Source organism: Lactuca serriola, chromosome 6 (assembly GCF_051521515.1).
Source record: "Lactuca serriola cultivar US96UC23 chromosome 6, Lser_US96UC23_V15, whole genome shotgun sequence".
NCBI lineage: Eukaryota > Viridiplantae > Streptophyta > Magnoliopsida > Asterales > Asteraceae > Lactuca > Lactuca serriola.
In genome coordinates, this window is record NC_136413.1 from 46,167,374 (window position 1) to 46,239,462 (window position 72,089).

General features: G+C 40.9%; 3 protein-coding genes and 1 pseudogene across 3 annotated transcripts; 2 read left to right on the forward strand and 2 right to left on the reverse strand.

The window, feature by feature from the left end:
* The first annotated feature begins 3,653 nt into the window (after window positions 1–3,653).
* LOC145058146 (THO complex subunit 4A-like) lies at window positions 3,654–5,276 on the forward strand. The gene is made up of 5 exons (XM_079006059.1): window positions 3,654–3,923; window positions 4,167–4,322; window positions 4,417–4,485; window positions 4,565–4,749; window positions 4,847–5,276. Exons 1-5 carry the CDS (start codon window positions 3,762–3,764, stop codon window positions 5,061–5,063), a joined length of 789 nt encoding a protein of 262 aa, XP_078862185.1. The 5' UTR covers window positions 3,654–3,761; the 3' UTR covers window positions 5,064–5,276.
* A 301-nt stretch (window positions 5,277–5,577) lies between these two features.
* On the reverse strand, window positions 5,578–10,725 carry LOC145058147 (P-loop containing nucleoside triphosphate hydrolases superfamily protein). Its single transcript, XM_079006060.1, has 15 exons — window positions 10,460–10,725; window positions 10,083–10,229; window positions 9,896–9,986; window positions 9,685–9,803; window positions 9,412–9,602; window positions 8,536–9,334; window positions 8,351–8,450; window positions 7,743–8,268; window positions 7,531–7,630; window positions 7,224–7,442; window positions 6,891–7,130; window positions 6,615–6,824; window positions 6,275–6,544; window positions 5,994–6,182; window positions 5,578–5,908 (listed from the first exon to the last, which is right to left on the reverse strand). The coding sequence occupies exons 1-15, from the start codon at window positions 10,625–10,627 to the stop codon at window positions 5,753–5,755; spliced, it is 3,525 nt and encodes a 1,174-aa protein (XP_078862186.1). The 5' UTR covers window positions 10,628–10,725; the 3' UTR covers window positions 5,578–5,752.
* Window positions 10,726–11,926: 1,201 nt separating this feature from the next.
* On the reverse strand, window positions 11,927–14,516 carry LOC145059717 (pyruvate kinase isozyme G, chloroplastic-like; annotated as a pseudogene).
* A 7,007-nt stretch (window positions 14,517–21,523) lies between these two features.
* LOC145059048 (cation/calcium exchanger 1-like) lies at window positions 21,524–23,452 on the forward strand. The gene has a single exon (XM_079006913.1). The coding sequence runs from the start codon at window positions 21,712–21,714 to the stop codon at window positions 23,341–23,343; it is 1,632 nt and encodes a 543-aa protein (XP_078863039.1). The 5' UTR covers window positions 21,524–21,711; the 3' UTR covers window positions 23,344–23,452.
* The last annotated feature ends 48,637 nt before the right edge of the window (window positions 23,453–72,089 follow it).

A 72,089-nucleotide genomic window follows, 5' to 3' on the forward strand; every position in this document is an offset into this window, starting at 1 on the left:
CGAGAGGACGATTCAAACTCTCGAGGACATGCTTCAGGCATGTGTCCTAGATTTTGGTGGCAGTTGGGATATGTATCTTCCTTTGGCAGAATTTTCGTATAACAATAGTTACCACGCTAGTATTGACCGCCCTCCTTTCGAGATTCTCTACGAGAGGAAGTGTAGGACCCCGATTTGTTGGGGCGAGGTCGGTCAGCAAGTCATCGGGAGCACCAAGGCGGTGCTCAAGACCACAAAGTTGATCCAGCAGGTCTGTAGCAGATTGCAAACTGCGCAAAGTCGACAAAAGAGTTACGCCGACAGGAGGCATTCGGACTTGGAGTTTCAGGTGGGCGATATGGTCCTCCTGAAGGTATCACCCTGGAAGGGTGTTATCAGATTCCAGAAGAGGGGCAAGATGGGCCCTAGGTTCATTGGTCATTTTAGGGTTTTGGCCTGGTGGGTTGGGTTGCTTATCGGTTGGATCTTCCGGTGGAGCTTAGCCAGATCCACAACACTTTCCATGTTTCTCAGTTGAGGAAGTGTTTAGTGGACGAGTCAGCAGTTGTACCCTTGGGGGATATTCAGGTTGATAGCAGCCTGAATTATATCGAGAGGCCAGTTGCGATCTTAGATCAGAAGGCAAAGACCTTGAGGAACAAGGTTGTTCAATTAGTGAAGGTGTAGTGGCAGCACCGAAAGGGTTTAGAGTGGACGTGGGAGACCGAGGGGGGATAGGGGAGCATTACCCAAAGTTATTTTCAGATTTAGTAGCAGCGGACTTCGAGGACGAAGTCTAAGATAAGTGGGGGAGAGTTGTAACGCCCCATTTTCTGGTATGTAATTTAAATAAGTATTTTCATTTCTTAAGGGGTACTCGACGAGTCTGTAGCCCGACTCGTCGAGTAGAGACGGGATGATCACGCAAATTGAGTTGGCTACTCGACGAGTCAATATGCTGGGACTCGGCGAGTCCGCCTATCTAGATGAAGCCCTAATTTTAAGGGTCTACACCCTATTTAAACACATTTATGCGTCCCAACCTCGCCTCCATCACCTTCAGATCATTTCTTATCAAACCCTAGCCTCCTTAAAGAGTGTGTGAGTGATTGTTGCTTGTGAAGGAACTTTTGGTGCATTTTGGAGCAAGTAGAAGAAGGAGAAGGTTGAAGAGTCCAAGGAAGAAGAAGGAGAAGGTTGAAGAGTCCAAGGAAGAAGAAGTAGATCTAGAACACACTCCTTTGTGGTCATCTTTTCTGGTAATAAAGTCTCCATCTTGCTTATTGACCTTATAGATCTAGTTTGTCCCCAAATGGTTGATATTAAGCTCAAAAACCCCAAATCCTTTGTAATAAAGCCTTATGATCGAGTTATACTTTAGATCTGGACCCTCATTACATTCTAAAAGTCTAAAGTTTCAGTTGTGGTCGTGATTGAGGTCCCTCTTGAGCTTGGAACCCCATTAAGAGCTTAGATTTGGTATTTGAAGCCTTTAAAGTCATGCATGCACGTAAAGTTTGCAACTTTACGTGATAAGCATGCCCTAGAAGCTTGGATCTGTGATTTAGAGCCGCTGCATGGCTCAAATCAAGTCTGTATGGAAAAAGGACTGAATGTACTCGGCGAGTCTCAAGGTTGACTCGACGAGTCATATGAAGATAACCGTGGACTCGACGAGTTGGATGAGCAACTCGGCGAGTCCGATGAAGAATGCCTTAGGGCATTTATAAGTACCTGATCTAGTGTTTTTGGGATTTATAGCTGGGGAGTTTCGGAGCAGCGCTCAGGCAGTTTCAGATTTAGCATCTCGGCAGCCATCGTTACGAGGTGAGCTTCCTTCCAGTAGGAATGGGTCTACGGCCACAATGTCGACCCGTTTAGTTAGCAGTAGTACCGGACTTTGGTCCGATGCAGTAGTTCAGTGTGCTTGATGTCTTTGTGATTCAAGCATGTCTTTGTGCTGTGTGTTCTGGACTTCGGTCCGATGCAGTATGCAGTATATGTGCTTATGCTAGTTGATATGTTTATGCTATGTTATGCTTAGTCAGTTCCTGGACTTTGGTCCGATGCAGGGGACACGGTCCCAGTCAGTTTCGGATTTCGGTCCGATGCAGTTAGTTCCGGACTTCGGTCCGATGCAGGGGACACGGTCCTAGTTAGTTCCGGACTTCGGTCTGATGCAGAGAGCAAGGCCCTGGTTAGTTCCAGACTTCGATCCGATGCAATAGGCAAGACCCAATAGTTTTTTTATGTGTTGTTGTATGGTATGTAGTAGTTTGGGGGAGCTCACTAAGCTTCGTTCTTACAATTTCAGTTTTAGCTTCAAGTACTTCCGCTACCAAAGGGAAGAGCTCGGGATGATGACATCGCACACACCACAACTTCAGTTTATCCTGGGAGTTTATTTCGGATAATGTTATGATTGATGTAGTTTTGTTTTGACACAACACTATGGCATTTGAGTTGTTCATTCCATGATTTTATTACATATGATATTCGAGGATTGATTTTTAGTAATATTAAAACAAAAATTTTTGGGTCGTATTTTGGGTCGTTTCAATTTGTACCATTTTTATTTCCATTTTTATACAATAATACATAAAAGTTTATTTAGATTTGTTAATTATTTATAACAAAGTCATAAATATATTAAAAAATCACTTTGTAGTTTAAAAAATCAGTTTATTTAGATTTTAGTTTATTCTAGTAGCCTGCAAATGTTAAAAAAACAAACATTATTCTTTTTTCAAACTGCAAACGTTTGGTCTACTTCTTCTGCTGCAGATGTCTACAGATGTGGTCCGCAGACTGCAGACATTTTGCCTAAGAAAAAACAAACAAGACCTTAAATTACATCAATATTTCAAGCAAAATTTTACACTTTAACTCCTCGAAGGAAGGACATAATCTCCAACTGTTTATATTGTTAGGTTATTTCCCCTTTAATATGCTCATCACATACAGGTATCTTTTCTCAATTGCATGATATCGTGTATATAACTAGGGTTTTATACTTGTTATTAGAAAAGCCAAATAAATCAATAAAAAAAACAATTAATTTGGTCTCCTAAAAATATGGTGTCTTCTTGACTTGGACTTATAGCACATGTATTTATGTAATATGTGTCATGTGAAGCATTTTAAAGTTGAGTTCAAAGAAACAACATACATAGCACATGTATTTATGTAATATGTGTTATCTGAAGCATTTTAAAGTTGAGTTCAAAGCAACAACGTACATGAATATTAGGAGTTACTCTTTAAGATATTTAACAAATCTATCTTGGATGTCACATTCCTCTATAACTAATTTCTAATTTCAAATTTGAATAACTTACTGATTGTTAGATATAAATGTGTAAATGTTAAATGATTACTATGATAACAAAGACTTCATAACAATGAGTCAATGATTTTGCATTTTTAAGAATTGGAACATATCATGGAAGTGATCTATCATTATCCATGACCCTTCCTGAATCGACCCGACCCACGATCCTTCTTCTTCCAACACAGTGATGCGTTATATCCATTTTGATGGTTTGGACGGAGTTTTGCTCACCCTTATAATGAAGGGACTGGTTATGACAAAATAGAACTACATGTGCTCAAAGTTCAGTTGAGAAAAACTGGAGGTGGCACATTGTAAATTTATATGATCTCCCCTTTTCGTTGATAGATAGATCGTGAAGCCAAGGGTTTGTCATGCGGAGCTAAACCCTACTACTGAAACTCTACTTCTGCTCAAAATTTTCTAAGGGTTTTGTATCAATTGCTCAATCATGTCTAATTTAGATATGTCTCTCGATGATATGATAAAGGCGAACAAGAAATCACGAGGGTCTGACAACCCTAGATCTAAAGCTCGTAATTCCGGCCCTGGCCCCTCTCGCCGTTTGCCGAATCGTGCCTCCAATAGGTCAACACCATATGGCGCTCAAAAGGTACGGAATTTAAGACAGAGTTTGATTGATCCGTCGAATAGCAGGTTTTACGTGCTTGCAATGGTTACCAGATCTCATCAAAGAAGTGGCGTAACAAAAAGATTCAGTATCTAATGAATGTCAGAAGTAAACCTAATTGGGATTGCAAGATTGATTTTGCTTTAATGTGGGCTAAAGTTACTTTCTAGTTTCCTCTCTTCAACAGTATCGACTCTTTATGGTCTTGTTTGATATATCCTACAGGTTGAAGCACCAGATACAACATGGGGACACGAAATGTTCGAAGGTCATGCTGCAGCACACCCTGCAAGATCAAACAGGGTGTCGTCAGGAATAGAGACTGGCACTAAACTTCTTATAGCTAACTTGGATTATGGTGTTTCTAATGACGATATCAAGGTAGTTTTGTAGGATTTATGTGAGTCTTGATCAATATATTATGACTATAAAGCTTCTATTTTCTTGGAACATTAAAATTGTTTGATTTATGCAGGAGCTGTTTGCAGAGGTTGGTGACATAAAGCGAGCATCAATACACTATGATAGAAGTGGCAGATCAAAGGTACTTGATTTTGGGAATAATCTCATCCTTTCAAGAAATTTTAATTGCTTGGTTGAGTTTTGAGCGTTTTTTATATTAGGGAACTGCAGAAGTAGTCTTTTCAAGGCGTAGAGATGCAGAATTGGCTATTAAAAGATATGATAATGTTCAATTAGATGGAAAGCCTATGAAGATTGAATTAATAGGAACAAACATGGGAAACGATGGTGCTGCTTTCATGCCTCCTGCTTCCAGTTATGGAGGGCAAAATGGTCCACCCGCAAGGTATTATCTCTTTTTTGATAGAATTTTGATTTTTGATCAAGTAGTGGTCTCTTTTTGTCTTTTTATTTGAGTTATTGACATATAACTTTGGAAACAGAGGTGGGGTTATGGGAAGACTTAGAGGTGGTGCTCGGACAATGAGGGCGGCAGGGGGTGGAGGAGGAGGAGGTGGTGGTGGTGGTGGTGGAAGAGGTAGGGGTGGTGGCAGAGGCAGAGGAAGGGGTAGAGGGGGAGAACGTGGTGAGAAGGTGTCTGCAGAAGATTTGGATGCAGATTTGGAAAAGTACCATGCTGGATCTATGCAGACAGATTAAAGCAAGATAGACATTAAAAACTTGAAAGGGCAGTTTGGGTTTTTCCACTTGAAGGGTGAAGAGGTGTTGTTTGTATTCTTCAGTTTTTTTTTTCTGTTTACCCTTTTGAATGAGAGGATAATGTAATGTTTGAGATGCTGAATGTTTTATTTATTAAAGCGGTTGTTTGTTAACTTGGAATATGTTTGTTATAAAAGAAATTGTAACTGTGCATATGGATCTCATTTTAGATGCTATAAATACTACATATTTTGACATTAACAAAGGGTCATGAAATTATATTTTGCATTTGGTAGTTATGTGTAATGTTTGTTAAAAGATTGAATGTGAAAGAAACTAGCCAATTTCTAAGCACAAATTAATATTTTACATCTTTGTAGCATTAACCAAGAAACTTGGACAATAAAATTTGCTTTGAATTACTGACTACATCTCCTTATGGTTGACTCTAGCCTTAAGAAGAATATTTTGTATAAATAAATCATTTCTTAGTCTTCAAACTTTAATCCAAGTATTAACGAACCGCAGGAAAACCAATCTCATATATAACTTAACCAAAATTTTACAACATTTTTGCCGGCAATACGAGTCTAAATTATAAAATAATACAATCTCACCTTAACAAAAACATAAAGCCTCGAAAACTTAACAAAAACACAAACCATTAAATGCAAAAATTATAAGTGGCCTCAATCTCTGCGCATTTTCTTCTGCAACTTATCTTGGCTACGAAACCTCTCCCGTCTTTCTTCCCTTTGACGTTTCTTTGTCACCACTTCTTCCTTAGCTTTCTCCACATCATACTTTTTCTTCTTCTCCATTTTCTTCACTTTCTGCTGCTTCATCTACAAATCACCAAAACAAAACCCATCAAATCATTCCCCCCTTATAAAGTTATTTTTACAACAACAAAAAAAAAACAAAACAAACCTTATTATGCCTAATCAACTGCAAATGCTGCACAAGTTTATGAACATCTCTCTCATGTGGTTCTGGAACAACCGCCCTTCCATCCTTCTTTGTCTTCACATCCTTCGGCTTTGACCGGAATGGCAACGAACTTTGCAATGATTTTGGGACCACAACTGGGTTGAACTTCTTCAATGGTCTTTCTATCCTCTGTATTACAAAATTAAAAAAAAAAATGTAATTTACTTGGTTATGATTTAACTTTTCTACCAATATATATCATATACAAAAGATTTATTTACCTTGTAGTGGGAATCTTTGTTGTCAGGAATTGGAACATTATATTCTCTTCTCAACTCCGCTACTGTTCTCACACCGCGCCAGGTGTCGCCACGTGGTTGCAAGGCGGTTGTCAACGGGTTATAAAAACACGGGACATCAACTTGAGTCCACGCGCGCAAAAATACAATATCACTCATTAAAATCTTATCTTCAAACGTACACCTCGCTATTCCTTCTTCAACTTTTCCCCCCATCTTTTTCGGCTTATTACCCAACTCAATCTTCCCCACCTGTTAACACATCCAAAAATTTCATAAACAAATTTCACACCCAAAAAAAAAACTAAATTTTTTTTTTTACCTTTTTCACTTGTCCACGAATCCCACTAACAGTTCGAATCGACGCGCCTTCGAACCTTGCCACTTCAAGGTCAGAAGTGAACATTTTTTTAATAAGTGCGGTCTTTTTGTAAATTTTACACGGTTCGCCAACTAGTTTTAGTTTTTTAACGATTTTTGCGGAATGGTTGAACTCTAGGACAACCGCAGTAGCTGTGATTCTGAATGATGCCTGGAAAAGAAAAGAAAAAAGTTACGCTTTAGCCCTTAGAGAATTAGTAAAGTTACGGTTTTGCACCTGACTATTTGAGAGATTTTGGACGGCTACGATCCCGGTGTTGGGAGGGGCGAGTGGGCCCCAGAACATGGCGAGGCAGTGCATGTGTTCGGGGGTGTATTTTAGCATACGGTGGCGCCCGTTTATGTCTTCAATGGCGTATATTGGGAGTGTTTGGTAACGCCTCCATCCGATTGAAACGATTATTGGATCTTTTGTTTTTAATACTTTTTTATGCCATCTGTGTCGCTTAAATCTTGCCTGAAATATACAATTTAAATATTGGTAGATTGTAAATAGTAATTCAAAAGACAAATTAATAAATGTTTTATTTTTATTTTTTATTCTACTAACCTGCATGTATCCAACGTTTTCTTCTGTGAGGCCGATTCCACCAATGAGAAGAGGATGACAAGGGTCAAAATGGTCAATCATTTCGTATGGGACATTATGAATTTCTAATCTGAGGTAGGTTCCAGTGCGGTGACCCTCTATTTCTAACCGTGTGGCCTCGTCTAGGTCTTCAAGTTCAGCTATATTTCTTTGTCTCTGAAGCTCAGCTTCCTCTTTCAACTACAACATCCATTTCATGAATTAATAACAAAAGAATAGAACTTTTTTAATGAGAATTTAAAAAAAAAAAGTTGTGGAAATTTTTTACCTTGTCGATATAACTAACTTCATTAGCTTTGTTGTTATTACTCTTGACTTTTTTATTGTTGTCATCATCATCTTCATCAGATGAATCGGATTCATTGTATGTATGTAGGAATTAAGGGCACAAAAGCATAAACTTCAAAATCATGTGATTTATATAATTTATTAATTATTAATTATAAATAAATAAAATGAAATTAATTTTTTAAAGGATATTGAGCATCGAATTTTGCACGAAGAGCAAGTTTTTTGAGCCTTCGTTCTTCAGCAACTGAGTCAGGCTCTGTTTTATCACCTTCATTCTTCTCACCTGTTTCCAAGTCTTCAAACTCACCAAACACAGGGGCATCATCGTCATTTTCACCGTCCACATCAGCACCTTCCACTCGACGAGCAGCCTTTGACCAGTCTCCGGTTACAAAACGATCACGAATGCTTTCAATTGTTTCTCCATCTTTCCAGTCTTTTACATTAGCAAAGTTTGTGAATTTGGAACTATCTTCTGTATTTACCATATTGCCCTCCACTCCTTCGCTTGATTTCTTGTTTCCTTCACCTTTGGGCTTGAAAAACTCATCATCATCATCATCATCGCTTCCATTTGCATCAATTTCTTCATGGGAAGAAGCATCTGGTTTTGTTTCAGACTTCCCATACACAAGTTGCATAAGATTAATGCTTTTTCTTGATATTGTCCTTTCAATTAATGATTCTTTCCATTTTGAAGCATTCCCTGCATTCTCTATTTTCATAAAAACTAATTTTTTATATTGCTTCAATTAAAACAAATCTAGATATGTTAAAAATATGGAATCTTTTTTTACCTTCTAGATCTTCTTCCTCTTCCTCTTCTTCTTCCTCAGAAGAATTTTGATCATCATCTGAATCATTATCTTCTTCTTCATCATCATCTTCATCAGTAGCCTGTAAATATAAAGTATAAACAAATTACATGAGAACAAATCTTTTGACAAAAAAAAAACTTCATAGTAAAAAAAGTATATAATACCTCTTGATCATCAAGCTCGCTTTCGTTTCCAAAAACTGCTTTTCTCCTTCTTCTTCCCTCATGAATCTCAACTTCTTCCTGAATGTTATCTTTGACTTTTTGACTATCAGTTGACTTTTCATGAGGGTTGTTATCTTCATCAGAGTCATCAACATCTTCTTCATCTTCACTTTCCTCATCAGAACCAACAGTATTAGCTTCCTCCATAGGTTCAATGGAGTTATTTTCATCACCATTTGTAATTTTTCCACTTTTTTGACTAAAAAAATTGATAAAACTATTATTTAACTTCTCATCAACAGAATATTTCGTGTTTTGTAGTGATTTCACAAGATCTGCGCCTACATCTCTAGCTCCTGAACCATCATCTTCATCATCTTTTTTAGAAAACTGAACAAAGTGATCATTAATGTTTATATAAACAGCATCTTTATCGTATAAAAGATCCCCTAATCCAGACATAGGTGCATAAAAAAGCTTCTCTTTATCACGTAACCCTTTCTTTTTTGCAGCTGAAGGTAAAGGGCAAGGATCAGGTAAACCTGTTACACCTGCTACATTATAATCTCCTACACCAGCAATATGCACTTTAGTTCCTTTTTTCATATTGCAACCACGTAAATAACCATATAATGTCACATTTCTATCACATTTTTTATTGGTCGACACTTTATCTGGAGGTGTAACATCTTCAAAACGGTCTACTAGAATGTAAGGATGATTGGTTCTCCATGAAAGAGGATGAAATTTCATAACAGAAATGAATCTTGCAAGATTATGAACTTCACGCTTCACATACCTGAAAATAATGGTACCTCAGTTATATATGTGTTTTAAATGAATAAAAAGAACATAGAAGTGTGTAAAGAAACTTACTTTCCATGAATAAGACCAGATAAGTAGAATAATTTTGCCCCATCATAAATTTCTGTCCAGAAACGATGTTTGAGTCTTTGCTTTGTCTTTTTGAGTTTCTTGACATCTTTGAACTTATCAAGATGTGTAAGAACACCCATAACTTTTGGGAATCCATGAACTTGCATGATGTTAAGAAACTCAAATGTTTCCTGAAAAATGTATATGTGAATGTTGCTATGAGGATTTAGAAAATCATGTGAAAAGTTATTAAAAGAAGTAACAAAAACTCACCATTTCAAAACCATAGCTTCCATCAATAAGCAAAAGTGCAAGATCAGCAAATTTAGCAGCATCGATCATACCATTGATATCATTTGGGCACTCCACAAATTGTAGCCTTCTTTGTTTACCTAATTAAACAAAAGGGATGTGTGTATCAAAACTCATGAATACTATGAGTACCAATTTCATAACATATGTTAGAATTTTTTTATAAACATACCTGATACAATAGTGATTGGACCTCGCACATCTGGTATGTTATGTTTGGTGTAGTGCTTGATAAGAGATTTTATAAGTAGAGACTTTCCAACCTAAAATGAAAATGTTACAACTGAGGTTAATTTTTCCACCTGAGGTGTTTAAGCTGAATTGGATTCAGCTGATTATAATTGATATTTGATGAGAACCTGAGGAGGGCCATGGACAACGATAACATAAGGAGCAGGTTCCCCTGTATTGCGATCAATAGTTGGAATGTGGAGGCGACGCTGCTCTTTCTCTGAAGCACGGGATTGTAGACGCTTAGCTTTCACAGTTGAATTGAATGCGAAAGCCTGCATAACAGTTTAAAGGTTTTGTCAAACTTTTGAAATTGATGGAAACAAAACTCGACTATAAAAGCTTTGAAATTTGACCGACTACAATCATATTTACTACATTTTGTTCCAACGTTCCAACAATAGGGCACCAATTCGATCTTGAGAAATGAAATAGATTGTGGAAGATATAAAAAAACGGCTATGGATCATGAAAAAACAGGAAAATTAAGAAACATTCGGAAAACCTTAGGGTTTCGCTTCTTATCATCAGTGAGGTCGCGTTTCTTCTTATCAGTACTAGGGTCTCGCTTCTTATCATCGGTGAGGCCGCGTTTCTTCTTATCAGTATCGGATTTTTTCTTGGCTGAGGGGCCAGATTGACGAGACCTGTGAGACTTCTGAGATCGCTCCATGCTCCCTGTGTGTGAGGAAACGGAGATTAATGGCTGCGACAGGGGTTAGCAGAGCTCCTTCGAGGGTTTAAGGTTTTGCGGCGGGAGGTGACAACCGCCCTTGCAAAATCTGAAATTACAAAAGATGCCCAATTCTAGCTTAAAAGGGTTCGAACATGGTCTTGCACTTCGTGTCCTTCTAAAATTAGAAAAATATAAATATAGTCCCTTAACTTGTTGCCAAATATTTAGCAAAATCTAAAATATAAATCACTAGGTTAAAACTCGTGGAAACAAGCCACATTGTTAATTTTAAATAGAAAAAAATAGATTATGTAATAAAATAATATATCATTAATTTAAAAAAACTTATGAATCGTGATATTGTATTTTTTAATAATTTTGTAATTTGTATCGTTAAAAAAGTATGTTCCTAAATAAACTAAACATGTAATTTCAAATACTAATATGTTGGATTTATCATTCATACATAAAATAACAAACTTAAGTTGCCAATTAGCTAAGGAAATTTTGATTTTCTGGCCTAAAGATGCCCAAGTTATACTATGTTTAACTTGCAATTTATCAAACAATTGGAACATGTTAAATGATCACAAATCATCTAAAAGATATTTTATGATGATACAACTTATTATTATTTTTTTAGAAAAAAAAACATGCATTGATATTATAGTTTTTTAATCATATATAATACTAATTATTCATAAAGCTCATAATAATTATTGGCTAGCATTTACAGGTTTCAACTTGCTTGTGAATTGATAACTATATAGTAAGGTTAACTTACTATATTGGTGAATACACTTTTGTTTGCTCATTTGATCATCCAATTATGTTTTACAACATAAAACATTTTCCCATTGCCAACCATTGTCAAGATGTTCTATACAGTTTTGAATATACCTGCTACAATTGACAAATCCCTAAAAAAGACCTTTATACCCTTGGTTCTTCTTATTGCACCAGATCATCTCACCTATATTATTCACCTATATTGTTTTTCCTTCCAAGAAAACTAAAAGTCATCGATTTATACACAAAGGTTAAAGATACTACAATTAGAGTTCAACACCGAAATATAAACTAATAATTCATCAAGAACTATAACAAACCTGATATGTAACCTCTCAAATAATTATGTCTCAAACAAATATCAGTTGAGTTCCTTTTGGATTATCTCAATTTACTCATTTCACAACAAAAAGAAATAAATATTACAATCATGTGAGTTGTTAAAGGATTTGGATATTGAAGAGATCAACACCTCCCATTAATTTCTTTTATTGGGAAGAGTAAACATTAAGGATTTATAAAAGAAAACAGCTCAGTTGTTAATAAAATTAGGTATTGAATCAACAATTCGAAATAAAGACAACCCAAAAAGCTCTTTCCTGAAATATTTAGGGCTCTTGAAAAAGTCTCCTCAGCATCATCAGAAAACTCCATATAAATTGGTATCGCACCATGATAAAGAATCAGTCTCTGCTTAACACGTTTTCTGCACAAATTTATGATTTTTTAGGGTTAAATAGCAATGTGATTCAAATACAAAGCAATTTTCACTTCTATTATAATTAGGTAAATTATTCAAGAGTAAATTACACGAATGGTCCCTATGGTTTAGGGTAATTTGTGTGTTTAGTCCCTAACTTATTTTTTTAACTCGGAAGGTCCATATTGTTTGTTTTTGTTACGAGTTTGGTCCCCGTCTTACCTAAAAAGACTATTTTGTCTGTGATTTTTTAATTTATTTAAATAAACACACCCCCAAACCCACCCCCTCACATTATCTTACCTATCCAACCATTTTTTTTCTATTTAAATAATAGTATTTTTAGGTAAGACAGGGACCAATCGCGTAACCATAACAACGGTAGGGACCAAGCGTATAACAAAAACAAACAGTAGGGACCTTCCGAGTTAAAAAAAATAAGCTAGGGACCAAACGCGCAAATTACCCCAAACCATAGGGACCATTCGTGTAATTTACTCATTATTCAAAGTAAAAATAGAAAGATGAGAATTTAGACTCACTCATTTGTGAAGGCAAAGATAGTTAAGGAAGGGAGACAATGGCTTAAAATCACATCCATTTATCCTGTTCTTGTGAAGACAATGATAGGAGTAGCAACATTGTTGGCTATTGTTGCAGCATGGAAGGCAAAAATTTCACCCATATGGCTCTACAAAAGTTATAAAATACACTTAATGACCATTTTACCCTTGCACTCCAAATTTCAAATATTCATCTATTAGTGCATACCTTGTACACCAAGTGACGCGAAAGAGAAATCGAGTTCGAGTTGACTCGCGAACTTGACTCGATTCTTAACGCCACAGTGTGCATAACTTTCACAACTTTTAGTGAAAAACTGAGATAAGGTTGAATGTTAAAAGTAAATTAATGATTTAGTAAAATACAGATAATAAAATTGATGATATTAATAATAAATCCATAAAACTTACTTTCTATGAGCAGTTTCACCTGAAAGCATGACAACATCAACACCTTGTCTTACAGCTATTGCAATGTCAGAAACTTCAGCTCTTGTTGGAGTTGGATGATCAATCATGCTTTCTAACATATTTGTTGCTACTATAACTATTTTTTTGCAACTTTTGACACATTCTAATAATATCTTCCTATTTATTAAACAACAATCAATTATAAAATTATGTAAATTTAGCAACAAATATTCAAGGTTATTATTTATTAAAATCAAGTTTACCTGCAATAAAGGAACTTCTTCAATTGGAAGCTCTGCTCCAAGGTCACAACGTGCAACCATTGCCTTAATACATGAATATTTAAAACTTAATATTAATAATAATAATAATAATAATAATATTAATGGAGTTAAATCAAATCATTGAAATTAAAATGCTAACCCCATCAGATGCAAAAAGTATGGAAGGAAGATTGACTATTGAGTCTGCACTTTCGATTTTTACAATCACACGGATATCTGCATTGCATCCTACAAAATACATTTTCTAGAAGCTTAGTTAAAATAAAAATAAAAGGAAATATTATTTTATAATTTACAAAGAAACCTTACTTTTCCGATAATCTTTCAGCTCATGAACCACTTCAACATCCTTCACAAAGGAAACAACATAGAAATCAACTTCGTTATCCACTCCAAACTTTATATCTTCCCAATCTTTATCTGTAAACAGAATCAAATTCACAATTCAATGAAATTAACAAATAATTTTAAACTAATTGTAAAATAGGATGAAAGTAAACTTGTTATTGAAGGCAAAGTTGCACTTTTTCCACGCACGTTGAGATGTTTCCTTGATTTCAATTCTCCACCATCAATTACTTCACATTTTACTAAATCTCCAGTCTTGGATTTAACACCTAATGACATCATCCCCCTTCAAGAAAAAGAAAAAAAATACCTTTATACAAGGGAATATATATATATAACATTTTATAAATTTTGTCACTTGTATCTTTTTTAGAAGTGTTAATGAGGTAATCTTACCATCAACCAATAGTATGTCACCAGGTTCAACATCATTTATAAAACCATCATAATTTACATTGACAATGTTGTTTGTGTTGACTCCTCTTTTAAATTGAATTCTTGCCCCTCATGAAGGAGAATTGGTTTAGCTACATCTCCACTTCTGACCTCAGGTCCCTAAAGCAACATGATTCATATGAAAAATAGTAGAATGAATACTTTTATATGTACTTTTCATCTCTTTGATTCAGGGCTTAATAGTTTAGAGATGAAAACAAAATGCATACCTTAGTATCCAACATTATAGCTATGACTTTTTCATTGAACTAAACATTGTATTCTTTGACAATATCAATGGTGTTCTGATGTGATGCATGATCTCCATGCGACATGTTAAGGCGTGCCATATTCATCCCTGTATTATGTGATGCATGATCTCCGTGTGACATGTTTCTGCAAGAAATATCAAGGTATATTAAAATTAGTTGCTTTTAAAGAAACCAGGCATATACTTACAAACTTAAGCATAGATGGAAGGTATATTAAATGGACATTGTTTGACTTCTCAAATGCAGCTCCCATAGCAGATGCAAGGCCACTTATACAGGTCAAAGTGGTAATGATTAAATTCTTGTTGCTGTCATATAACCGAGTTGTAAGAGCCCCCAACAATTCCACCGAAATAACAACACATCACAGTGAAAAACATGAAACAACTTCCATTTACTTTTAAGTTTTAACTCATTAATGCAAATTATTACCGGTTCTAGTAGACTAATTTACCTTTTCTAATCTTTGCCAACCCACTTTTACAAATTATTATATAATCATTTAAGGATCAAATTATAATTTTAAAATATTCATATTCATGCTATCTGGAACATAACTGATTGTCAAAGTAGAGTAAAATATCCTACATGCCCTTATTTGGTCTATTACATCCTTAAATTAATCGAATTTTACCACTCATCCTAAAACTATCGGCACAACATATAATTACAACTGATTGCTTGATTCTCATTATTCAATATCACACATGAAAGTGATGTTAAAGTCTAAAGAGTATTTGGATTACATGTGGAGATTTGGAGTGTAGAAATATACATGGGAAGGGATGACAACGAAGTAAATCAAATGCCATGTTATGGTGCGTGATAGTGCATTATTTCCGGACTGAGGGTCAGGATTTTCGGAACAGTTGAGGTGTCCGGCGAAATATCGGTTTGAGATTTCGAGATATCTAGAGGCAGTCGCGCTTGGAGGATTTTGAGGTTTTGTATGGGTTTCGGGATATTTGGAGTTGCTTGGTTTCCATCGGGAAGATCATTGAGTGTTTACATGGTATGTTCTATGAGTCAAGTGTGATGTACCTGGTGGAACAGTCTATGGAGTAAATTGTTAGTATGCCCACTGGTGATGGTTCGAACCCTAAGTAGGGGAGAATTGGGTAGTCAATTGGGAAGATCAGCGATTCATTCAAGAGCGGTTAAGGAACTGGTTATGGAGATTTGCGATGCGGAAACTTGAGACCTGGGTTATTGGTGGATGAGGCAGGGTGCAATAGTTGAGATTTGCAGGCATAGGTATAGATTGTAATCTATACTCCAGAAGAGGGAAACATTTGGTTTGTTGACCAATTTTAGAGTCGGTATGAGTAGTTCCTTTGGACAGTGATCAGTAAAAGGTGGAGCTTCGGATTTTGTCAACATGTTTTCAGTCGTTGACAATTCCCCGTGTGTTCAAGTTGTGAGTTGAAGTATTTCGAGGTTCAGAGCTGTGCGAGTGGAAGATCAGTGTACATGACAAGACATCATGAGATTTTGTGATAGTGTACTGGGGTATCCGAGTATGACGCCCTAAAATTTTGAATTATTTTGAGATTTGAGTTGTAAGTGGAGTATCGAGTGACTATTATTCCAGTGGGAACCCAACGGTTAATTGTCCCCAGAGCGAGACTGTCTAAGGGTGTACCTGTGTTGAGATAAGTGCCTGTATTACGAGAATTTGCATCAGGAGTAGTAGTGCATAAGCTGGGTAAGTGTAAGAACCTATCTATGTTGAATTGTGGAGCATGAGTTGGTGAACTCGGTGTGGTGATGTGTGATAACGAGGTTATGGGGTGATAAGAAAGCAAGTGGATATGGGTGGAAGTATTCGCTTGGGATTATCAGGAGAAACCGTGGAGTGAGCCCATGATGAGTCAGTGAGTGAGAGAGTGTTGTAAGACTATGGAGAGCCGTAGCATCCATGAGTCAGTGAAAAAGAGTGTCGTGATACTGCGGGGAGTCGTAGTACTCACTGATTAGAGAGAGTGTGTGTTGTGATACTACGGGGAGCCGTAGCACTCACTGGATAGTGGCAGTGGGTTGTGATACTGCGGGGAGCCGTGGTATTCATTAGTCAGTGAGAGAGTGTCGCAAGACTACGGGAGAGACCGTAGCACTCGGTAGTCGATAAGAGTGAATACTATTCTGCCGGGAGGGGGGGGGGTGTAGTATTCACTAGCTAGAGTATGGCGCAGAGGAGTTCTTAGGCTTGGGTAGCCTTACCGTTTGAGTCTTTGGGAGCCTGGTTGCCGAACCAAGGGTGAGACGAGGGTCTTCGTGTCAGTTAGGAAATTGATATATCCCAGGTTGAGTGGGGATTGTCGTGATCGGAAGGAATTGGGGAGAAGGTGTGTGCTTAAATTCGTGAATCTTAGGTCATGAGTTGAGTACCAGATTGGAATTGAGTGGTTCCAATTCTCCTGTTGGATCAGACTCTCAAGCTTGATTCTGGATTCGTTCGTGTATCGAGTTGGCGAGATAAGGTTTCGGTTTTGTAGATGGGTTTCATTTTGGGGGATATTGATCTTCATCTGATTTCTTAGACCGGATTGGGTCAATTTTGTTGGTACAAGAATACTCGCGAGACGCATGGAACCAGTGGGTGTAGATGATTAAGGTTGGAAGTGAGATGATTTCAGATGAGTTGTAGCATTCGCTTGGGGTAAAGAAAACTTCGTGACTAGTGTGTCGCGATGAGTTGAGATAGTTATCGTGAGAAGGAAGTCGGTGAGACGTTTTGGTTTGCAATGAGTAGCCTTTGGAGGTTCATCTATTGGGTCGGGAGCTGACCTGGTGCTCAATATTGAAGGGAAAATCTGAGAGGAAGCTAGGGCTTATGTCTATGGGTGTCAGAGGATGCTTTCAAGTGAGTATAGTCTTTTCTTGCGTTTGAGGTCAGATTTTTGGGATTTATTTTTTCCGATAAGTTCTGATAGTGGTTCAGGCGGTGTGTCCTTAATGGGTTATTACTTTTCCGTTCCTATTGAGTTCGACCGGGATCGATTAGAGAATCAGAGTTGGCAGAGTGTTCTTATAGTCTATTAATCGATGAGAGATTATCATGATATTTTGCGAGGGTGGTCTGGCAGGGAGACAGACCACTAGAGTTTTCTAGTCCTGAAAGAGTCAGATCGAGTACTGCAGCAGCAGATGGGTCTGTCCTTCTTCGGGGTCGGGAGTTCCTGTTGGGATCAGGTGTCTTTGGAAGAGATTGTTGTATGATAAGAGGTCCTTTCGGTGGTGCTTTTCGGGTTATCAGTTTGATCTATGTGTTGATAAGGAACGATTTCGAGGGCGAAATCTGATTCAAGTGGGGAGAATTATAACATCCTGTTTCTGATCGTCTGTGATTAGGGTTCATGGGCTGCAAACTGGGCATGAGGGAGTCTCGGGTTATGACGAGTTGCTAGGAGCTTAGGGCATCTTGTCACCTATCCGAGGGTATGAGGTTCGTGGGAATCGGGGTTATGTCGAGGAAGCGATGACAGTTTGATGATTTGGCAAGGTAAGTCCTTTTGTTGAAATTGATGGTAGCGGAGTAGGTTGGGCGTACGTGTGTGTACGCTTAGCGTACTCATGCGCATGCCATTTAAGCTGAGCCACCTAGTACGTTGGGCGTACCAGAGGGTATGTTGGGCGTACCAGGCACAGAAGAAAACCTTAATTAAGAGGAGTATCCCTATATAAAGAATGAGATTCAATAAACCCCCCCTAAACCCTAATCCTCATTCTTGAGCTTTCGTGTGACCATTGTGAGCTTATAAGTGTTATTATGGAATTTTTGGAGTGAAGAAGGAGCATGGAATAGAATAGAATAGAGATGGAGTCCAGGCTTTGGATCTGAGCTTTTTTGTGGTTGGAGCATCATTTGGAGGTATAAAGCTCAAAGCTTTCCCATCCTTTTTGTTTGTGCATGATATGGTCCATTTTAGGGATTTTGGTCCCAAAGCTTGAGGCTTTATGAGTTGTTGCACTCCAGAGCTCATTATCTGTCCTTTTAAGTGTTTCTAGTGGTGAGGATCCATAAAAATGAGGTCTTGAACGTGAGAATCAACCCATGCATGAGATTTGAGCATTTTGAGTTAAGAGAATAAGAGTTTTATGTGTTTGTGACCTTATCAGCCATGCAAAGGCTTAAAGTCACTGACTTTATGGAGTAAGAGATGTTAGGGAGTCGAGATATGAGAATTGAGTTAAGGTCTTAACGTGTTAAGACCAAGAGAATGGACTAAAGCAAAACTGGACGTACGCCCAATGTAAGTTCCAGTATGCCCCGCGTACTGGGTTGGAGTCCCCGATCAGTTTCATGCATGCGTGAGTACGCTGAGCGTACCAAGAGAGGTACACCCCGCGTAACTTCACTGTGAGCTTTTGGGTTGGATCTTATCATGGGCCGTGAGGGTTGGGCCTAAATCTTTGGGCCTTTGAATTAGAGACTACGAGCAAAGAAATATTATAATTTTGCCTTGGGCCCTTGTGTTGGGCTTGCCATTTAGTTTTGAGAGTGGGCATCGGGTGAGCCCATTTATTATTAGGCCTTGGTGGGCCCAATGGATTTTAGGCTTTTAATGGGCTGGTTAGTGGTCTTCCTTTAGACCTAATGAGTGAGAGTCTGGACTTAGTTTCTAAATGGGTTAATTGTGGTTTTGACTCAAAGTTAGAGGCCGGTGCGTAGCAACAACGTTATAGGGGCTGTTCATAATCCGAGGTAAGTCTTCTCACTATACTTACCTTGAGTGGTAATTTTCATGTGTGACTAGAGGGTTTTATGTGCATGAGTTGTGTAATGAGATATCCTGCTATTTGCTTGTGTTATTCTTTTTGTGTATTATATTGAGATGATGAGTTGAGGGACCGGAGGGTCCATCTGAGTTGTGGGACCGGAGGGTCCCACTGAGACACATTGACCAGAGGGTCTTATTGAGTTATAGCCTCGAGTGACTAATGTGTTGTGTGTGGTATTTTGAGGAACTCACTAAGCTTCGTGCTTACCGTGTTATGTGTTATGTGTTTCAGGTTTTCTCAGAATCGCGTGAAGGCAACGACTCGATTGTACACACCAGAGAATGAGTTATGATTTGAGGATCCTGGATTATTATTATTAAAAAAATATAGAGATGTGTTTTTGTAACTAAATTTATATGGAGTTTTCGTGAAACGTGATATGAGAATTATGTGATTTTTAAAAGAAAATTTTGTTTGAAAATTTACGGTGTTACAACCAAGTTTCAATTAGACAGAAACTTGGAGTCAAGCAATTCAAATTGTGTGATGCATGGGAATCTTGGTCATTGAAAAATTATGAATAATTCATTGATCACATGTTTATGTGAGTCAAGTGAATGACTAATGGATCTAGTACATGTTGATATGGACTATTCAAATTACCACGAGGGATAACATAACGCCGCCTGAGAGCGGTGGTCATCCCGTTACCACGGTGCTAATGAGTGTCCACACTGGAAATAACGGACAAAACGGCCCCATACACATCACTCTAAGGTTATGAGTGGGGTGTAGGGATGGGCAGGGTATTTCATATTTTAGTGTCTTAGGGTGTACTTCATTGCATCACATGATAGGGCTGTTAATCGGGTTAACCTGATCGGGTTTCGGGTTAAACGGGTCTGGTTAGTCGGGTTTTTCTAGAAAAACTATTCACCTGAAACCCGACCCTAATAAGGTACGGGTTAGTCGGGTTCGGGTTAATCGGGTTTCGGGTTTGTAGGGTCGGGTTAATCGGGTTAGTCGGGTTGAAGTTGAAATGTAAGATGAATTTATGTTGTGCCATTTTAATACATAATTCACATGTATATGGACTTAAAATGTAAAGTTGGTATTGGATATGAATTTTTGGAGTTTTTTTTTTTACCATAAACAGTGAATAAAATTCGTAAAATTATTACAACACAACCGTACTGCATTAAGAAGAGAGGAAATTTATGTCATTTTAAACATCTCTATACATAGTAATTTTACTATCTGGTTTGTTTAATTAAGAAATATGTATTAGTTGTAAAATCTCATGAGATCTTGAATTCATGTCATTCAACGCAGTAAAAAAAATTTGGTAATAAATTCTTAATCGGGTTATTTGGGTTGACCCCAAACCCGAATTGTTTTGAAAAAATCAACCCTAAACCCGACTCTAATAATAATTCGGGTTAGTTGGGTTAACCCGATTAAGAGTTTTGACCCTATTAAACCCGACCCTAATTACCTTATTCGGGTTCGGGTCGAGTCGGGTTAATCGGGTTCGGGTTTTTTTGACACCCCTAATCACACGTGTGTTTGGTGTGTATCACTTGGGGCAGTTATTTTTTTTTAAATGTGTTTGAAATATTTGGCACTTTTTTAGTGTTCGTTTTGCGGGGTTTCTTGTGTGGGTTGCCTTGTGGCGTGTGTTTCTTTGTAGGTTTTTTTTTTGCTGTGCAGTGCAAATTGGTGATGTCTCTATTGCTTCTTTTCTTGGCTAGCCGGTGATTTTTTTGCGGTTAAAGTGCTTGGTTGGGTGTTTGCTTTTGTTTTAACAGATTATATGTGCTGTTGTTTTGGCTCCCTCGTTTTGTTTGTCAAATTTTGACCTCCTTTTGGGTTTGCCCCTTTTGCCTTTTAGTGGTTATTTATGTTGGTTTGGGGCTGGTGGTGCTTTGTGTTGCCTTTGGCTTGTGTATGGTTGGTGCCGGACCTTTTTTCCCTTCCTTTGGTTTGGTGTGTTTTTGTGAACTTACAATCTTTTCAACTCATTTGACTTGTTAAAATAAATAAATATAGCTTTAATCGACGTGTTTCTAGTAAATGATGGTACACAATTCCAACTCCTTTTTTTTTCTCATTAGAAGTTTGTGCTTGATGAAGACATTCATTCAAAAGTCGTTTTCCATTAAACGTGCCAAGTTAAAACACACATTAAAAGTCATTATAATATGTGCTACTTTTCGAGTTCGTCGACTTCAAACTCATCATAAAAGCGAATTTTGGCTTTTCCAAACACCAAAGTCCAAATATATATACACTTGTTGGCTCACGTATAAAAGTGGGTCTCGTATAAAAGTGATCATAATCATTTCCCTTATATTTATATAGTATCTTTTAAACACCACCATTGATTTTTGGTCAATAAATTCACCATTAATACGTGAAATAAGTTTGTGCCCATATCCTCGACCATAAAATCATAAATCCTCTCCAATAATTCAAATATCATTCTGCAAGTTAACCTTGAAATCATGCAGTTCTTCTATCTTCTTCATCACTGCCCCTACAACAACATTCCTCCATAATGGCGATTTCCTCCATTTTCAAACTTACTCTCTTCCTTATCATCACCTCCACCGCAACCTCCTCCGGCGACACCATAACCACCACTTGCACCGCCATCCACCAACAAATCTCCACCATCTCCAAATGCAATTATATAAAAACAAACCCCGGGTGTGACCCAAACGGATACATCAATTACCTACAAATCTTCTACTGTAATTTTTCACAGTTTCCTCAACTGGGTTTCATTTTGCTACTTCTATGGCTCGTTGTTCTGTTCTATATTTTAAGCAACACAGCGTCGGAATACTTCTGCCCTGCAGTCGAACACTTGTCCAAAACGCTCAATCTCTCCCCTGCAATCGCCGGAACCACTTTGCTCCCATTAGGAAACGGGTCACCGGATGTTTTCTCTAGCATAATCGCCTTCACCGGAACCAGCGATGGCGGAGAGATCGGTCTTAACAGCATCTTAGGTGGAGGGATTTTCGTTTCCACCGTCGTCGTCGGTGTTATCAGCATATTAATCACATACCATCGGAAAGTCGTCATCCTTGATAGACCCAATTTCATCAGAGACGTTGTTTTTCTTCTACTCACACTCTCCAATCTCCTTGCAATCATCATCATCGGAAAAATCACCTTATGGGCATCACTTCTTTTCGTTTCCACTTACATTATTTACATCTTACTCGTCTCCTACATGCATTTCAACACCATGAAAAAACAGAAAACAATACTTAATGCTGTTGATAAAGATCAGGACACACGAGTGCCATTATTGTGTTCTGTTGACGAAGAAAACGTTCTACATGTTACAGAAACACATGTACCCTGTGAAGAACAAGCTGTATCCAACATGCAAAAAAGCTATATCGGCACATTTTTCTATGTAATTAACGTGCCATTTGACTTGCCCAGAAGGCTTACAATACCAATGATAACAAAAGAGAGATGGTCCAAGCCACTTCTTGTGATTTCAGCGACATTAGCACCATTAATGGTGGCTCTAATTTGGAACACACAAGAGGAAATACTGGGCTCAAATTCTAGCATGGTGATATACTTTGTTGCAGGGTCAACTGGGATAGTTTTAGGAACATGTACATTTGCGTTCACAAGTAGTAGAAACCCACCAGAAAAGTGTTTGGTTCTTTGGTATGCACTAGGGTTCTTAATGAGTGTCACTTGGACATACATAACTGCTGATGAATTAGTCTCTTTGTTAGAATGCTTAGGGAACATAATAGGAATAAGCCCTTCAGTTATAGGACTCACTATTCTAGCTTGGGGGAACTCCATTGGTGATCTTACAGCTAATGTGGCTATGGCTATGTATGGTGGAGCAGATGGGACACAGATTGCCATGTCAGGGTGTTATGCTGGACCTTTGTTTAATGTTCTTATTGGTTTAGGGTTATCGTTTGTTCTTGTTACAAGGTCAAATTATCCTGCTTCATATCTCATTCCAGAAGACCCTGATATGTGTGAAACTATCGGGTTTCTGATGATTGGGTTGCTTTGGGCTCTTGCGATTTTGCCAAAAAGAGAGATGCGACTTGATTATACACTCGGAGGTGGACTCTTGGTGATATACTTGTGTTTTTTGTCCATAAAGATTGCTAGGGCTTTTGGATTACTCAGTGTTTAATTATAAGTAACAATATCATGTAATCATTAGAGAATTTTATTTGTATCTTGTAGTTAAGTGTAATGCATAGTCTAATGAATGCAATGTGAATTACTGAATTAGGAAGGTTTGTTGTATGCTTTTTGAATATATTTTGAGCAACTTTTACCTACTTTGACATTTTCTTTTTAAACTTAACTACAGTTTTCTGTAGATATTTTAATCTAACATAAAATATTACTTAATATATTAAAATAGTATTACTTCAATATCTTACAATCTGAATTAGATTTTTGTTTGATACCACACTAGTATAAAATATGATAAGTCAAATGGGTAGGTGATCATGTGAACTGAAGATGGATAGTGAATACTACACGTGGCATAAAGAGAGGTTGAAATCAAATTGTCCAACTCCATCAATACATGAGGTTTTATCTCGTGATCGTAGTATCTGACCAATTAACCGAAAGAGTTCGTGAGTTTAAGTCCATTGTCACACATACTTGAATTAGACAAAGTTCTTCTGTGAAGAAAATTGGCATAAACCCACTTAAAAAGGTAAAACTAATTACTAAGGTTTGAACTTAAAACTCTTATTAAAGTACGGAGCATTCTATATATGCTGAAAAAGCCGGGCACAACAAATATTCGAACCCAATGCCAAATTATATATAGCATCACTTTAATTTGTTTTGTGATTGATTTATAGATGCTGAACATCGAAGTCACCAAATTTGTCATCATCAATGATCCAAATTTCATGTCGACGAAGATTTTAATACAAGATAAGTGGTCCACTGAGACCCACCATTAATAGTGTATGGGATTTTTATTAAATAATATATACAGGATCTATGGTGAAACCGTGAAAGTAGCCAACTGTCTTCTCATGCACACTTGTTCAACATTCCCATTTTTAAACAATTGTCTTTATGCTGGTAGAATAAATAAAATTTAGAATTCTAGAATTTAATATTTTTGTTTATATATTTAACTATTAAGTTTATTTAAGTATGTTTGTATTGAGTGACGCTATGAGATGTTGAATTTTTTTATTTTTTATTTTTTTATTTTTGCATGAGGTAGTTATATATACAAGAATAACAGTTTATGGCGTAGACATCTATCCCGACTACAATTGTCGTCGCTAAAAATAGGGCTATGCCGACGACATGTCACCACACCATAGCTTTTGTCAACTTTGACCATGATTGTTTGACCTGGAAACCAGTGTCAACCACGTGTCGTTGCGACAGATACGGTGAGAACGACGACTTTTTTCGCGGTCTTCTGAAAATCTATGCCGACGACATGTCGTCAGTATAGGTTACGACAAATGGTATTTTCATTTATTTTTATTCCATGATGCAGAAAATCGAAAATGCATAGTTTTCTTGAAAACTATTCGGACGACATGTCGTCGCCATGACACGTGGCGATCCGCATGAAAAAGCTATGTCGTCGACACAACTTTTTTTATTTTTTTATTTTTTTTTTATTTCAGCAAACAAATGGATCCTACGATATAGGCTATGTCGTCGACACAACAGTTATAGGTGTTAGGAAATATTAGTAATAATAATTAGGATCCTACGATATATTTTATGGATCCTGACGTTTCAACAATATTAACACTACAAGGATACAGACCTATGCTGACGACTAGTGTCGTCGCTAAAAGTACCCTTATCCCGACGACTAGTCGTCGCCATACCTTTTGCGAACTTTGACCAATTTAATTTGACCAGGAACTCTATTCCGACGATACGTCGTCGGCACAAGTATGGCGGGAACGACACAATTATGTCGACGACTCTATCCCGACGACATGTCGTCGGCATACCCTATGTCGACGACATGTCGTCGGGATAGAGTCTGAATTCGTCGTCGCCATAGGGTGTTAATGTTGTAGTGTAAGGATCTTGAATATGATTCTGGGATCCTGCCCCTAACATATCCTATGCAGTTAAAGGTGAAAGTCTAACATCATACCTTCAAATTCTTTAAGAAAACATTCTCCGAATTCGAAGCCTTTAGCCTATACCAAGTTCCCAGGGAATATAATGCCGAAGCAGATGCATTGGCCAATCTAGGATCTTCCCTTAGGATCCCACTAGGGACTAGGATTCTAATAATCCCTGTAATTATCCCAACGATTGAGGATCATTCCAAAAGATCAGAAGATCCCAACAACCACGATCAGACAACCAACATCGCAACAATTCAGGATCCTGATCCTCAACCCGCTCACCATGATCCAAGTGAACAAAATAATCAGGATCCTCCAAGATCCTAAATCAAACCCATTATAGAATACCTTTGAGATGTCACAATCCTAAAAGTAGCGACAAAGCATTCAAGATTAGGGTCTTACGCTTTGTGATGATCCAAGGGAAATTATACAAAAAGTCCATGACAGGTCCATACCTAAGATGTTTGGAAGATCATGAAGTTACAGATGTTTTGAAATACATACATGGAGGAGATTGTGACAACCATATTAGGGGCAAATCCTTATGCTCCAAGATACTAAGAATAGGGTACTACTGGCCAACAACAAAAAAGGATGCCTTCTTATGTGCACAAAAGCGTGTTGCTTGTCAAAGACAGAGCAACATCCTTCATTAATTGGCAGAACCTCTACACCCTGTCATCTCATCTTGGCTATTCATGAAGTGGGGAATGGACGTAGTCGGAAAACTACCCAAGGCACCCAAATGGGAAGGACCCCATCTCACTTATTCAGAAGTCGGAATGGGGGCATATTAGCTAGCTACCCTAGAAGGAAGCATCATGCCAAGATCTTGGAATGCTATACTCCTTGAAGCATACTTTATGTAAGTCAATTTAGTCACAATTCATCACAACCGAGTCGATGTATATACATACTCCTTACTCCTTACCCTAATTTCTTTTCTTTATTTATTTTTATTCTAAGAACACTACTAACTTAAGCGTCGTAGGGATGTTAGCCAAACTAATTCCCACCTAAAGCTAACGTTTGTAACATGCAGAAACTCAAGGATCCTAGCCACTATGATTAGAGACCAATCATCTCTCTTCCAATTAAGGGTACTTAATCTCCTCTAAGGTTTAAAGAGTTAATAACCACTTTCTCATGAGTTTAGGTTTCTACACCTCGCTTAGATGCATGATATCTTACTATGGGATGTGAGTAAAGGGATCATTTCACGTTTTAGTGACTTGACAACCCTCTTATTTCTCAACATATGTTAAGATCCTAAAGTTTAACCCACGACTTATAACATTGTCATGTTATCTTACGAATTGGGACCTTCCCCACGGTTTATAACATTGTAATGTTATCTTATGAATTGGGATCTTCCTCAATATTTCTTAAGTTAAGATCTTCCTTAGTATTTCATACGTTGGGATCTTCCCCAGTACTTCTTCAGTTGGAATCTTCCCCAATACTTAAGTTGGGATTTTCCTTAGTAAAAATCTAAATTGGGACCTTCCGAAGTGAATTGCTATGTGGGATCTTTACCAATATTACCTAAGTTGGGACTTTCCCAAGTGAATTGTTATGTGGGATCTTTCCCAATATTACATGAGCTGGGACTTTCCCAAGAGCATATTTAGAAGAATTCTCTTCAAGATGATAAGATCAAAATCCTAAAGAGAAGTTCAAAGAGACGATTAAAAGTCTAATGGAAATCTAAGGAAGAAGTTCTCACCAGGTTCTATCTATACTTATTATTTTAATAGAAATCTAAGGTTTTCCTACTTTTCAAATAAAAACTTATCTCTTTTAAACCTCATGATCTTGACTATTTCAAGATCCTGATCAAATAACTATTTATCTCAGATATTTAGAATCACTAAGTTTTTGTACATCCTAAACTCCTTAGGATCTTAATTATATGAGAGCCTCTAGAAAAACCAGTTTTAACCCTAATTTTGCAACCAAATCAACCATGCAAGAAAAAAGATAAACCAAAACATCCAAATTAAAAAGGGGTTGCCCTCCAACCTAAAAAAAAGAAAATATTACTTTATAGACCAAAAAAAATTAAAATTGCTTTTAAATTTTATCAAACCTTGATTACCCCCAATTGAGGTCTCCTCCATCTCTTTCTTCTCTTCATGATCTCTCTTCTTCTTCTTCTTCTTCTTCTTCTTCTTCTCTGTAGGATCTTGCATGACATTAATGTGCTTGCCAGTTAACTTGGCCAGAGCTTCACGCCAACCAACCACATTCCAAGATCCTACATTTGCCATATCCTCCGCCAACTAAATCTTCGTCCAGGAGGATGTCCTCTCCTTCTTGACCACGAGTTGACCGTTAGATATAGCCTCATCAAGTTCAGAGAGAGAGAGAGAGAGAGAGAGAGAAGCGAGTGTTGGAATGTGTAGCCTTGAATCATGAAAATTACAAAGGACCCTCATCAGTTCAAGATCACCAAAATGAAACAAGTAAAAAGAAGGATCCTTACCAGTAGACATCAGAGCAGTGGTGGAAGAACCTTCTTGGAAGAGGAAATGGTCAAACTTGAAAGATTATTCAACCTCAAGCAAAGCGAGAAAAGCATTCAACCTCCTCCTCAATATCTTTAGCAGCTGGAAGAACTTCCTCATACTTGAAAGTTGCATCATAACAAACAAAATAATGAAGTGTCAATTTCAGGATCCTTATCACAATTAAATAAAATCCTACCATTATTAACCCAATTTATTGGCAGGAGATCACCATTGGCGATAAAATTACATTTCATAAAGAAAAACCTTTCTTTCCAGGCACCATCATTTTGTTTCAATTTCAAAATTAAATGTGATTTGTTGGTTTTGACTTTGAGTAGGAAACAAGGATTCATCTGATCGAACCAAAAAAGGATCCTCCAGACCGCAGGCATAATCTAGATATAAGAATTTTCTAACTTCAAAGAATTCCAAGACGATGCTAGAAAAAGGGTATGTAAAGCCCAAGGAGAAAGGATATTTAGCAAAAGGAAAACCAAGTGGGAGAAACAAAATCAGGATGAACCTGAGCATCGAAAGGCCTAAAACAATTTAGGTAAGAAAAGCCCCACTCGTTTTCAAGGACTCGATTTCGTCGAAATATCTGGCCACTTCGTGAGATAAGATCATTTGATCAACAAAGTTATTCTTAGAAGGAGCAAGAATACTCTTGCGAGAATGTGCTATTTTCTTTCCCATTTCCACAAAAGAAAACAACGAGAAGAAAAGAAAAAAGTTAGTCAAAGATTACCTTATAGATAACTGAGGAGAGGAAAGTGATTTGACAAGATGATCATTCCAGGTTAAACAGATAGAATTCTATCTATTAAGAGTTTGAATTTCGAAAATCTTATCTCAATTTAATTTAAAATTATACTCTTTAAATATTCAGAATTAATTCAAATATTATGCAGGTATAATTTGAGGGAAATTGTTAGGATCCTATTATATATGTTACATCAAGTCAGGATCTTGAATGTTATCAATATTATTTCCTAGCAAAATTAACAAAAATATTTTTTGTTTATTTATCACATGTGCATAAATGGTCAACATAAGACTCATTCTCAATGAAGAAACATTCCAATAAGGCTTAAGACCCAGAAATACCAAGTCAAAGCACGTGCAAATACTTGTTCAACAGGATCCCATAAATCTCGGACTTATAGTCACTTAACCCAGACTATAAATACACGTGTAAAACGCATACAATAGACACAATTAGTTGACACCTTAGACACCTTGAGCTACTGAAACACTTGTATTCATATCTTTAACATCCTCTCTGTAATTTGCATTTAAATCAATAAGATCAAATAAGGCAGGTGATCATTATCACCTCCCAAGGGTTTATGTCGGAGATCCTATCAAGGATCAATGGCTTTCCTTGTAAATCACTTATGCAGTCTTATTCTAATTTCGATAATCACCTCACCTACAACACCACAACCTCTCATGCAATTTGGTTGATTTTTTTACCAAAACAACCGTAATTAAAAGTTAGAAATTTTGGTTGTGAAATTGGGACTTTAGAAGTTATTATCAGAGCCCTAGTTTGAGGGATTTAGAGGAACACTTGTTTTAATCCAAACTAAAACTAGGATCCAAGAATTTTCACAAAATGTTTTGAAAAAGAAATTTATAATAAAAAGGTTGGGTTAGGAGCATGGGTTTGGTCTCTTGTCATGCTCTTGTTTGATTGTTAGCCTGGGATCGAGAACATGGGCCTCTAACTTAACCTTGGTTTTACAGGAAGGTGCGATGTGTATAGTCAACTAGAGTAAAAATAGGAAAGTGACTCCTAAAATACCCATACTTGCTATATATGCTGAATTTGAAGTTGTTGATATGTGAATTGTTGGAAATGCATGCTAGTGGATAGGCTAAAGATTCCTTAAGAAATTGTATGATAATATTGCCTAATTTATGTGATGCCTTACAGCCTAGGAAAGTGCTCGTTATATGTTATTTAATTATCTGATTTTCTAGGTGTATGTTGTATAGTTGTATTGGGTTAGGATTACATAGCCTCATAATGATTGACTTAGCCTTATTTCATGTTCCTTTTTTTAGTACTAGACTTAGGGTAGGGTCAATTATTCAAAAGTCTATCTGATAATGTACTATGTATAACTATCATGCACAAGGAAACCCATGGTGAAAGAGCATGGTTAAGGTTGGTCCTAGGAAGTTAGTGGCAGCTCTTAGGAGCATGTGGGTGTTAGTACACCTAGAAGTGGTATAGTGCAATGACTTGACACCTTGAGATGAATTCTAAATCAACTATGGATAGATATGGAATGTAGTATGAATTCTAAATCAACTATGGGCCCGTATTACTAAAAGAATAGGATCCTTATGAGAGTAAGAAGGAATCTCGAGGCTACATAGGAACTAATAGGTGGAGGCCTGGTGTGTTGAGCATTGTGTTTTGATGTTGAATATTTTCCATTGTATATTTCAGTATGGTGGCTATCAGAGGTTCGGGATCGGGTGCTGGCGGCATTGCGAGGACGGGTCCGAGTGATAAGGAGATCCATGGGATCATTGTTGCCGAAGTGGTCGTGGTGATTGGGGAAGAGATTTTGAAGTTGTTTGGTTCAGTTAAGACCGTGTTAGTTGAGGAGTTTGGCAGGTGCTATGTCGCCATCGTGCAGACTGCCGTTGTCGGGCTTTAGAGGGGTGGGCCGATGTAGTATCGGGAGTTCAGTACCATGAAGCCTTCGGAGTTTAGAGGCGAAAAAGACCCGATTATCACCTTTAGATGGATATCTAATGTAGAGGGATGTTTTTGCACGTGTTCGCATCCCGAGGACCAAAAAGGTGAAATTTGCATTGAATTGGAGGAATTTGTGACGCAAGTCCTTTGATTACAGAGAGAACCACAATGACTTGAGAGGAGTTTTTGGAGATGATCCATGCAGAGGATGTTCCTCTTGTGGAGCAAGAGCGACTGGCATATGAGTACCTTTCGCTCAAGCAGACGATTGAGTCGGGGACAAAGATCACCAAGATTTTAACAAAGAGAGCCCTTTTTGGCCTAGAGTATGCCGCTTCAGAGTAAGTGCAGATGACATGATACTTGAGTATGCTCAAGAAGGAGATTCATGAGTTCGTATCGAATCAACCTTATCGGACCTTAACCGACTTGTAGTCAAGCGTCAGGAGGAAGGAAATTGAGTTGGAGATCAAGAGGAAGGAAGAGAGGAGAACTTCAGGGTTGTATGAACCGATGGACAAGTGGTTCAAGTCCACCGATTCGATTTTAGGATCAGTTGATAGGAGGAGTGTTGAGTATGGAAAGTACGAGAAGTTTCACGATGGAAGGTGCCGATCTTTTACATGTCGCAGGTGTGGCAAGGAATGACATTTCAGTAAGGATTGTAGGTACATTGCACGAGTTTCTTTCCATTGTGACTAGGAGGGCCACATCAAAGCTTGTTGTCCATTTCTTATTTTCGATGAGGTGCTGGACCCTACACCCTTAGCTTGACAGTTACCCAATCGACGTCATAAGGCAGCGGGAGTTTCGGGGGCCGAGGTTTGAGTTATGAGTTCTTCGATTTAGTTGGTTACTACAGTGCTGGTATCATATGTATTTTTTTTTATGTTTATGTTTGAATATTTAGATGTAATATGTGATGACTGGTTGAATGGAATTGTTTTCATTAGATCTGGTTTTATTCTAATTTCTTATTTATGATTGGGTTGATTGTTTTCCTTGGAGTTAGTGCATGCTTGTTGGAGCTCTTAAATTTTGTTTGAGAGTTCAGATCCTCTTGTGTATCTGGATGTTAGGGTTGGGATCAAGTAGTAGAGTTCAAGTTGGCCTGGGATTTTGAAGGGTTTTGGAGCTATTATAGTCTACAAATTCCATTTGGGGGAAAGTGGAGACCTCGTGGCAGGAAGACTTTATGCCAAGGTTCAGTTCTCACCTATATCTCTCCATTTCAATACTTTCGCACAAATTGCTTAATCTTCTAGTTTTCTCATCGCGTCATCAAAAGCTGTTGAATTTTCTTTTGAATCGTCATATTTTTGGTTGTATTATTAATCTGTAGGGCGTACTCACATTTTAGGATCCTATGATGTTAGGAGCTCTGGTTGAGGGTTGTGAGGGGGGCTTTTTTGTCTGTTCTTATTTGATTAGGACCTGGAAGTCCGAGTCACGACCCAAAGGCTTGATAGGAATAATTGCGTCCTTACAGGTTTGGTGTGTACCTATGTTAGGCTACGAGTGTTGTTATTGGTTAGTGGATTGGGAGTAAGCCTGAGTGCTATTATTGCTTAGCAGATCAGGGGTAAGCCTGAGTGCTGTTACTGGTTAGAGGATCGGGGGTAAGCTGGAGTGCTGTAAGTGGTTAGTAGATTGGGGGTAAGCCCGAGTCCTATTATTGGTTAGCAGATAGGGGGTAATCCCAAGTGTTGTCAATAGATAACAGAGCTGTTGAGCCGAGTGAGTACTTGGTCTAGTTTAGTAGGCAATCAATTGATTCTCGTTCAAGTTTCATCAGTGCATGTTTATCCAGGGTTAGTGATGACGACAGTCGGCCGTGGGTTTCATGTTCTATTTTCCTATCGGGCAGCGACTGGCCGGGAAGATCTCAGACCAATGAAATCTGTGGATTTCAGTCAGCATAGTTGATGTAAAGGTTTGTTAGTCTCATTTGTTGGGCGTTGTTGTAATTTTATCTGGCGCGTTGGTATGCGAGGTTGTCGCCTATATGCATGGGTGGTGGTTTCCCTCTTTGGCTTTTCAATGGGCGGCATAAGGTCAGGAGGACTAGGTTGGGTCAGGTTTCTGAGAATTGGTACATACCGTCATGGTTTAAGGATGTCGTGTGAAGACATTTTCTTCAGGACACGTGGTTTCCCAAAAATTTAAGGTTGGTAGAATTGTCAGGAGATGATCGACTATTTAAGTGATGCTTTAGATCTTGGAATCTCTGCTTGCATTGGCTTATTAGCCTGGTTTGGAACCATTGTCTATGATGGTTGTAGATGTTGGCATTCAAGTGATCTCGGCCCGCGAGGAAGGAGTCAGGTTTAAAGGATCTACAATGGGTTACTTCGAGAGTGGAAGCAAGAATTGATTATGAGGAAAAACTCTAATTTAAGCGAGGGAAATTTTAACACCCAGTTTCGAAAACAGACCAGTTTCAGGCATCAAGGAGTTAAAGACATGGTTTTGGGTAAAACCGGGTGTCACGACGTGGCCATAGGGAGTTCATAACATAATAAGTTAAAAACAAAACCCGTATTCTGGACAGATTTTTACGACATGACAAGAGGATGGTCACATCGTGAAAGTGGTTGCAACCCAATCCCATAAATTTTAGGGTTCACCCTATATTTAAGGATCTTATCTCATGACCTAGGGTATCCTCTTCAACCTCCGCTCATTTCAAATGAAACCCTATCCTCATTTATCAGTTCTTGGTTCTTTGGGGGTGTCTTGGTGACTTGAAGGTGAAGGGATAATCTTTGGAGCATAGATTCAACTTGAAAGCCTCATTGGAACCTTCTAGGAACTCCTCTGGACTTTGTGAGTATTCAAGCTTCAAGCTTTATGGTTTCTGTTTCTAGATCCAGAGTTTTGTGCATTATTTTCCATGATTAGATTAGTTAGAGTGTCGGGATTCCATAAAGTTGGCGACTTTATGGGTACTTAGAGTCCCTTCGTGGTTAATTGTGCTAGATATGAAATTTGGTGGAGTTTGAGCACATGCTTGAGGTTTTGACCTCCTTTTTCTTCATAAGTGACCTAATTTGAGCTCAATACGTGCATTGAGCATGGAAGACCTTGAAGCATCGATGTTTATGGCCTCTCGGGTGTAAGGAAGCCATATGGAGGAGATGTGTTCGTGGCTAAATGGATTAAGGGCTTAATTCATTAAGTTTCCCTTCAACCAGTTCTCATGACGTGATGAGGTGTCTGTCACGTCATGACGATTGAAGACTCGCGATTAGTTTGTCTTTATCTGGTAACGATATGAGCACGAGATTGTGGCGTCGTGAAGAGCCATTCACCGTTAGCCGTTAAATTTGTCTAGTTTAACCGTGGGTCAAACTTGAAGGTGTTGGGCTATTGATTAAAGTTCTACCATGTTTTAGTGCTAGTAGGTTCGTGGGAGCAATCATCGCAGAGTGGGAGCGTGTCACGGTGTTTTTAGGTTCTCCGATTTAGGTGAGTTTCCTCACTATACCCGTGGGTCGAAGGCACCAATGACGGCCCACTATATTTTATTATGTACCCTTGTGTATAGGATGTTGTGGTGCTATAGTGATCTGTTAGATATATATATATATATATATATATATATATATATATATATATATATATATATATATATATATCCTTGTGTGTTAGGATGCTAGTTAGAATACGAGTGAACGAGTTATTGTCTAGTGGAGTGCCCTAAGTGTAACACCCAAAGTTTTGAAGGCCAAGAAAGGAAAGAAAACCCTAAGTTTAGGGGTCGACTCGGCGAGTCCAAGGAGGGACTCGGCGAGTCCAAGCGGGATCCGAGTCGAGGAGTAAGTGACCGACTCGGCGAGTCGGCCAAGGTGACTCGACGAGTCTGGTCTGTGCGAGGAAAACCCTAAATCCGGGGCTTGGAGCCTATTTAATCGCCTCATTCTTCTTCCTAGGGCTCCTTTACAGTCTCTCACACCCAGAACGCCGCACCCTAAGCCTCCATTGTGCTCATTCAAGCTTTTAGCCATTTTTGAGTGATTTAAAAGAAGAAGAAGAAGTGGGAATCTTTGAAGCATCAAGGAGTGGCCTTGGATCCGAAGTTTGGGGAACATTTCAAATCATTTGAAGGTATTAATTCGTTTCTCTCCTTTAGCTCTTCTTTGGTTATGAGTTTTGGGGCTTTTAAGCCATGTCTAAGATCAATTTCGAGCTTGAGGTCCAGATCCGAGGTTGCTACCTCAGATCCATGCTTGTTTTGGTTTAGAATCCCGTAAAGTATCAGCCATTGGGTGGATTTTGGAGCCTCTTGGTCTTAAACCCTAGTTCATGGTGTATTTTGCTTAGATCTCCATTTTTACACGTAAAGTTTGCAACTTTACGTGGGGAATAGGCTTGGGAAGGGTAGATCTACAGTTTGGAGTCCATGCATGACTCGAAAGTCCTCTGCATGTAAGTAGATCTTAATGGACTCGGCGAGTCCTTCGAGTGGACTCGGCGAGTAGCTTGAAGATGAGGAGGAACTCGACGAGTGGGATGAACAGCTCGTCGAGTTGGATGAAGATGGGCATGAACTCGGCGAGTTGGATGAACAACTAGGTGAGTTGGTGGGAGATTGCCTTGTGCTCGGCGAGTCTGTTCTTGGACTCGACGAGTCATGTCGCGTAGTCCCAAACCCTTCGAGTTAAGACTCGAGTCAGCGAATCGAGCAAGGACTCAGTGAGTTGGACAGGACAGGATTCGGGAATCAGTAGGCTCGGCGAGTCAATGGCTGACTCAGCGAGTTAAGTCGTGATTGGAAGGACTTTGAGCATAGGGACTGGGCGAGTAGGGTTGACCTGGAAGGTTGACTTTGACTAGGACTTTGACTTTGGCAAGAGTTGACTTGGTTGACCTTTGAAGGTCAGTTAGACTAAGTGTTATGTTGATATTGGTAGCTCGGGGAGCTAGTGGAGCAGCAGTTCGGAGTCAGTGGTCAGGTAGCGGTCAAAGGGATTAGCAGCAGTAGTTCAGCAGTATCAAGTGAGTTTTCCTTTGTGTGAATGGGTCTACGGCCACAATGCCGGCCCATGTAGACATGAGTAGAAGACCCGGGGGTTAGACCTAGGCATCGTATGCTAGTATGTTGGCCAGGACGAGGTCCAATGTTAGCGGGCGGGTGCCCAAGGAATGGTTTATGTGATAGCTTATACTTGTTGTCTGTGTGATACTTGTATGTGCCTGGTAGGGAGGTGAGTGTGGGCGAGGTCCCGTATCTCACCAATAGCAGAGTGTGGATGGTGTTCCACATCTCAGTAGCAGCAGAGCAGGGGCGAGGCCCAAGTCAGGAAGGGAGTGAGTGTGGGCTGGGCCCGTATCTCACTACCAGTAGGAGCATGGACGGGGTTCCGTGACTCATCAGTAACAGGTCAGGGGTGGGGTCCAGAGATAGGCGAGGCCTTAGGACAAGATCCGTTAGTATGTGTTTAGCTTGTGTGATATTTTTATGTGCTATTATATGTTATTGGGCGAGGCCCTGTGACAGGCGAGGCCTACGTGAAACAGATCTGTATCCGAGCGGGGCTCGAAGCCAGGCGGGGCCTGGAGCGGCGGGGCCATTGTAGCAGGCGAGGCCCGAGGTAGGGGGCGAGGCCCAGGATAGCGGGCGCGGCCCAGTATGTGCAGTATGTGGTTATGCATGGTATGTGGTAGGGTGGGGAACTCACTAAGCTTCATGCTTACGGTTTTCAGTTTCGGTTTCAGGTACCTCCGGTAGTGGATGATGGAGCTCGGGATGATCGCATGGCACACACCATAGCTTAGACAGCCTGGGAATGTTTACTCTGATAACGAATATGTATTTTGGAAACTAACACTTTTTTTATGTTTGAAAACGATGAATTTGCTTAACGTAATGTTTTATCAAATGAAATTTTTAGTCTTGAATTTTAGGATGTTACAAGTTGGTATCAGAGCCTTGGTTTGAGGGATTCGGACATGCTCTCGAGCGTGTCTGAACTCAAACTGTGGGATTGGTATAGAAGTTTTCAAAATGAAAAGACAGTTTTGTAAAAAGAGAGTTTTGGGAAAGAAAACAGTTTTAGAAAGGCAAAAATAATTCAGAAATAAAAGAACTTTGAAAAGAGAAAAAGGGTGTGGTGCATGCAATCAACCGAGCTCAAGTAAGTACCCCAAAATACCCATACAAGTTTAGTTATGATTATCAGTTGATAGAACAGTATGCTAGATTAGGACTAAGGATCTAGGAATGATGCCTTATGTGCCTATTATATGTGTTTGAGCTGCATGATAGTGCTGATTAGACAATAGTAGGATAGCCTGTTTAGGTTATGCCTAAGTTTATGAGTTGTGTTGCATGTTAGTTCAGATTCTTGTTGTTTGGATATGATTGCTTGAGTATGTTGTGGTTAGATTTTCCCCTTGTCCGAATGCTGCTTGCTTTGTGCATTGTGGGATTTTGAGTGATGGGAGTTAGCCATTAGGTGGATACGTCACGTCACATGTGATCAGGGTTGAATAATCTCAGAGTGCTGGATTTGGCCCTATTGCGCAGCTCTTGTTTGAGTCCAACCGTTGTAGGGACGAGTCTTTTACTTGAAGGATTATCTGAGCCTCGTCACATGTGATGGTATCCAGGTGATGGCTAATTGGCATCACAAGGAGACCTTCAGTAGTTGAGGACTGTTTGAGTTGAGTCAGAGGTTTCCCTAGGGTAAGCCTAGGATGAGATAGTGCTGGGAGCAGTAATAGTGGATAAGGGACCTGGTGGAGTCAAAGCAATTCCTGAGGAAAGTACGGATAGATGTGGAAGGTAGTATGGGCCCGTACTACTGAAAGCAGAGGATCCGTACTTGATTCGGGAAGGGCCAAGACAAGACCGGGAACCTAGTAAGGGGTGTGTTTGGTCTCGCAGCAGTGAGGAGTTTTCTGATAGTGGTTGTGTTATATGTTTCAGCATGGTGACGTTGCGAGAGAGACCAGCGGGCGGATCAGGCACCGGAGAGGGATCAGGCTCGGGTTCAGGGGCCGAGCAGCTCGAGGAGCGGATGAGAGAGTTGATATCAGCTGAGTTTACACACAATATTCTAGCTCAGACTCCTGTGATCTTTGGCACGGTCAAGGAAGGTATACTGGAGATCTTGGATGAGAGGTTGGGAGCCTTTCCGTACCGAGATGATGGCTTTGTTGGGAGCGCGTACCTTGACATTTCGAGAGTTCAGGGCCTGCGGGGCGCCAGATTATCATGGGGCTAGGGACCCCATTGCTAGCAGCAGATGGTTGGCTGATGTTGCCAACACTTTTCGTACGAGCAAGTGTCCCAAGGGGGACAAGGTTAGACTCGCCTCCTGTCTTCTGAAGGACAGAGCGAGGGACTGGTGGGAGGAGATTGGTCATGATCTGGGGGATGATGCCGCGTTGGACGCGATGACTTGGAGTGATTTCTCGGCCAGGTTCAGGGTGGAGTTTTTGCCAATTATTGAGGTGCAGCAGTTGGCACGGGAGTTTCAGGATTTGATGCAGACCACTGAGACTGTGGCGGAGATCACCGCCAAGTTCAGGGAGAGGGCTCTTCTTGTACCGCAGTATGTCGCGGATGAGGAGATGAAGAAGGCTCGGTACCATGAGATGTTGAGGGATGACATCCGGGAGTTCGTGAGCAGGTCCAGCTGTAAGACGCTGGAAGATATGATTTATCGGGCTAGAGAAAGGGAAATTGATTTGGAGCAAATCCGGAAGAGGAAGCCGGATGAGGTTTAGGTAGCTGCGGGTTCAGGCAAAAGGCCCAAGGGATCGGATTCAAGATCGAGGGATCATCAGGACCGCAGTCGGTGCGGAAAGTGTGACAGGGCGCACAGGGGCGCGTGCAGGAGTGGTAGCGGTGGTGAGTCTGGCTGTTTCAAGTGCGGTCGGACTGGTCATTTCAACAGGGATTGTACTGTTACCGCCGCGCAGGGATCAGACTTGATATGTTTTCACTGCAACCAGCGGGGCTACAAGAAGGCCCAGTGTCCCAGTTAGTTTTCAGCAGGACGGGTGATGGCACCCGCCCCTGCAACTTTGAGGATCACGGATGGCCGTCAGGGCCGGGTAGAGGCACCTGCAGCAAGGAGCAGGGCTTTTCAAATGACGACCTTGGAGACGCGAGCAACGCTGGACGTTGCAGGTATGCAATTTCCCATTTTCAGTTCTTTTATTTGTGCACAATTTTATTGTTATGGTTCTGCATCATTATCGGTAAAAGTGTTTTATTTTGATTGGTTGATTGTGATCGAGTTATATGCCATCTGCATACCTTGGATATTTGTATGGTAATTAGGGGATGTGCTCTATTGAAGAAGGTTTCGAAGGATGTAGTAACTGTAGCATGCTTGGGATAGATTTGGTACGTCTCGCTAGTTCGGAGTGGTGCAGTGATTGTGATGGATTGGCTAAATCCCTAGCTATGGAGGGCTTGGGTTCCTCAGTAGATGGGTTATGGAATGGTAGCAAAGATCGGGATCTCTTTTGAGTATTGAGCAGCAAGGGGTAAGCAGGATCGAAGTGGGGGAGAATCCTCCGGGTGTGCCCAAAGAGGAGCACGCAGACCCAGAATGAGTACGTGACCTCCGAGAAGGAAGAGAAGTAGTTCAGCGTTTGATGGATTGAGGATTTCAGGGTTGGGAGTTTGAGAAACTCCCCATCAGCTAGTGCGTGTGATGGTAATGGTTAGTTATGGTTGAGAATTCAGGTTGTGGATCGCCCGTAGGACTCGAGGGAGTCGGAATGAGCATCTTGAGAGCTAATGGCACATGGGTGCCTTCGTTCTAGCAGTCAGCATTGGATGGTGATGTAAGACTATGGGTAAGCCGTAGCATTCCTTAGTAGTTTTGTTAGCAGAGTTGGGGCGAGGCCCTTATCTCCTAGTGATCAGATAGGGATCAGGAATGGGTAGTGGATGAGAATGATATGGAGTTGCCTGTATAGCCCTAAAGAGGTGAGACCTTAGGAGAGGCCGCTCCAGGATATAGTTGGGTGAGACCCGTGGGCGAGGCCCGAGCGAGAGTGATTAGACTAGGGGAATAGAAGGATAGATGCGGGTGGGACCCGTGGGCGAGGCCCGTGAGTTTTAGCAGCACAGGTGGAACCTGGTAGGGACCTTAGTGTCAAGTTAGGGGATCGAGAATCCCAGGTTTGTAGTGCCTGAATGGCAGAGTAGATTGAGCAGTTATAGGTGATCGAAGTTCTTTGGAAGTCGCTGGGAGCGACTATTGGTGGTGTTGGGACTAGCTACCGTTGGGAGCCGGTAATCCAGTCATTGATAGGTTGGTAGGGACTAGGGTGGTCTCAGTTCATCAGGAAGTCAGACGAGGAATAGCAGAATTGCCAGTCAGTGGCAGTGCGAGTATGCAGCATATGGTGGAATTCAGTTAGCTGATCATGTGATGCTCGACACCAAATTATAGTAGAAAGAAATGCCCAGTGGATACTGGCGATAATGATCTGTACTGGAAGTAGCGGGAGTAATAGAATCGGTGAAGACAGGGTCTTCGCAGTGGCAGAGGGAATAGTTGGTTATGGAGCATTGCCTTGGGGAGGCAAGGAAATCGCACAAGGAAGGAAGTGGAGAACCCCTATGGGTTCAGTGCAGTACTCGGTGAGTACCAGAAGGATTGTCGGTTGAGTAAGTTCTGTTTCTAAGTTGTTCAGGGTCAGGTTTGACCAGAGGTTTAACCGCGAGGTTTATGTTAGTCAGAATGACCAGGTGGAAGACCAGCGCAGGTAGGCGGATGGTGTTGGGATAATTGGTGGGTATTAGAGGCGGATCGCAGGCGGTGGGCTATGGCAAACTTCGAGGACGAAATTTAATTTAAGTGGGGGAGAGTTGTAACACCCAAAGTTTTGAAGGCCAAGAAAGGAAAGAAAACCCTAAGTTTAGGGGTCGACTCGGCGAGTCCAAGGAGGGACTCGGCGAGTCCGAGCGGGATCCGAGTCAAGGAGTAAGTGACCGACTCGGCGAGTCGGCCAAGGTGACTCGGCGAGTCTGGTCTGTGCGAGGAAAACCCTAAATCCGGGGATTGGAGCCTATTTAATCGCCTCATTCTTCTTCCTAGGGCTCCTTTACTGTCTCTCACACCCAGAACGCCGCACCCTAAGCCTCCATTGTGCTCATTCAAGCTTTTAGCCATTTTTGAGTGATTTAAAAGAAGAAGTGGGAATCTTTGAAGCATCAAGGAGTGGCCTTGGATCCGAAGTTTGGGGAACATTTCAAAGCATTTGAAGGTATTAATTCGTTTCTTTCCTTTAGCTCTTCTTTGGTTATGAGTTTTGGGGCTTTTAAGCCATGTCTAAGATCAATTTCGAGCTTGAGGTCCAGATCCGAGTCGGATGAAGATGGGCATGAACTCGGCGAGTTGGATGAACAACTCGGCGAGTTGGTTGGAGATTGCCTTGTGCTCGGCGAGTCTGTTCTTGGACTCGACGAGTCAGGTCGCGTAGTCCCAAACCCTTCGAGTTAAGACTCGAGTCAGCGAGTCGAGCAAGGACTCAGTGAGTTGGACAGGACAGGATTCGGGAATCAGTAGGCTCGGCGAGTCAATGGCTGACTCGGCGAGTCATGTCGTGATTGGAAGGACTTTGAGCATAGGGAATCGGCGAGTCAGTAAGTGGACTTGGCGAGTAGGGTTGACCTGGAAGGTTGACTTTGACCAGGACTTTGACTTTGGCAAAAGTTGACTTGGTTGACCTTTGAAGGTCAGTTAGACTAAGTGTTATGTTGATATTGGTAGCTCGGGGAGCTAGTGGAGCAGCAGTTCGGAGTCAGTGGTCAGGTAGCGGTCAAAGGGATTAGCAGCAGTAGTTCAGCAGTATCAGGTGAGTTTTCCTTTGTGTGAATGGGTCTACGGCCACAATGTCGGCCCATGTAGACATGAGTAGAAGACCCGGGGGTTATCCCTAGGCATCGTATGCTAGTATGTTGGCCAGGACGAGGTCCAATGTTAGCGGGCGGGTGCCCAAGGAATGGTTTATGTGATAGCTTATACTTGTTGTCTGTGTGATACTTGTATGTGCCTGGTAGGGAGGTGAGTGTGGGCGAGGTCCCGTATCTCACCAATAGCAGAGTGTGGATGGTGTTCCACATCTCAGTAGCAGCAGAGCAGGGGCGAGGCCCAAGTCAGGAAGGGAGTGAGTGTGGGCTGGGCCCGTATCTCACTACCAGTAGGAGCATGGACGGGGTTCCGTGACTCATCAGTAACAGGTCAGGGGCGGGGCCCAGAGATAGGCGAGGCCTTAGGACAAGATCCGTTAGTATGTGTTTAGCTTGTGTGAGATTTTTATGTGCTATTATATGTTAGTGGGCGAGGCCCTGTGACAGGCGAGGCCTACGTGAAACATATCTGTATCCGAGTGGGGCTCGAAGCCAGGCGGGGCCTGGAGCGGCGGGGCCGTTGTAACGGGCGAGGCCCGAGGTAGGGGGCGAGGCCCAGGATAGCGGGCGCGGCCCAGTATGTGCAGTATGTGGTTATGCATGGTATGTGGTAGGGTGGGGAACTCACTAAGCTTCATGCTTATGGTTTTCAGTTTCGGTTTCAGGTACCTCCGGTAGTGGATGATGGAGCTCGGGATGATCGCATGTCACACACCATAGCTTAGACAGCCTGGGAATGTTTACTCTGATAACGAATATGTATTTTGGAAACTAACACTTTGTTTATGTTTGAAAACGATGAATTTGCTTAACGTAATGTTTTATCAAATGAAATTTTTAGTCTTGAATTTTGGGATGTTACACTAAGGGTTCTATGTAACCATGTACGATTTCCTGAGAACTCTTGATCTAGGATTTCTTGCTTGTTCCTTGTTTGGATGTGGCTCTAGAGTAGGATCATTTGTTCGAGTGTCTATCTCACCTCTAGTTAAATATGGCTATGCATTCCTTGGAGATGTACTGGTAGTGGAACAGTGTGCTGTGAGGAGCCTAGAATGTGGTAGTGAGCTATTAGACAGGTAGATTTGTGTAGATAGTTGTCTGTTCTTATGTGTATACTTGATTACATGTTTGATTTTATATGTCGACATATTGTGGTGGGTTAGGTTGAGGCGGTCTTGCTTTATGCTAGATGCCAAGATACCACGTGTAGGCCGGCTATAATTCATAAGCACGGAGGCTCGGGGAGGGATCAGTTGGGTTGAGGGGGCAGACCAACATACCCGGGGCAATCCAATCTTTGTGGTTGTAGGCCCCGGGGCAGTCCAGTCTTTGTAACTGTGGGCCTAGTGTGCATGAATTGTGATTATATTGTGTCGTGCGGTATTTTTGGAGAAACTCGCTAAGCTTCGTGCTTACCCAACTGTTTATGTTTTTCAGGAGTCATTGGTTATCGTGAGAAGGTGAAGGCGTGATTGTACACATTCATTAGCAAAAATGGAGATTCCATGTTATTATAATACTATGATTTTTAAACAAATGTAAGTTTAATCAAATGGTTTTCTTGACTTGGATTTATAAATATGAAGTTTTACCATAATTAAAAGTTAAAAATTTTGGTTGTGAAAATGTGACGTTACATGTTTGCTCTAGTTTATTTATTAAATCAACTTTAATTTTGATTAAACAAAAAACCCCCATTTTACTTTTCTGTTTCTAGTTTCATTATTTGCTTTATTATCTAAATTAAATCATACCCGTTTACCTTGTGTTCGACATCTGCTCTTTCCACTACTATACTGCTAAATGATTAGGAACACTACCTAGTGTATGTTTCAATCCAGTTGAAAATATACCAGTTTTATAAATTTAAAACTTTGACTCACACATCAATTTTTTGGCACCATTACAGGGAACATTTTAATTTGTTTAGATTATTTTGCCTTTAGTTTGTTCACTTGTTTTTGTGGGTTTATTCCACTGAAAGTTATTTTTCTGTTAAATATTTATTTTTCTAAAATTCAATTCTTCACGACACGACTCCTTCCAGGATGCGACGCGACCTCGATGTGTTCCAATTTATTTTATTTTGATTTTATTTGTTCCTTTTTAATTGTGTCTTTGTTTAGTTTCTATTCGTTTTAGTTAGTTCATGACCCGAGCTTCCACATAATAAGTAATGTCTGCTTTTAAAGAACCCGAGCAAGAATTTCACAATCGAAAAAGGAAGCCAAAAACGAATATGATTCTGATTCCAAGTCCAAATTCATCAAGGGTGACATAGTAGATACAAAAAAATCTTACGCTCAAAGAGTACACAATTCGTACCAAGAGAGCACCGACCCAAGTCTAGTTCATCCGACAATCCTGGTAGTAACCAATTTCGACCTCAAGGGCTACTTTCTCAATATGCTAAAAGAAACACCTTTTATGAAAAAGATCACGAGGACACGGTCAAGCACATCAAGGAAGTGTAAAAAGATTGTGGACTACTTCAACATACCGGGGTAACTAGAGACGTAGATACTGGGTTGACCTAAGATGTAGTGATGCTTCGTGTGCTCCCGATTACCTTCAAAGACGTGAGAAAGAATTGGGTGAAATCATTACCATTAGGTTCGATAACAACTTGGGATACTCTAAAAGTGAAATTCCTTTAACAGTTGAGTCCGCCATAAAATTTCACAAAATTAAAAGAAAATATTAATAATTTCCAACAATCAGATGAAGAGACACTATTCAGAGCATGAGACTGGTATAAAGCACCGCTTCAAAATTGTTTGCAACATGATCTCAACAAGAACCAAGAAATCCAAACATTTTACTATGGGATCAATGTTTTCACAAAAAAATTGGTGGATACCCATTGCCCGATCACTAAAAAGAACCCATCAACCCGAAAAGCAATAATAGAAGACCTCGCCAAAGATTCACGCTAAGGGCATTCTCTGAGAGACAATGCTTTACAAGGAAGAGAAAATAGTGAAAGCTTTGATGGGTTGGTGGCTCCAAATGAAAATCTTGAAAACATGGATGTTAGTATACAAAAGATGAATCAAATGATCCATGCCATACAAGTTGGTTGTGACAACTACAACACTCCGCATTTAATGAGAGATTGTGCTCTTGATGGCTATGGAAATAAGAAAGTTCAAGTGCGTTATTCGAGTGGTGAAAAATATGATATGGGTCAGAGGTAGCCTAAAAGGGAATGGAATGAGAAAGAGGAAAGGTACAAACAGAAAGTCCAATCATACTATTAGAAAGAGCAAAGTATACAAGGGGAAGAAAACGGATCTCAAGGATATTTTAGCTCGATTTGGTGAGGCATATAAGAAGCATCACAACAAAGCAGAAGCAGACACGAAGGACCGGTAAGCAACCTTAAGGAATCAACAAACCTTGATTTTTAACATCGAGAATTAAATGGGCCAACTCTCCCATTTGATACATTAGCGTTTACCGGGTCCTTTTTGGAGCAACACTGAAACCAATCTAAGAGCTTACGTGAAAGTCATCATGACATGAAGAGATAAAGAGACTGCACCTTTGACCAGATTCTAGAAATTCCAATTGTAAAACCATACTGACCACCACTACCTTATATGGGAAGGCAAAGGCAATTCCAACATGAAAAAGAGTAGAAGAAGTTCTCGGAATAGATCAAATCCCTCTTAATTAACATGTGTTTCATCGATACGATAGCTCAAATGCCAAAATACGAAAAGTTCCCAATGATCTTCTCACTAATTGAAATAAATTAGAGCAAGCCTTAAGTGTCATTCTAAATGAAAAATGTTCAACGGCAAAGATTCCAACAAATATTAGATATCTGTACAAACTTACATTGTCTTGTGAGTTTAGGAATTCTAGTATGACAAATGAACTAATTGATTCTGGAACTAGTATCAATTTAATGTCGTACTCGTTCTACAAAAAGCTTGATCTTCCGTAATTGAAACCGAAAAGGATGGAAATCCACTCGACAAACTGGTCAATTACTTATCCAAGAGGCATTATAGAAGATTTTCTCATTAAAGTGGGAAAATTCGTTTTTCCATTTGATTTCGTTGTCCTCGATATAGAAGAAGATGGTGATATTCTATTTATCCTTAGAAGGCCATTTATAAGCAGCGTGAGAGCCCTAGTTGACATCCATGATTCTAAGACAACACTAAGAGTGGGTTCCAAAGAGATAACCTTTAGATTCGATTAAACGATGAAGTATTCAAAATCACATGATAATGAAGTGTTCTTTATGGACATTGTCGATGATCTGCTAAAGGATGAGTTAGAAGAGCAAAAAGGTAAGGAATATAACGGTGATAATGAAATTCTGGAGCTTAAGAGGTTAATGGAAGAAGAAATACAAAAGATGAGCATTGAACATAAACCACGACACGACCCACCAGACCATGCGCCGTGAACCGAAGAATCATTATGATATGAACTTATAGCAACACAAGATTCATGAGATGATCCTAGTACTACTCGCCACATGAATGTCCTATCTACTAATGGCTATATTAATGTTATAGCCTCTCAAAATTAGAAAAGGTCTGAACTTTTTCCTTATAATCTAGAATAAGAAGACTTTCAAAAGTCGGAAAATTCGAAAGCAAAGCTTAGAAGTTGATGGATGTGATTTTAAAGAAAATGGTACGGAGAAGGATATATTAGAAAGAGGGAAAAAGAAAGTTACTACTAAGAAGGATGATAAGATTTAGAGGTACCCCTCCAAATTACTGAAAAAATATAGGTGAGGGGCGGAGTCCGACTCACAACTCACACAAACATAAGTTTTTTTTGGGAGCAACCCTTTTGGTTTGCATTTTATTTTATCTTTTTTTTTATTTTATTAGTTTTTTTAATAAAGTCTTCTACTTTGATCATCGGATGCATTTTTGATATGATTTTCTAGCTTTGATGTATTTCAGAAAAGAGAGGAGGAGATGGTTAGAATAGATTAAAGAAATAGGCATGACAACATTCAAAGTGTGAGGTGGATTCATGTCATGGAGAATTATTGGAGCATTTTGTTGAAGATTTTTACTGTTTTACAAGGAGAGCTAATACGAAAGACATGACGGGAGCTTAATCAACTTATATCATTGTCAATTTTATTCCGCATAATCACTTTCATGGTTCCACTCATTCATCCTTACTGCGCATCACAATGACTGTATCAATTGCGATGGACATCTCTCAATTATAGAAGATCACGACACGACCCTAAGTTTTGTGAGTTTCGAATAAGCTCCAGATGAATTTAGTCGTGTTGGCCAAACACTCGTCTTGTCTCTCATGTATGCTCCTTCCTCTTGCAGTTTATTTTAAACACACTCTTCAATTCCTAGGCTAGTGACCCCACACTTAGATGATGCAAACTCCTTGACATAAGCTCCATACTTTTATGTGTTTTTCCAAATACGTCCAAATCTTGAATTTAGTTTCAGTTTCCAACCAAGGCTCAAAATATTCTACAAAAAAATAAAAGACCAAAATAATCATCTTTGAAGATAAATAAAATAAACCTAACAAAAAATTAGAAAAAATAAATAAATAAATAAACATCCTTATCAGGAAAAAAAAATTGTTGCTGCTGCTGTCTTTTAAGGTATCGGTTTTTGAATGTTGGGATGTTTGACTAAATGTTTTTAACATGTAAGAAACAGTTTGTGAAAAAAAAAACATTTGGGACCCATTAGACTATGTCCTCCGATTTCTCCGCACCATTAACTAATAAGCATAACAAATATGACCAAACTAGTCAAAAGTAGCAATAGCTCGATCTTCCGCTTAACTACCACAATATGCCTCGCTATAATACGTCACATGGATTGAGTTGGAAAAGTCACCAAGTTAGTAGACTAACTGGGTCAAGAATTCCCTAACCGCTTGCAATCGCCAAACCCATGCAAGTAGACAAATCAAGCAATGTGTTGCTTTTGCTTGAAATTTGTGGTGCAATTGGTAAATTGTGTCGTGGCCTACGATTAAAGTGTTTATTCACCGCACGTTAAATGTACTCGCAATGCCATTTTTGTCTAAAACAAGTTTCTTCGTTTTTTTTAAATTATATTTCTTTGGTTATAACCCCATACTTGAGTTACTTCAATTCCCGCACATCAAAATAGTAAAATACCTTTCCGACAAGAGAAATGTGTGTGGGTAGAAATTTTGACTTACCGTCTTGAACTTAAACTAACATTCCGGGGAAGCCTAAGATCTTCGATTTATTTAGTATCATAGACTGCCACCTTATTGCTTGTGATATCTTGTGTGGGATCTTAAGGCTTAATGAAAAAGGAATAATACCAAGTCAACTACACGTTATTAATGCTTCATGAATGTTGACGACCCTCGAGAAAGCCGAGTCAATGAAAGAAAATATAAGTTCAACTAGTTCATCAATGCACACACAGACACTGCCACTTCTTTTTCTTCTCTGATTCTTTCGGCACTTGAGAAAAATCACATTCTTTCTAAGCTCAACTAGCACTTGCAACTTTTATTTACGATTTAATATAAGTTCTAGGGCTAGGGAGTTTATCACCTCCTAAGGTTTTATGTCGGAGATCCAAAAGGATTAAGGGCTTTCCTCGTATATCATTGTGTTCTTGCTTTGCTTTTACTCTTTTATGATTATTTGATCGATTACAACATTTATTACATACTTATTTGGTTGTTATTTAGTTTTCACATCAACTTATTAAGATATTATGTGGTATCATGATATCTTTTCGAGTATCTTGCTACCTTCTTACTCAAAATCACTTATTAATCCTTTCAGCACTATTTTGTCCCAAATATTTCAAATAAGCTTGCTTACACTTTAAAATGAATTAACTTTATTAAAAAATTTTCTAAAGATTACTACTTTCTTCCTAGGATATTGGGCACAACCAAGATCTTCGGCAAATTTCAAGATCTTTAATACTATAGTTTTCAACATCTTATTTTAAACATCACACCACACTTACTAATCCGGTTACAAAATTAGTTTGTTAATTTTTGACCAAAACAATTTGGCTGATTCTTGGTATAAATTGTGTTATTACAGTTTTCTCCTTAAAGTTACTCTAAAAGCTATTTTCAGATTTTTAATCACTTACACATTTTCGCACAAAAAAAATATATTCTTTACCAAAATCCAATTTTAGAACTACTACATCCATCTCAGCTATTTAGAGCCTTCCCCAACTTCCTGCAGGCACCTCGCAAAGAAGAAATGTTGAGATCCCTAAACGGAGAGTCATAACATCCTCTCTAGTCCAATAATCAAGAAGTGCAACTAAAAAAATACCAATTATGGTCTCAAACAAAGAGATCATAGCCATGTTGACCATAATGGATCGGCATGTCATTGAACAAAGTGAAACTAACAAGATGATATTCCATCAGATAGAAGCATTGGGCTCAAGTTTACAGTCCATGATCCTGAATTTTGACACCGAAGCATTTTTCTTATGCCAATCCGGGGAGTTCATATAAAGGTAGCCCCCCTATCTTCACAGATAGAGCAACTCCTAGTACAAGAGGTCTTATCTCCCAAGATCTTGAAGGGATACTCAACATCCCTCGTAGTTATACGTTGTATATTTAAAATAGATGTATGATCCCAATTTTAATGATTAGGATCAGACCTTTACATACAGTAGTATACATCCCCTAAATAGTGTGATTTTCGTTTCTTTAATCGTATATAATGTCTTATTAGGGTTAAACCCTAATAGAGCTTGGTACCGTCTTTGTGACCTGTTCTCTTTTTGAGAACCCTCTTTCTTAGTAAAAGTATCTTTGTGATCATTTTGCTCTTTGTTTTTTGTTTTTTCTTCATTATTCATACTTGAGTCTATTCGATCGATACAAACCTTCAATTGGTATCGGAGCGGGTTTACGATATATTCTGGTTATCATGTCTCCCCCTATAATATAAAGTCATCTTCTGTTAACAATATCCCTTCTTTTGATGAACACAACTTTACAATGTGGAAATAAAAGGCTATGGTTGTTCTTGAAACCATGGATTTTGATATTTTCAATATCGCCGATCATGGTCCACACGTTCCCATGTATCAACATGTGGTTAACAATGCTCATGTCGGTCCTATGAAACAAAAGCCATAAACTAGCTATGAAGATGATGACAAAAGAATTATCAGTATTGATGTTAAAGAAATGGAAGCCATTGAAAACTTTCTTCCTTATCATGTGTATCATCTAGTTCAGAATTGTGACTCTGCTCAAGAGATAATGGAAACGTTGATTGTGGCTTATAAAGACACTGTGGAAGCTCAAGAAACAACAATCAACAATCTCAACCGGAGATACAAGCATTTCTTTGCTCAACAAGGTGAGTCTCAAACTCAAACCTTCAACAAATTTAACTATTTGGTGAATGATATGTGCAGGTTGGGGATTTTCAAGCGCTCCTCTCATTTGGTCTTAAAATTCCTAGAATCTCCTGGGAAAAGCTGGAAGCATCACACTGATGTTCTTAAGAACAATGAGAAAGTAAACCTCATGGATCTCAACTCCTTGTTTGGAAATCTACAAAATAAAGAAGAAACTAAAAATCTTCGTAAAGACATCATAAGGGATTCCAACAAAGAAAAATTTATTGCCCTAGTCTCCATAAAGGAAGCAGTCACTCTCATCAATGACTTTGATGATTCTGATCAGGGTGAAATAAGTAATGATGATATCCCTGATGAACTGGTTGCTAGTGTTGAACTTATTATTACACGCTATGAAGAAAGCAGATCTAATGGAGCCAAAAGAGTTCAGACCAAGGGAAATAGGTCAACGATAAAGTAGAATTCGGAGAAAAGGAATTGAGGTAATTGTTTTAACTATGTAAACCATAACCATTTTGCCAGGTAATATAAAGAAAAGAGAGAATCTCAAAGCCCTAAAAATTATGAAATCCTTTACAAGAAGCGGTTAGCCCACATGAAGAAGGAGAAAATCTCTCTACCAAAAGATTTTATTGCAAAGAAATAGGAATATGAAGAATGGGTTAAAGAAGAGGAGACCTCTGAAGTCGAAGGACTAAATGCCAAATGTCTTATGTATCTTGTCAATGATGCCCCTGATACCAGTTTCAGTAGGTGTGATGCTGATACTCTTCAAGCTATCAAAGAGTTAAAGATGAAAAGTTGGAATGTCTCTTCCACTCGCTAGGGTCTGGAGCATATTTGGTATCCAGACAGTGGATGATCTAGACACATGACTGGTCTCAAGTTCCTCTTGACTGATTTTGTGGAGAAAGATTGACATATTGTTACTTTTGGGGATAGTAGTGAAGGATCAATCAAGGGCATGGGTAGAATAAGGTGCAAATCAATCGAGCTGAAGGATGTGTTCTATGTCAAGGGCTATCAAAATAATCTCATTTCAATCAGTCTACTGTGTGAAGCTGGCTATAAAGTTTGTTTCGACTACAATGAAGGAAAGGTCATGTATTCAAGGAACACAATTGTGCTCATTTCACTCAGGAACAATAAGATTTACATGCTCTTATTATATTTGTGTTTGACATTACTACTTTATGACTTCTTTACATTGCTTCTTGCTATCTTAAATTTCTAAACATAAGCTTCTAATCTTTAAAAGAAAACGTTTTGTGCTTCAAAAATCCTTTCTAGCTTTCATTTTACCAAAGGAGTATACAATGTATATTGCTCTACTAATATTTATTATGTGTTATCTTCTCTTTTACTCTCTAAGTTTTAACATCTCTACCTTTATCTTGATGCTGACAATCATTGATTTGTCCTTTGAGAAAGGATAAGAGTGCCAATCCTTAAGTGCAATATCTTCTAAATAGAGCTATTTGGAGCTAGCCTACATCTTTTCTTCAACACTAATTGCTCTCTCCCTGGATATGATTATCACGCTGAATGACATGAAGTATCCTGCTGATGAGTCAAGAAAAGGGAGAATTGTGTCTCAACTTGTTTTGATAGACACACATCTATTCTTTCTCTTGCATCATATATCTGTTGCGATGGGATGAAGTGAAACTAAGTAAAGTGGCACGTTTATTCTACATAAAGGCTCTCACTGTTACTGTAACGACCCAATTTTCACGTCCAAAAATTTCGTTTTTAAAACATTACTTAGAAAACATTAATAATTAAAACATTGTTTAATTAAACCATTTCACATCGAAAACCAAATTTGAAATCCACAACATTTGAACAACCAAAATATCAGAGTATCAATCCCAGAATAAACTCATAACTGCGGAAACAAGAGTGTGTGTGATAGGCCACTACCGCGCCGGCTTCTTCCCCTTTGAAGCAAAGGTAGCTGAAAACCAAAACTGAAAAACGTAAGCACGAAGCTTAGTGAGTTCCCCCACTGTACCACATAACATAAAATCACATAGCATACATATATTGTCAGGCATATCTGGGTGCCCGACCTACCCCTTCGGTCCTCTCGACCGGACGTTGCCTAGCATACCTGGGTGCTGGCCTCCCCTTCGGTCCTCTCGACCGGATACTGCCTAGCATATCTGGGTGCTGGCCTCCCCTTCGGTCCTCTCAACCGGATACTGCCTAGCATATCTGGGTGCTGGCCTCCCCTTCGATCCTCTCGATCGGATACTGGGGAACTATTTCTCCCCTCTACTACTACCACATAACATGTATCACAATATCAGCATCTATCTAACATGGCTGAGTATGACTACCCCTTCGGCCCTACCGACCGGATACCTCGGGGACTATCCCCCCTACTGTCACTAGCAATAGCATCATATCATACTAGCACATAAACATAACACAGGTAGTAGTAACCCCTAGATGAATATCACAGAGACAATCATCTACATACAACTCCTATTGGTAGGCCGGCATTGTGGCCATAGACCCACCGCTACTGGAAGGTAACTCACCTCGAAGTAGCTGCTGATCTGATCGGGAACTGACTGTCTACTGCTGCTGCTGCTGCTCCGGAAATCCTCCGGCCGTAATTCCCACAACATACTCAATCAAACACTGCTAACTGCCCTTTGGGTAAAATGACCATATTACCCCTAATCATGTCGTAAGTCAAAGTCAAAGTCAACTTTCAGTTGACCCGACTCGCCGAGTTGGCTCGCCAACTCGCCGAGTCCCTGTCCAATCGACTGACCTGGATCCCGTCTCTACTTTGCGAGTTAGGCGTTGACTCGACGAGTTCTCCTTCCAAACTGATGTTCAAGTCCTTCATCCTACTCGCCGAGTTGTATGAACAACTCGCCGAGTTCATCTTCATCCGATGAACACTTATGCTGAGACTCGCCGAGTTGTATGAACAACTCGCCGAGTTCATCTTCATCCGATGAACACTTATGCTGAGACTCGCCGAGTTGTATGAACAACTCTCCGAGTTCATCTTCATCCGATGAACACTTATGCTGAGACTCGCCGAGTTGTATGAACAACTCGCCGAGTCTGTTCTTGATTTAAGAAGATTGCCTTGAACTCGCCGAGTCAGGGCAATGACTCACCGAGTTCCTTCATGGATGAGTCCGGCTTCCAACTCACTGAGTCACACCCCGTGACTCACTACTCTACTCGACACAACGAAAAGGGGACAAACTCGGAGACTCGCGAGCAGACTCGTCGAGTCAGATGAACGACTCGCCGAGTCGCTACCATGCAGTCTCTATATGGTCGATTTTGCTTGAATCCAGCTTATGCTATCCACAGATCTGGGTTCCTAGAGCATGAATAACACGTAAAGTTTCCAACTTTATGTGTAGATACTCACTAATGAGGGTTTTAGGGCTCAAAATGCACCAAAAAGGGTAGATCTAGGGTGTACATGCAACATGGGTCCATAAAGGCAGTAGATCCAAGCTCCTGGAGCTCGATCTCACCTAGATCTAGAAGTTACCCAGCTTATTACGAGTCCACAAGCATACATAAGCTTGGAAATGGATCAAAAAGGGATTTAATGGAGCCATAAGTATGAAAACATGGGGGGAAACGAGCCATACCTTAGTAAACAATCTGAGATTGCTCAAAGGTGCTTGACCTCCTCTTCTTCTTCTTGATCTCCTCTCCTTCTCACTCCAAAGCGTCAAAAGAACACACCAAAGGCTTCAATTCCACAAGAAACAAGGCTTGAACGAGGTACAGGGCTCTGAGGGTGAATGGGGGCTGGCTTGGGGCGGAAATGAGTGCTTAAATAGGGTGCAAACCCCTGAAACTTAGGGTTTCATCCAACAGCGGTGACTCGCCAAGTCCAGGATATGGACTCGCCGAGTCGCCTACTTAAACGTGTCCCGGGTCCTGTCTCTACTTGGCGAGTCGGACCTATGACTCGCTGAGTCCAAGGCTAAAAATGGAAAACACTCAAATAAGATTAACGTACCAGGAACCAGGTGCTACAAATCTCCCCCACTTATTTTAGACTTCGTCCCCGAAGTCTACCGCTTGATCCTGAAACAGCTCGGGGTAATGCTCCATCATTTCTTCTTCCGGCTCCCAAGTCCATTCCGAACCCTTGCGGTGCTGCCATTGCACCTTTACTAGCTCCACCCTCTTGTTCCTCAAATCCTTCGACTTCCTGTCGAGGATTACGACTGGGCGCTCAATGTAATTCAGGCTGTCATCAACCTGTATATCCTCTAACGGCACTACTGCTGAATCGTCCACTAGGCACTTTCGCAGCTGAGAAACATGGAGAGTGCTGTGGATTTGGCTGAGCTCGACTGGCAGATCTAGCCTATACGCCACCTTGCTCACCCGGGCTACAACTCTGAACGGTCCGATGAATCTCGGGCCCAACTTGCCCCGCTTCCTGAATCGAATGACGCCTTTCCAAGGCGACACCTTCAGGAGAACCATATCCCCGACTTGGAACTCCAAGTCGGATCGACGCTTGTCGGCGTAACTTTTCTGCCGACTCTGCGCGGTCTGAAGCCTGCTCCGAACCTGCCGAATCCTCTCGGTAGTCTGGAGCACTACTTCGGTGCTCCCCATGACCCTCTGACCAACTTCACCCCAGCATATCGGGGTCCTGCACCTCCGACCGTACAACAACTCTGTGACATCGCCAAAATCACGACCAGAAAAGACCGGTTTGTTTATGCTTTGTTTAAAAATCAGAGTAACCTTTTAAATAAAAGTGTTGCGGAATTTGTCCCAAAACAAAATATGATAAAGATTTATCAAAAGCATTTCCATAGAAATGCATTTCATTAAAATACTTGGGATGTCATGTTCGTACAGATCAAAAGCATAAACAGTACAATATAAGCCTTACTACATTATTTCGTATCTACAGGCCTATATCCGTAATCCCTCGTCCAAACATCATATTTATGCTCAAGCGCCACTACCTGTAATACATAAAACTGAGTGGGTTAGGCTTGGGAGCCTGGTGAGCACATAGGGTTTTCAACCCACAATAAATAAGTTTATTAATTTCATCAATCAACAATAACCCGATTACCCGTTCCCGTTATCCTCACTTTACGTCCCTAAATGCCTATCATAAGGGATCTAGCCTAAGGATCATCATCGGGACGGACACTACTGCTAAAGGGATTCCTCAACAATAAATGTCCTAAAGGCAAGTTTATCCATAGACCACTTCTTGTTGGCTGCTATGAAGTGTGCACTTTTGGTGAAACGATCCACGACTACCCAAATCATGTCGTGTCCGCTCTTCGTCCTGGGTAGTTTAGTCACAAAATCCATGGTGATGTATTCCCATTTACCCATGGGTACAGGTAAAGGTTCTAAACTCCCATACGGTTTTTGATGTTGTGCCTTAACTCTCGTACATGTCACGCACTCGGCCACATACTTCGCAACATCGAGCTTCATCGTCGGCCACCAGTATTAGGGTTTTAAGTCCCTATACATTTTAGTGCTACCGGGATGAATTGAGTACATGGTCTTATGTGCTTCTTCCATCAGAAGATCTCTTATTCCTCCCGTCTTAGGTACCCAAATTCGATCTTGGAATACCTTCAGTCCTCGACTGTTTGTACCGAACACTAACTTTTTTCCCAAACGTTCTTCCTTTCGGTCATTCTTTTCTAAAGCTTCTTCCTGAGCTTTCCTGATACTTTCCATAATCGTCGAGACGACTTAAATTCTTAACTCTCTTGGCCTTTTCCTTTCAAGATTGACTTTCCGAATGAGAGCATCAGCAACAATATTTGCTTTACCTGGGTGGTAAAGTATCTCACAGTCGTAGTCCTTGAGTAGTTCTAGCCAGCATCGTTGCCTCATGTTCAACTCCTTCTGATTAAAGAGATACTGGAGACTCTTATGATCAGTGAAGAGTTTTCACTTCGTGCCGTAGAGGTAATGCCTCCATATCTTTAGAGCAAATACTACCGCTGCCAACTCCAGATCATGAGTGGGGTAGTTCTTTTCGTGCTCTTTCAATTGTCGAGATGCGTATGCTATCACCTTTTCTCTTTGGGTTAGAACACAACCCAACCCGACTCCAGATGTGTCACTATAAACCGCAAAGTCTTCAACTCCATCGGGTAGAGAAAGTATCGGTGCTTCACATAACTTCTTCTTTAGCTTCTCGAATGCCTCATCGTGCTTCTCACTCCACGTATACGTAACTCCTTTATGGGTCAAAGCTGTTAATGGAGCAGCTATCGAAGAAAAGCCTTGGATAAATCGTCGATAATATCTGGCTAATCCTAGAAAGCTTCGGATCTCCATGGGACTCTTTGGACGTTCCCACTTCATCACAGCCTCGATCTTTGTGGGATCAACCATTATCCCTTCCTGGTTAACCACGTGACCCAAGAACTGGACCTCTCGTATCCAAAAGTCGCATTTGGAGAACTTATCGTAAAGCTTCTCCTTCTTCAATACTTCCAACACTTCTCGTAGATGCTTGCCATGCTCCTCCTGGCTTTTCGAGAAGATGAGAATGTCGTCGATGAACACTAGAAAGGATTTATCGAGGAATGGTTTACAAACCCTATTCATCAAATCCATGAATGCTGCAGGAGCATTGGTTAGTCCGAATGACATAACCAAGAACTCATAGTGTCCATATCTTGTTCTGAATGCAGTCTTCTCAATATCCTGTTCTCTCACCTTCAGCTGATGATATCCTGACCTGAGACCGATCTTTGAGAAGTAGCTTGAACCTTGCAGCTGATCGAATAGGTCGTCAATCCTCGGCAATGGATACTTGTTCTTTACCGTTGCCTTATTCAGGTCTCGGTAGTCTATACACATTCTCATACTTCTGTCCTTCTTCTTTATGAATAACACCGGAGCTCCCCAGAGTGATGAACTAGGTCGAATGAAACCGTTGTCCAACAGCTCCTGAAGTTGCGTCATAAGCTCCTACATCTCCGTCGGTGCTAATCGGTAAGGTGCCTTTGCTATCGGTGTTGTTCCTGGTAACAAGTCTATACGAAATTCCACTTGTCTATCAGGTGGTAATCCGGGAAGATCTTCGGGAAAGACTTCCGGATAATCACACACAACCGGTATATTCTGCACCTCTTTCTTCTCCTTCTTAGCATCGATTACGAATGCCAAGTACGATGCACATCCTTTGGACAAACATTTCCTGGTTTTCATCAGGGAGATGATTCCAGAATTCACTCTGCGTTTGTCCCCGTACACCATAAATTATTCCTTTCCGGGTGGGTTTACCCTTACTATTTTCTTTCGACATTGAATCTCAGCATCGTTGGCACTAAGCCAATCCATACCCAAAACGATGTCGAAACCGTTTAACTCTATGGGTAATAGCTCTTCGTGGAATTCGTTTCCGTTTAGGTCAATGACGATGTTCCTAATACGATTACTAACAGGTACGAATTTGCCACTGGTAACTTCTACAATCAGGGCATTATCTAGTTTTTCTACAGGCAATGCTAATTTCCCACCAAATTTATGCGACACAAAAGAGTAGTTGGCTCCGGAATCAAATAGTATATTTGCAGGCAAACCATTTACAAGAAAGGTACCTGAAGCGACGTTTGATGCCTCATTCGCAGCCTCGAGCGTCATCTGGAAGGCTCTTGCCTTCGGCTTTGGTGGTATGTTGGGTCTTCCTGCCTCCTTCTTCTTCGGGCAATCCTTCAAAATGTGCCCTTCTTCATTACACCCATAACAAGCCTTCTGGTTGAGGGTGAATTCATTGGCATAGTGCCCAGACTTTCCGCATTTGAAACAAGTGACCCCTCCGTCACACTTCCCAGAGTGCTTCTTCTTGCACTTGTCACACCACTTTGCTTCTGATCTTCCTCCTCTCGAACCAGACTTCGAGAATCTACTCTTCTTGTTGGACTTTGAGGATCCATCGAACTTTCGTTTCTCACCAACCTCAACCCTTTCCAGACCTCTTTCCTTTTGTTGGGTCTCCACGTTCTTAGCTGCTCGAACAGCTGATTTCAGAGTGGTTGCCATCTTGACTGTTGGGCCAAAGTCAGCCGGCAGTCCGTTTGCGAATTTCTCAATTTTGGAAAGTTCGGTTGGCACTAGGTATGGAAACAACTTCATCTTTTCCGTAAATGCAACATCATAGTCATCGATGCTCATTCTCCCCTTCTTCAAATTTTGGAACTCATTGTTCAGATCAATCAGTTCTATCTCTGAACAGTACTGCGCCTTCAGTTGTTCCAAGAACTCATCCCATGAAATTTTCAGAGCTTCTCCTCGTGGCATTGTATCTGCCAATAGCTTCCACCAGCTCAAGACTCCAGTTTTCAATTGTCTTACAGCGAAGACAGTCTTCTGCTTCTCGTTGCAGTCGCAGCTCTCAAACACCATCTCCATCTCGGAGATCCAGTCCATAATCTCAACAGGCTTTGGGCATCCTGAGAGACTTGGTGGTTTCGCACCCAAGAAATTTTTGTACATCCGCCCATCCTTGTTGTTCCTCCCTTCTGGGCCATCCCTTTGCTCACCTTGAGTCCCTAGTTGACTCACTTGGCGGCTATAGTTCCCTTCCTCAGATGGCTCGGGAACTGGCTCCGTCGGTTCAACATGTATGGTAGGTTCGTCCCTATTCTCATGGAGCATCCGTCTCATTTCTTCCCTTTGTTCAGCTAGCATAGCCTGAATCATGGCTTGAACTCCAGCCATGGTAACTGGCTCAGGTGCAACTTCTTCAATAACAGGTATTTGCTGAACCACTGGGGGTTGGTTCCTATCTCCATTTGCGTTCATGTTTCCGCTACGGGTCCTTGCCATCTTGATCTATACACCGAATAAGGTGAATTTAGATCTTTATTTAGGATAGACGTTTAAATCGTCCTTATCACCCCGAAACGTTTACATGCTAGTTCTAATATCATAGTCGTACGTTTAGAATCCTAAACACATAAGGTTTCCAGATCCGGTCGGCAACAGACCATAGATCCGAACAAATAACAGCATATCATGCACAAAGCATTTAGCACATAAAAGCATTTTAGGCATAATTCCTAAAATAAGCTAGTGCTCACACCTCACAATCATCGCTTAGCATTCTAAGTTTAAGTCTAGAAATCCTACGAATTCCTAGTTCGCTTAAACTAATGCTCTGATACCAACTGTGACATCCCCAAAATCACGGCCAGAAAAGACCGGTTTGTTTATGCTTTGTTTAAAAATCAGAGTAACCTTTGCGGAATTTGTCCCAAAACAAAATATGATAAAGATTTATCAAAAGCATTTCCATAGAAATGCATTTCATTAAAAGACTTGGGATGTCATGTTCGTACAGATCAAAAGCATAAACAGTACAATATAAGCCTTACTACATTATTTCGTATCTACAGGCCTATATCCGTAATCCCTCGTCCAAACATCATATTTATGCTCAAGCGCCACTACCTGTAATACATAAAACTAAATGGGTCAGGCTTGGGAGCCTGATGAGCACGTAGGGTTTTCAACCCACAATAAATAAGTTTATTAATTTCATCAATCAACAATAACCCGATTACCCGTTCCTGTTATCCTCACTTTATGTCCCTAAACGCCTATCATAAGGGACCTAGCCTAAGGATCATCATCGGGACGGACACTACTGCTAAGGGGATTCCTCAGCAATAAATGTCCTAAAGGCAACCATGTGGGGGATGGAGTACACCGGTGAACACATCGTTCACAAACACATACAGGTTGCGAGCCTGCTAGTGTTCCACTGGACTGTCTAGAAGAGTCCGTGGTCGTCATCCATACTCCGCTAGATGACAAAATCAACAACATCAACATCGAGGCCTCTCATCGTTTTATCACACATCACCTATTACATCTACCCATGTTTTACCCCAACATTTTCGTAGATATAAAATACATATATAGTTTAAATCATTGAAAACATGTATAACAATGTTAATCCAGCATAGATAGCAAGTATTTCAGATAATATGCACACATAGCAAGTAATTTATATAAAATACTTCATATCTATGTGTAAGCTGAAAGTAACTATGCACTCACTTGAAAGGTGGTGACTCAGCACTCAGACAGCGCTTCGATACTCTCAAAACGATTTTCCTTCGATAAAACCTAGTATCGATACCACTAGGGTTTAGTCTAACGATAACCGCGACAAATTAATTGTCTGACTATTATTATTATTATTATATAAGCGTTAATAACACTCAATATAACTCATAATAGTAGCCCAAATAATTATTTTAAGGACCTAATAACATTCCTATAATTATTTGAAAGTTATATTAAAAATTGCGTAAGCGTAGCACACTTACAGCGGATTTTATCGAAAATCGGAACTTAATTTGAGCAGCGTTTCGAAACCGAAAAACTCATTTTTCTCGGGACTCCGGGAGCCTCGGGGCTTCCCTAGGGTGCTAGGGGTTTTATCTAGGTCTTAGGGGTGGTTTGGGGTTGTAGAGAGAGAAAGAAGTTAGAGAGAGAAGTGATTTTGGTGTGAAAAATGGAGCTGCCTTCGGACCCCTTTTATAGGCGCGAAGCCTCGGTCTACGCTGGGCGTCCAGCAGCGCTACGTTGGGCGTAGCTTGGATAAGGTTGCCAGCTCGCACCAGCTGGCTCGCACTCGGACTCGGAAGGATAAGAGCGAATACGTTGGGCGTACAGACTTCGGACGCGGGGCGTAAGCGAGGGGTGGCGTGTCGCAATCCGAAGCGACTTCTGAGACCATCATCGGACGGTTGTGGTGCTGCCACGTCATCGATCTCGCACCAGGTTTCGCATTTTCGAGTCCCAACTTCAAAAATTCGTAACTTTCGCATACGAGCTCCGTTTTTGACGTTCTTTATATCCACGCGAAGGTGGGAACATACTCTACAACTTTCGTTTAGACTCTGTCGGCTAATTTTGGCTCGATTTTAAATTTTATATTATTAACAGGCCGGGACATGATTGGTCCGTTAAATCCTCATAACTTCTTCATCCGACGTCCGTTTTCGCCCATCTTTTTCTCGTTACGCTACTCTCAACGAGATCTTCGATTCTCGTTTAGGTCATGTCGGCTAGAAACCGCTCGATCTAATATTCGAATTTCGGGTTGTACACTGCTAACTCGAAACTTCGAAAAATCATAACTTCTTCATACGAAGTCAGATTTGGGCGTTCTTTTTATCGATGTTCTTAGTTTAACATATTTTATGACTTTTGTTTAGATCGCTAAGGCTAAATCTCGCTCTATCGTAAATTCACTATTTACGATTCCCGGTATCGTGCCGGTTCTGTCGCGAAACATCGACGGGTCATAACTTCTTCGTTATAACTCGGATTTCGACGTTCTTTATATGTACGGAAACCTTGAGACATATTCTACAACTTTATGTAGAGATATCGGGATTATCTCACACTTTGATTTTGACGCTTATTTTTATTCTTTATTAATTATACATTTATAATTAAATAGTAAGCACATAAACACACATAATTCACATAATACTCAAATATTTCATCTTTATTACTTCAAAAAGAGTTACAATAGTTGAACTAGACTATTACATTGACAAAAATGCTTAGCCCTGAAACCTGGGCGTTACAAACTCGAATGGAGGACGGTCAATACTCGCGTGGTAGTTGTTGTTGTAAGAGAACTCAGCCAAGGGAAGATAGGTATCCTAGCTACCACCGAAATCTAGCACGCATGCCCGCAACATATCCTCCAAAGTCTGGATGGTCCGCTCGCTCTGACCATCCGTCTGCGGGTGAAAAGCGGTGCTAAATGGCAGACGAGTGCCCAACTCCTCATGAAACCTCTTCCAAAACCTGGAAGTAAAACACACATCCCTATCCGAGATAATCGATACTAGCACCCCGTGCCGCGCCACAATCTCCCTAATATAGATGTCGGCCAATTTCTCAGCCGATATGCTCTCCTGAATCGGAATAAAATGAGCACTCTTGGTCAACCGATCCACGATGACCTACATCGAATCTACTCCACGTGCGGTCCTGGAAAGCTTCGTGATAAAATCCATCGTGATATCTTCCCATTTCCACAACGGGATGTCCAACGGCTGCATCTTGCCATGCGGTCTCTGATGTTCGGCCTTGACCTTCCTGCAGGTCAAGCACCGCTCGACGTACCAAGCCACATCCCGCTTCATGCAGGGCTATCAATAATCTAGACGAAGATCCCTATACATATTTGTCGCCCCTGGATGAATAGAGAATCGGGATTTATGCGCCTCCTCCATCAAGATCTGACGCACGCCTCCGTGATATGGCACCCACACCCTACGGTGTAGTGTCAATAGTCCTCGGCTATCATAATCAAAGGAGGAAACCTGACCCACCACACGCTCGCTCTTTCAATGCTCCTCCTTGATAGCCTCCCATTGAGCCTCCCGAATTTGCTCAAACAGGGGAGTCACTATGGTCATCCTCATGCAAATATCCCTGATCGGCGCCGCCTTGCGGCTAAGCGCATCGGCCACCACGTTGGCCTTCCCCGGGTGGTAGAGGATCTCGCAATCATAATCCTTTACCACGTCCAACCACCGACGCTGCCTCATGTTTAGGTTCGGCTGATCCATGAGGTACCTCAAACTCTTGTGGTCCGTGTAGATGGTACATCAAACCCCGTAGAGGTAATGCCGCCAAATCTTGAGGGAAAAAACCACTGCCCCCAACTCCAAATCATGCATTGGGTAGTTCGCCTCGTGAGGCTTGAGCTGCCTCGAAGCGTAGGCAATGACATGCCCCCTCTGCATCAGTACCGCGCCCAACCCTAAAATGGATGCGTCACAATAAACCACAAAATCCTCTACGCCCTCTGGCAGGGCTAAGATTGGTGCCTCGCACAATCTCTGTCTCAGTGTCTCAAACGCAGCCTGCTGCTCGGGTCCCCACCGAAAGGCTACGACTTTCTTCGTCAGCCGCGTCAGGGGTACGACTATCTTGGAGAAATCCTGAATGAATCTCCGATAGTAGCCTACTAATCCCAGGAAGCTCCGAATCTCGGATGGAGACTTAGGAACCTCCCATCTCATCACGGCCTCCACCTTGGCCGGGTCTACTAAAATCCCGTTCTGGTTGACAAGATGTCCAAGGAACTGCACCTCGCGCAACCAAAACTAACATTTGGAGAACTTGGCATACAAGCTCTCCTTCCTCAGGGTCTCCAATACTTGTCTCAGATGCTCCTCGTGCTCTTCCTGTGTCTTGGAATAAACCAAGATGTCGTCAATGAAAACTATCACAGACCGATCCAGCATCGGCCTGCATACGCGGTTCATGAGGTCCATGAACGCGGCAGGAGCATTGGTGAGACCAAACAGCATCACCACGAACTCATAATGGCGATAACGCGTCCGAAACGCTGTCTTCTGTATGTCCTCCTCTCTAACCCTCATCTGGTGATAGCCTGAATGCAAATCTATATTGGAGAACCAAGATGCTCCCTGCAACTGATCAATGAGATCATCAATCCTCGGGAGTGGGTAACGGTTCTTCACCGTTACCTTGTTCAGCTCCCGATAATCTATACACATCCGATGCGACCCGTCCTTCTTCTTCACAAACAGAATCGGGGCTCCCCAGGGTGAACTGCTCGGTCTAATGAATCCCTTGTCTAGCAGCTCCTGCAACTGCGTAGACAACTCCTGCATCTCAGGAGGAGCCAACCGATACGGTGCCTTGGCTATCGGAGCTGCACCAGGAACGAGGTCAATCCTGAACTCCACCTGTCGTTCCGGAGGTATCCCAGGAAGCTCCTCTGGGAAGACATCTGCGAAATCTCGCACCACCGGAACCTCGCTCACTGTCGCCTTACCCGCCTCCCGGGTATCCATCACGTACGCGACGTATCCTGCGCATCCCTGCTGAAGGTAGCGTCTAACCCTCGCTGTTGAGCATACTGCAGGTCCACACTGCGGCCTCTCGCCATGAATCACTAACTCTCCCCCACCTAGGGTCCTGACTCGCACTAGCTACTGTGCGCAATCTATCACCGCCCCATTAGGGCTCAACCAATCCATGCCTATAATCACCTTGTTCCCACGCAACGGAATGGGAACCAGATCCACAAAATAGCTCTCCTCGAATAACCTCAGAACACAATCCCTGAATACTGATGACGCCCGCACCGATCGATCGTCGGCAATCTCCACCTCCAAAGGGCAATCCAACATGCCCGAAGACTCAGGAAACTTCTTGCTAAGCGCAAGGGAAACAAATGATCGGGTAGCACCCGAGTCGAACAACACCTGAACTGGGATACCATTCACATGGAACGATCCTAACACATATACACATATACCGAGCACATATCAATATCATAACATCATATAAATAAATGAGACGGAAAGAATCATACCCGTCACCACATCGGGTGTTGCGCGTGCCTCCTCGGCGGTCAGCTGAAATGCCCGGCTCCTCACCACTGGAGCCTCTGCCTTGCCCTGCCGGCCATCTGTGATCCGCAGGATCGCTGGAGCTGGCGCCTTCACCGGCGTTGTAACTGTCAACTGGGGGCAATTGGACTTCTTGTGGCCCCTCTGGTTGCAGTGGAAACACAGCAACTCAGACGTCTGAATAACTGCTGCCGGAGCAGTGCAATCCCTGCTATAATGCCCATACTTGCTGCACTTATAGCAGCCTGATGATCCCAACCTGCACGCCCCCTCGTGCGACTTGCCGCATTTCCTGCAGCAGCCCCGTCCCTGTTGGCCCTTTGGCCCCAAATCTGATCCGTTGGGCTTCTTCCCCGAAGCCCCTCCTGACTGTCCCTCCTCTGCCTTCTGTTTCCGGATGTGCTCCAAATCTATCTCCCTCTCCCTCGCCCTGGCAATCATAGAGTCCAAGGTGGGGCAAGCTGAAAAACTAACGTGCTCCCGGATATCAGCCCGGAGCATGTCATGATAGCGGGTCCTCCTCATGTCCTCATCGCCCGCATACTGGGGCACCAACAGTTCCCTCTCCCGGAACTTGGCGGTGATCTCCGCCACAGTCTCCGTCGTCTGTCTCATGTCCAAAAACTCCCTGGCCAGCTGCTGAAGCTCGACAGCCGGCGCAAACTCTACCCTGAACCTGGTCACAAAGTCCGACCAGGTCATAGCCTCGATAGCTGAGGCTCCCAACGAGTCACCCACTGATTCCCACCAATCTCGAGCTCGGTCTCGTAAACACCCTGCTGCATACCTCACCTTTGACCCCTCGGGGCAGAAGCTAGTCAACTGTGCATACTCGATGTCCGCAATCCATCGCCTGGCAGCAATGGGGTCTTTCACCCCGTGGAAATCCGACGTACCACTGCCCCTGAAGTCCTTAAAGGACAGCGTGCGAGATCCTGACTGGCCAGATGCCATGTCACTCCTGAACGCCCTGAAGCGATCCTCCATCAACTCGATGATCCCTTCCTTGATCGACCCGAAGATAATGGGGGTCGACTCAAGGATACCCCTGGTGATCTCTGACGCGATGAACTCGCATAGTCCCTCATCTACCGGCTCGGAACCTGACCTCTCTCCTGAACCGCCATCTATCGGCCTTGATCGAAGTACCACCATTCTGCAATACATAATTAACAATTATTAGCGATACTAATACTTCTTTAGGGATCACATCTACTACAAGTTCCCTGGACTCATCTTGGCCTCCCTTGGTTCGGGTACGGATCCTCTGCTTTCAGTAGTACGGGCCCATACTACCTTCCACATCTATCCGTACCTTCTTCAAGGACTGCCTCGACTCCACCAGATCCCTTCCACTACGGCTGATCACTGCTATACTCCTCCTAGGCTTGCCCTCGGGAAATCTCAGGCTCCACCCTACTAGGTCCTCAGCTGTTGTAGGCCTCTTAGTAGTGCCAATTAACCATTACCTGAATACCATCACATGTGGTGAGGCTCGGATAATCCTTCGAGTAACAGACTCGTCCCTACAACGGTTAGACTCAAACGAGAGTTGCGCAATAGGGCCAAATCCAGCACTCTAAGATTATTCAATTCTGATCACATGTGACGTGACGTATTCATCTAATGGCTAACTCCCACCACTCGGAGTCCCACAAAGCACAAAGCAAGCAACATTCGAACTAAGGGAACAATCTCAAGCAAATCCGCTCTCATAGAGAGAAACTGATCTAGCATACAGAGCTAAACTCATACTATCAGGCATAACCTAACAGGCTATCCTACTGTTGTCTACTCAATTCTAGCATGCAATTTTCATACAGCTGAAACATATAAAGCAGGCACATAAGGCATCACTCCTAGATCCTTAGTCCTATTCTAGCATGCTGTTCTACATTAGCTGATAAACATAACATAAACTTGTATGGGTACTTTGGGGAATACTTACTTGAGCTCGGCCACTCGCGCACATCACACACTACATTCTTTCTCAAACCCTTTTCTTAATTCTTAGAAAACATTTCTTTTTGAAAAAAAAAATCTTTTACTCCCTCGATTTGAGTTCAGACACCCCCGAAGGTGAGTCCGAATCCCTCAAACCAGGGCTCTGATACCTACTTGTAACGACCCAATTTTCACGTCCAAAAATTTCGTTTTTAAAACATTACTTAGAAAACATTGTTTAATTAAACTATTTCACATCGAAAACCAAATTTGAAATCCACAACATTTGAACAACCAAAATATCAGAGTATCAATCCCAGAATAAACTCATAACTGCGGAAACAAGAGTGTGTGTGATAGGCCGCTACCGCGCCGGCTCCTTCCCCTTTGAAGCAGAGGTACCTGAAAACCAAAACTGAAAACCGTAAGCACGAAGCTTAGTGAGTTCCCCCACTGTACCACATAACATAAAATCACATAACATACATATATTGTCAGGCATATCTGGGTGCCCGACCTACCCCTTCGGTCCTCTCGACCAGACGTTGCCTAGCATACCTGGGTGCTGGCCTCCCCTTCGGTCCTCTCGACCGGATACTGCCTAGCATATCTGGGTGCTGGCCTCCCCTTCGGTCCTCTCAACCGGATACTGCCTAGCATATCTGGGTGTTGGCCTCCCCTTCGGTCCTCTCGACCGGATACTGGGGAACTATTTCTCCCCTCTACTACTACCACATAACATGTATCACAATATCATAATCTATCTAACATGGCTGAGTATGACTACCCCTTCGGCCCTACTGACCGGATACCTCGGGGACTATCTCCCCCTACTGTCACTAGCACATAGCATCATATCATACTAGCACATAAACATAACACATGTAGTAGTAATCCCTAGATGAATATCACAGAGACAATCATCTACATACAACTCCTACTGGTGGGCCGACATTGTGGCCGTAGACCCACCGCTACTGGAAGGTAACTCACCTCGAAGTAGCTGCTGATCTGATCGGGAACTGACTGTCTACTGCTGCTGCTGCTCCGGAAATCCTCCGGCGTAATTCCCACAACATACTCAATCAAACATTGCTAACTGCCCTTTGGGTAAAATGACCATGTTACCCCTAATCATGCCGTAAGTCAAAGTCAGAGTCAACTTTCAGTTGACCCGACTCGCCGAGTTGGCTCACCAACTCGCCGAGTCCCTGTCCAATCGACTGACCTGGATCCCGTCTCTACTCGTCGAGTTAGGCGTTGACTTGACGAGTTCTCCTTCCAAACTGATGTTCAAGTCCTACATCCTACTCGCCGAGTTGTATGAACAACTCGCTGAGTTCATCTTCATCCGATGAACACTTATGCTGAGACTCGCCGAGTTGTATGAACAACTCGCCGAGTTCATCTTCATCCGATGAACACTTATGCTGAGACTCGCCGAGTTGTATGAACAACTCGCCGAGTCTGTTCTTGATTTAAGAAGATTGCCTTGAACTCGCCGAGTCAGGGCAATGACTCGCCGAGTTCCTTCATGGATGAGTCCGGATTCCAACTCACTGAGTCACACCCCGTGACTCACTACTCTACTCGACACAACGAAAAGGGGACAAACTCGGAGACTCGCGAGCAGACTCGTCGAGTCAGATGAACGACTCGCCGAGTCGCTACCATGCAGTCTCTATATGGTCGATTTTGCTTGAATCCAGCTTATGCTATCCACAGATCTGGGTTCCTAGAGCATGAATAACACGTAAAGTTTCAAACTTTATGTGTATATACTCACTAATGAGGGTTTTAGGGCTCAAAATGCACCAAAAAGGGTAGATCTAGGGTGTACATGCAACATGGGTCCATAAAGGCAGTAGATCCAAGCTCCTGGAGCTCGATCTCACCTAGATCTAGAAGTTACCCAACTTATTACGAGTCCACAAGCATACATAAGCTTGGAAATGGATCAAAAGGGGCTTTAATGGAGCCATAAGTATGAAAACATGGGGGAAACGAGCCATACCTTAGTGAACACTCTGAGATTGCTCAAAGGTGCTTGACCTCCTCTTCTTCTTCTTCTTGATCTCCTCTCCTTCTCACTCCAAAGCTTCAAAAGAACACACCAAAGGCTTCAATTCCACAAGAAACAAGGCTTGAACGAGGTATAGGGCTATGGGGGTGAATGGGGGCTGGCTTGGGGCGGAAATGAGTGCTTAAATAGGGTGCAAACCCCTGAAACTTAGGGTTTCATCCAACAGCGGTGACTCGCCGAGTCGCCTACTTAAACGTGTCCCGGGTCCCGTCTCTACTCGGCGAGTCGGACCTATGACTCGTTGAGTCCAAGGCTAAAAATGGAAAACACTCAAATAAGATTAACGTACTAGGAACCAGGTGCTACCGTTACACCATTTCCCATCATAGATCCAAACACCTCTTCAACAAGATAGTACTCCTCATCTCTTATATCACGGATCAAAATGAATGGAACCTTCGAGTATTGTATATGTTACTCTCATAACTCGAAGGTTACAATGATTGGATCCTATTAACTCATTGGTTACAAAGACTGGTTCTTTCTCTTCTTTTTTTTTCTTGGTGAACATGAAGTTTTGAATCTATATGTAATACTTCAACGCTTAAAGGCATTCTATCTCTCTTTGTTTGTTGTGAATTGTGTTTTATGTTGATGCATCCGATCTTGCTCGTGTATTCTTTTGTAGACAATGTTGAGGGGAAGGTATCTTGGAGAAAGGAAACTCATTTATGGCCTTTCAGTTAAAAGGATTTTCTCAATCGGTTCATTATCATATTTCTGAAAAAGCCGCTCTAATTTCTCTTTTATAAAACTTCCTTGTCATACTAACTCTTTTGTTTTATTCTCTTATTTATCTATTCATTCAATTCTTTATTATTTTATTATCTTGTATCATGTTAAATGAATTGATGGTGAGTTTTCAAATTCTTGCCGGTAACTTAACTTCATGATATAGAAGATAAACCACATGTTGTTGATAGGTTTACATTATTTATGATTCATGTTCATTCCACCTCAGCGTGATTGAAACATTCCATTCTCTCCTTAATTTCATCTTCATAAAACTTAACGATTCACTATGATATACCATACATGATAAAAGTTTGAAATTTTGTGCCGATGGTTAGTCTATCTACCGTAGGCTGTCACGCGCACCAATCCGTTCTTGCCCTTAAATTCTTCTTAAAATCTTTATGATTCAATGTAACATACTGTACACTGATGAGAGCTTGAAAAATCTATTTCGACAGTTAGGATATGTATTGTGGCTTATCACACGTACCAATCCTTTCTCTCCATACTTTATTGCTTAGAATTTTATGATCCAATGTATGAATCCAGACACTGATGAGAATTCGAAAACTCTGTGCCGATGGGTATATCACGTCCTGTGATGTATTACACACACTTACCCATTCTCTCCCAACAAATCTTCTATTAAAGAAGTTGATGATTCATTGTATTTACCATACGCTAATAAAACTTCGACACTATTTGCCAATGGGTACATTTTGTACTAGAATGTATTACACGCATCGTTCAATTCTCGCCCTTTATTCTTCTAATAAAAGGAGTTAATGATTCAGTGTATAAAACCATAAGTTGATGACACCTTGTAATACTATATCAGTGATTGATAGTTCAAACCCATGCTATTAGGAGACATCACAATCACTCGTTTTTCAGATGCAACTTTGATCCATTGATAATGTAACTCTAATACGCTGACTGCTTCCGATGATGATTTACTTCGCTAATGCTATGTCTCACTAACACATAATTTTCTTATCTCAACGGTAACTTTTTGAATGACAATTAAAATATCTAACAACATCTTAGAATATAAGACTTTTACGATGCCACTTTCTCCAATCATGATTACGTAAAAGGGAAGAAAATCCACAAATAAATTCAGAAAATTATCTCTCAAGGTTACTTTTTCAACTCATCTAAGCAGTCGAAGTTCACTCTCAAATATTTTCTCGATCGCCATCTTCTCCATCTCAATTTCCTCAAGACTTCATCATGTCGAAGGTTCTTTATGTCTTTGCTCCTGATGCTAATGTAGTCAAAGGCCCCCATGCTATTGACACTCCAATTGTTGTCCAAGAACACAATATTTCTTTCTTGGATATCATCCCAAATCAATACAAGGATTTAGGGATTTAGGGATCGAATTAAGGTTCTTTATGTCTTTGCTCCTGATTCTAATGTAGTCAAAGGCCCTCATGCTACCCTAAGCAAGTATGTGAGTTCTACTATTCTTACACTATCGATTCTAATGCTCAAACCATTACTAGAACTGTTGGAGAAGGTCATCCTAGGGTTGTTATCAATGTAATATCTTTTCGACTTTCTATGCATCTTCCCCAATCAGAAAACTATTCTGAAACCCCTTCTAAGGAAAAATGTAAGTCTATTCTACCGATATTAGGGTATAATTTCTCTCCTCAGGGTACTACTCGTGACCCAACCAAATATACCCTTTGTCAATGCTCTTGTGCTAGGTGGAAGTATTTAACAAGGGTGATCAGAAAGTATCTTAGACACAAAACATGAATTTTAGACCAGTTGAACCTTTTTGAGCAACGGATTGTATATGCCATGGCCTACAACAAAAGATTGGATTTTGCATAACTCTTTTTTGATCAGCTGGTTTAATGCATCATTGGGAGCAAAAAGACAACCTAAGTTCAATATTCTCGTTGTCTTTCACTAATAATGGCTCGTATTGGAGAGGGCTACAATGTGAATCATGGAGTCTCCATTCCAATTCCTATTCTCTCATCAAAGATTATCAATGCCGACCCCAATGATAAGGATATGAACGTTACTCAGAACATGGAAAATTGGGTTGCAAATCTTTATGTTGTTGCTACCTATGACTCCAAAGAAGAGGATGATCAGGACAATAATGAAGATGAATAAGATGACGCTGCTATGGGAGAAGCCTCCACTCAGGGAATGACTAACTCTCCCCCAAGATCGAACCAACACATACGTTTTTATTCAAATTCTACTTCATGAACTCCTTCCGTGGAAGATATAGCACAACACGGATCATCCCCACGTCAAGTGAAAACCACTAATCCACTTATTCAAAAAATGAATTCTCTAAGATCAGCATCTCCTTCTACTCAAGCTGCAATTGTCCCTCCAATGCCAATTCCTATACAATCTACTTCAACTTTTCAGGGGGAGTCTAGCTCAAATTTTAAAAAGATTGTGCTCTCTCAAATTTCCTTGTTGGTTCAGATGACTCGGTCACATTATTAAAGACTGACAAAAGTTGAGAGTGATGTGGCTAACATCAAATGTATATGTAACGCCTGGTTCCTGGTATGTATTTAACTTATAAATTATTCATTTTTAGAGAGGTCGATGAGTTGGAGGCCCCAGACTCGTCGAGTAGAGATATTTTGGACTGCTTGGTGACCAACTCGACGAGTTGGTTGGGTGAAATAAAACCCTAAATTCAGGGTTTTACACCCTATTTAAACACCTTAAACCTATCATTATGGCCTCATTTCCCAGACTCCACTGTCTTAACCCTAAATCTCGAAACCCTAAAGCTAGTTTGAGTGATTGTGAGCCATCTTGGGGGTTTTTGGTGTGTGTTGAAGCCATTGGAAGAAGGAAAAGCTTGAAGAATCAAGAAGGAGCTCATAGATCCATAATCCTTCCCTCATCCGCGACACTTTTCTGGTATAAATCTTGAACCTTGCCTTGTAGTTGAGTAGATCTCGTTTTTGGGTTATTTTGCTTGGTTTTGTCCCGAATGGGTTAACACTTCAGATCTAGGGTCTTGAGGGGTCTTCATGGCATAAAGGTGCCAACTTTTTGGCCATGGGAGTCCTAGGCAACCTTTAGACCATCATTTTGGCCTTTTGGAGCTTGTAATGCCCATGCATGTAGAGAAATCTGGAAC

Coding starts and splice junctions, on each gene's coding strand:
- LOC145058146 (XM_079006059.1), top strand. CDS start 3,762: ATGTCTAATTTAGATATGTCTCTCGATGATATGATAAAGGCGAACAAG. Junction 4,486..4,564: donor ATAGAAGTGGCAGATCAAAG/GTACTTGATTTT, acceptor TTTTTATATTAG/GGAACTGCAGAAGTAGTCTT. Junction 4,750..4,846: donor CAAAATGGTCCACCCGCAAG/GTATTATCTCTT, acceptor CTTTGGAAACAG/AGGTGGGGTTATGGGAAGAC.
- LOC145058147 (XM_079006060.1), bottom strand. CDS start 10,627: ATGGAGCGATCTCAGAAGTCTCACAGGTCTCGTCAATCTGGCCCCTCA. Junction 7,131..7,223: donor AAAACGTTGGATACATGCAG/GTTAGTAGAATA, acceptor TGTATATTTCAG/GCAAGATTTAAGCGACACAG. Junction 6,545..6,614: donor TTCGTGGACAAGTGAAAAAG/GTAAAAAAAAAA, acceptor ATGTGTTAACAG/GTGGGGAAGATTGAGTTGGG.
- LOC145059048 (XM_079006913.1), top strand. CDS start 21,712: ATGGCGATTTCCTCCATTTTCAAACTTACTCTCTTCCTTATCATCACC.